Raw genomic sequence first — 69162 nt, 5'->3', positions numbered from 1 at the left:
CGTAAGGGTAATGGATCTCTGTCTCCAGCTGGAGGGTTGAGCTATTTAGACCAGGGGCAGGGAGTGCAGGGGAACATCATGTGCTGGTGAAAGTTGGGAGGTAAGGATTGGGGAAAGGCTGGTTACAGGTAGAAAGACCAGCAGGTGATGTACATAACTCATGTTCTGAGTTGAATTGGCTAGAGTGAGTGTGTCTAGGTGAGCCCTTATAGTCTCCTTATTGACCACTGAAAGACTGATTTGTTCTCGTGTGTGAAGGGGGGCAGAGAGTGGGTTGACCAGAGTACTTCCTATGGTTCTGGGCGCAGGGAGGACTGAAGCCTGAAGATGGTACAACTCCTCCTGCCTCACAGAGCGTACCGGCTATTCCAGCAATGCACAGGAAAGCCTGTGAGGAGGTATAGATTTTATACATGCAGGCAATGCCTCCACCTGCCTTACAAACACAACGATTAATGGAGGATCAGACAGACAGCTGAGCATCTGCAGATACAAAAGCACCCTGTGAGGAAGCTAAGTGGTCATGTGATTTATGATGCCAAGGCCAAGGTCCCCAAGGGCACTCCCTCAATGAGTCACAGAGAATAGGCTTCGCTAAAGCACTTTTTAACATGTTCCTGAACATGGAGCCTTACATCATGATTCTAAACCTTATACATGTGTCAACAGAAGGAGGGAGGTTGGGCAGGCGGAGGTTGGGAGGTGGTGGGGCAGGGGCAGGGGCAGGGGGAGGGGGAGGGGGGAGGTGGAAGGAGTGATTGATGAGGTGTGAGGTCTGGATCATTAGTTTGGGTCTCTGCTGCAGGGTAGAGTGTGTGATCATCTGAAGGGAGAGATTTAAAGAAGATCTCGACTCATAAAGACAAATAAAGATGTAGAGCGCTGGTCTCCGCCGTACCCTCCTGGCCTCAACCGTACCCTCCATTATTCATGAGCTGACTGACCCCCAACATTCATTTACCCAGAAGCCCTCATTATTTATTTGGGATGTGTGGAACTGCAGCTTTGACTGAGATAAACACACAGGCAAATGCACAGGCAGCCAGACAAAGCCGGTCCTTTGGGCAGCGACACAGAAACACAGGTGCACAGCAGCACAGGCACACAGCAGCACAGGCAATATTTTCACCCATTTTATTCCAGGTCATTCCAAGATTACAATGAGTAAAATCTATGCCCCAAAAGATGATTTTTAAATACAATGAGCACATTATTAGACTCTAATAATACAAACACTACAAGTATTATTAGAACTATTGTGATTAACATTCCAATAATCGATACACAAAGCCCATCTTATGGAGTGAGTTCAGTCAATGTCATATATATTTAGTTTGAAATCAGTTTGTGATTTTTTATTATCTTGGGTGAAACTGAATTAAGGCTTTGTAATATAATGGTAGTAATTATCACTAGATTTTAGCACAATATTGATTACTGCTTCATTAATGATATTGTTACCATTCTTTGTTATTTATATGCTGTTGGGGTTAACAACTTTGTGTCCTCTTTCTTTGCCCTCAGGTAGGTGTACATTAGCATGCTCAGTCCTGCAGATGGTATACATTAGCACGTTAGCATCCTTAGCCCTCCGGTATGTGCACATTCACATGTTAGCCTGCTTACCCCTCAGGTGGGTGTACATTAGCACATTAGCATGCTTACCTCTCAGGTGGGTGTACATTAGCATGCTCAGTCCTGCAGGTGGAGAACATAATCTCTGCTCATATGGGTCCATCTGCAGCCTGACTGGGTCAATCTGTTCGATCACAAGTACATTTTATTTTAACATGGTCGCTTGGCTGAGTTTAAAACATAAATTACACAAATAAACCGGAAGCTTTATGCCAGTTTAGAGTTCTGTCCCGTTCCTGTTTTTCTATCATGTATTAGTGAGGATCCAGCTCCACATGTAATCTAAAATGAGCTTTTAAAAAAGTGTTCTTTTGCATTTTTTAACTTGCTCACATAGCCAGCAAGTAGATATGGTATATTTTATAAAGATTATTGTAGATATATCAGCATGTCAGTTGTTAACACATCTGACATAAAAATACTGCCATGGCTTGCCAAACAGATAAAGGAACAGTGCAGACTATATAATATTTTAGAAAAGAATCTATTACAAATTATATAATGCAAATACATGTCTGTGCTTCTGATGTCCACACTATCACAGAAAGCACAAGACATCATGCTGCACATTCTCCCTCAAGTTCATTTTACAAAAATAAGTATTGCCTTTTCCAGAACACTTGAAATTAATTTCAAGCTCCAATTAAATATGTATGTTAAGCGATAATGGTAAAGAGGCCTTGCGGAGAATGTGTGCACAGAGCAGCGCTGCTTACAGTGGAAGCCGGCACCTTAATGGATTTTCCTCTGCCCTGGGGACTCGTAGATGGAGGTTGCATAAAACATCTGATGTGCTTTCCTAAGGCTAGAGAAATCCCTTAAGTGTTTTTACTTTACAAAGGCTTAAACAACAAACAAGGTCGGAGTTCCACTTTCCGTCAGACTCAGCCGTGGGAAAAGGGCACTCCTGCTTTCCACAGAATCCAGCTGGCTGAAACGTTTCATCCCCCAGTAATGTGATACACTTAAAGACGCCATGGCATCACGACGACATGCAGTACGAGTGGATCCTCACGGCTGGGGACTGTAAACGGGGAAGTCCTTAGTGGCTGTTCAGACCCATCCAGCGCGTCACAACAGCCCTGCTACAGCACTGAAGTACCCGTATGAGGAAGCAGGCAGAACTTAACCACTCCCTGAAGATTCATTTGAGGCTTATGGCTCAATAGGACAATGAGAAATGATTCATTACATGAGCACTGATAGTCATCCAAAGTGCAAATAATACATTTGTAAGCAGTACTGCCTGTTCCTGCTATTGACCACTTCAATTAGAAATGGAATGACTTGGACATTCCACAATGGACAGAGATTTCATCAGAGACCACGCGAGTCCTGCATTAACCTGCACACCTCCACCAGGACTGCACGTACGCCACGTCACACAGCCGCCAGTCATTACAGCGTGAAATTCAGAAGAGTAAAATAACGAGGACAGGATGTACCCATTACTCCTCTGCGAGGTAGATATAGCACCACTGGGACAGAGGGGGTGGGAGGGGTGTCCCATGCAGTGGATTTGGAAAGTAATGGAGAGATTAGTCTCAACATCTGTGGATTGATTAGTGCAGTACATTACAGCAGGGCTATGGCCAGGAGGGCAAGAACCTCACCTGTCAGCAACCCGGAGACCACACAGGCCTACATCGTCACTATGCTGGCCTCTGATAGGACACTGGGAGATCCTCGCTATGCTGGCCTCTGATAGGACACCAAGAGATCCTCACTATGCTGGCCTCTGATAGGACACCAAGAGATCCTCACTATGCTGGCCTCTCTGATAGGACACTGGGAGATCCTCACTATGCTGGCCTCTGATAGGACACTGAGAGATTCTCACTATGCTGGCCTCTGATAGGACACTGGGAGATCCTCACTATGCTGGGATCATATTTATTGTCTCAATGAAATTCTTGAGTATCTGAAGCAAGAAAATATACTTGTGACACTTTGTACCGAACCATCAGCAGTCAATGGGTTTTGTTTAAATGAGATGGGGGCCTTCAAAGTACAAAAATCTGACAAAAAATTACTGCACCCACAAATTCATTGCCAACAAAGGCATGTTTTTAAAGCATTATATTTACACAGACCTGCCTCTAATACAGACCTGCATCTGCCTCTGATACAGACCAGCATCTCTCTCATACTGGCACACCCACTCACCGGCTGCAGATAATGATCTCTTCTGTGACCGTGGGTGGGCTCAGCACTTAGCTGTGCGCTGTTATCTCCTCGTCAATTCCTCCCTTTCCTCTCGATCGGTGTTGGCAGAGTGCAAAGCCACAGTCCCGTTCATTCACACATTTTCTCCCTCTTCCTCTGGAGTCATGGTTTCCCAGAGTCTTTCAGCTCCAGGGGAACTTTGAGCAGCACATGATATGCTGCATGTTCCCCACCCAGACTTGTCCCCCACCCAGACCTGTCTCCCACCCGAACCTGAACCTCACCCAGACCTCTCCCCCACCCAAACCTGTCCCCTGGGCCCATGCCCCACCTGGGCCAGCAATCCAAAATGGTGCCAGCATCCATCCCAGCCTGGTGTCCTCATTGTGATCAGCGTTCAGTCAGGGGCATCAGAATGCACTGCTAACTCCAGACCATATTTCAGAAAACTCCATTTGCCAGAAGTCTGTAATTAATTTTTCTCTTTCCGATTTGATTATTTTCCCCAAGTCTTGATTTCAGTGCGTGAAATGTCTGCGAACAGAAAGGAGATTTCATGGCTTTGTTGCTTGTTGATACATGGAGTGCTGATGGGGCCTCAAAGCACAGAGCCCTAACAGCACAGAGACCTCACAGCACAGGGCCTTCACAGCACAGGGCCCTAACAGCACAGAGCCCTAACAGCACAGAGACCTCACAGCACAGGGCCCTAACAGCACAGAGCCCTCACAGCACAGCCTTACAGCACAGAGCCCTCGCAGCAACCTCGGCAGGAGCACAGTCTGTTTGGCAGGTCAGCAGAAACACATTTGTGCTTTTCCTGTAGCAGGCACTGCTCTTTCACTGAAGAGCTTTCCACTCATTAGTGTCCTGTTTGCTTCTGAGTCTCAGGAGATGAGATCACATCCTGCTCTGCGGTGCGTGCTGTTTGCTTCTGAGTCTCAGACGATGAGATCACATCCTGCTCTGCGGTGCGTGCTGTTTGCTTCTGAGTCTCAGGAGATGAGATCACATCCTGCTCTGCAGTGTGTCCTGTTTGCTTCTGAGTCTCAGACGATGAGATCACATCCTGCTCTGCGGTGCGTGCTGTTTGCTTCTGAGTCTCAGGAGATGACATCAAATCTTGCTCTGCGGTGTGTGCTGTTTGCTTCTGAGTCTCAGGAGATGAGATCACATCCTGCTCTGCGGTGCGTGCTGTTTGCTTCTGAGTCTCAGGAGATGAGATCACATCCTGCTCTGCGGTGCGTGCTGTTTGCTTCTGAGTCTCAGGAGATGAGATCACATCCTGCTCTGCGGTGTGCTCCATGAGCAGGGAGCCTCTCATTTTCACATTTTGAGCACTTCTGCAGTCTCACTAGGGTCTTCTTCCAGGGCCCAACAGCTGCTGTCTTTCAGAGATGAAACTCTGCCTCCATTTGAGTCACCAGCCCATTTGTGTTTTACAGTTTAAGCCCAACTGCTTCCAATCAATCAATCAATCAATTTATTTTTATAGCTCTGTAACTGTGGTAAACTGTTTGTAATAGCTAAATCTTTTTTTTTTATCCCTACATTGCTGCTTTTGAATTGGTTATACAGCTACATTGAAAATATATTTTAAAAGAAAAAATAAAGTTTTCATCTTTTATAAATGTGTTACTTATATAGCGTGAAATCTTTGACTTGTTTCTTTCAGATTGAAGTGAGCATTGAGTAAATATGTTTAATTTAATTTGGTACTTATATAATAATAATAATAATTATTATTATTATTATTATTAGCAACAATATCAATTATCAGTTAAACCGGCCGAATCAACCTTTATCAAAATGTACAACTCACAACCATATTAAAATTAAGAAATGTATTAAGTTACAATGAATATTCAATGTCTCTTATAAAGATGAAGGACATGGACAGATTACAGTCGCAAAAGAAATGACTGAAAGAACATACCAAACCACAGCCTGTTTCTCCAAATATAGCCCCAAGAAAACCAAGGCTAATAACTTCAAAAACCAAAAGACAGCTGAATATTCAAACAAAAACAAACAAAAAAAAACACAGGGATAAAAACCTCTGCACACCAAACACCTAGAAACCCCAGACCTAGATGTAAGGTTCAGATTCTCCAGATCCACACAGCAGGTCAACCCCTGTTGTCCACCATAACAGAAGATAACTGATGTGAAGTAATTTAAATGTGTAGCAAGAGGGTGGGGCCATGCCCATGCATGCTCACTGAATGATCAGGGGAGGATGGTTGTGCTGATTGGGAGGGTGTGGAAAGGTGGAGGTGTGGAAGAGGGACTGGCTTATCTAAATCTGACTAATGTACTTATTAAAGTCAATTATCCCAAAACCTCATATTCAACATTTCATTAGTGTGTATTGTGGCCAGTAAGCTGTGAAATGAGCCTATAATTAGCTGCCCTATGTACTACTTTCTGAGGACCTCAAAGCATTCAGCAGAAGAATGTGGCATTTGGGAGAAACTAGGAAATGGCTGGTATCCAGGAGAGATTGTAAGAATCCTAATGTTCATATTCAGCACAGCCTTGTATAATTCTACTCAGATACAAACTTAGAGCCCCCAGAAGCCATTTATATAACCCCTGTACCCTGCAGATAGAGAGGAGAAACAGGGAGTGGGTCTGAATTGTCCTTTCATAGACTCTGGGAAAGAGAGAGTGAGACAGAGGAGAGCGAGAGAGAACGAGAGAGAGGAGAGCGAGAGAGAGTGAGACAGAGGAGAACGAGAGAGAGGAGGGCGAGAGAGAGAGGAGAGCGAGAGAGAGTGAGACAGAGGAGAGAGAGAGAGAGGAGAGAGAGAGAAGAGATTGAGAGAGAGAGAACGAGAGTGAGACAGGAGAGCAAGAGAGAGGAGAGTGACAGAGGAGAGCGAGCGAGAGGAAAGAGAGAAGTGAATGGAGGGATGTCATATTTATTTATTCACTGATTTGCAAAGCAATAGGGTTTGGACCACCTTTGTGTGAGTGTGTGTGTGTATGTGTATTTGAGTGTGTTTGTGTGTTTGCATGTGTGTTTGTGTGTCTACGGGCATGTGTGAAAAAGAATGTAAGTGTGTGGGTTTCATTTCTAAACTGTTAGTGAAATTAAATAGGTTCCAGCTTATGTAGGAGTGGAAAGTGACAACAAAAAAGATACTATAACTAGAATTAATAGACACTGCATACAAACTATACAGGCCTATATAAATACATGCATCATCAACATATATGGAATTTTCATACATGTCCGTTATCTTATTACCTAAGCAGCAAATATGAATGTGAATTTGCACAACCTACAGAGAACAGAGAAAATCTAAATCTTATGTGGATGAGCAGCATTAGCCAGAGTGTGTGAGAAACAAGCCATTGGATCTCCGGGTTCCCATAATGCCCTGGGCTACTGACAGGTAGAGCGTCGGTATGCTTCTCTCCTCCCCGACACATTCTGTCAACAGAAAAGTCTGTCCACTATGAGGACCGACTCCCAGCGTTGGGTAACCAAGCGTTAATGCCCTTCTCCTAGTAGTAAGCCAGCATTAGTGCCCTACTCCCAGGGTAACCCAGCATTAGTGCCCTACTCCCAGGATAACCCAGCATTAGTGCCCTACTCCCAGGGTAACCCAGCATTAGTGCCCTTCTCCTAGTAGTAAGCCAGCATTAGTGCCCTACTCCCAGGGTAACCCAGCATTAGTGCCTTCCCAGGGTACCCAGCATAGTGCCCTACCCAGGTACCCAGCATTAGTGCCCTACTCCCAGGGTAACCCAGCGTTAGTGCCCTACTCCCAGGGTAACCCAGCATTAGTGCCTTACTCCCAGGGTAACCCAGCATTAGTGCCCTACTCCCAGGGTAACCCAGCGTTAGTGCTCTACACCCAGGGTAACCCAGCGTTAATGCCCTACTTCTGGCAAGAGGCCACGTCCCCTACTTCTGCAAACTGACCCAAATCACAAATCACAGTGGCTGTCAACATGTCAACCCTGACCCAACATGCTCGTCAAGCCACAGAGTCACCTTGTATGGATACTGAGAGCTGGCCCCCAGGACAGAGAGGAGCTGCCACTGACTCAAACAAAAATACAAATGTCAACTTAGTAAAATAACTAAGCGTTCACACGCTGCCGCCCTACAGCCAGTCTGTTATTATTTCCATATGTATTTATACACTGGCCACTATATTGCAATGTGCACAAATAGCATTACAACACCCATGGTTGAGTGACATTATATAAACCTGAATTAAAAATAACAAAAATGTTGTTTTCCTTGATACAGTGGAATCTTGGTAAATTCCACACACACACACACACACACACACAAAAGTTGAAATAAGATAATCCCCTTTGCACCACCTCTTTGTAAAGTTGTTCAATCACAGAAGACACGCTTGGCGAGCAGTGGCATTGTCTCCACAGCAGGGATGTGTAATCTGTCTTACCTTAAGTCCCAGCCCAGGAGAATTTACGCACTCTGTAAAAACAGCGCTCCACAATGCCGGCTTCCTCTGGTATCAACCTTGAAAAGAATGTCATTGCCTGCCGCTGGGACAGGTGCGGAGGATGAAACAGATCATGCATAAAAGCCATTTAATACCTGTGCCTTGACTGACATCTAGTGGCTAGGCGTTTAATATCGATTCATCACACTGCACGGAGCCCTTCATGTTTGCAGGTGCATGTTTGGGTGTGAATATTACGCTCTTTCAGATGTGCCACCTCTTACATCAAGCCCAAATGATTCAGGCAGTAATAGGGACGGAAATGAATGCTGTTCTTACCAATTTTCACTCCAATAATTTAACAAAGCCGCCCAAAATTCTTCTCATATTGAATATTGAAAACAGAGCATCTTGCATTTAAGTGCAATGACAGACTGAACCCTGCTCTGTCTCAGTTACTTTATTGTATTTCAGAACATTAACAGTGCTATTCAGAGAGAGGAGGTGGGGGCAGTGCAGAGAGAGGGAGAGAGAATTGGGGGGAGGACAGGGCAGAGGGAGAGAAAAATAGATAAAGAGAGAGTGAGGGGGGGATGAGATGGGGGGGTGATGGGGCAGAGAGAGAGAGGGAGAGAGAGGGGGAGGACAGAAAGGGAGGGGGATGACAGAGAGAGAGAGAGGGGGGAGGACAAGGCAGAGAGAGAGAGGGCAGAGAGAGAGAGAAGGGGGGATGAGGCAGAAAGAGGGGGGGAGGGCACAGAGATAGAGGGGTGATGGGGCAGAGGGGGGGGGGAGAGGGCAGAGAGAGAGAGAGGGTGGGAGGGGGTGATGGGGCAGAGAGAGAGACAGAGGACTGGGCTCACAGACTGATGGCAGGTGTCTCTCTAACCCAGACTCTCTAACCCAGCTCTCTAACCCAGACTCTCTAACCCAGGCTCTCTAACTCAGGCTCTCTAACCCAGGATCTCTAACCCAGCTCTCTAACCCAGCTCTCTAACCCAGACTCTCTAACCTCAGCTCTCTAACCCAGCTCTCTCAACCCAGGCTCTCTAACCCAGCTCTAACCCAGCTCTAACCCAGCTCTCTAACCCAGGCTCTCTAACCCAGGCTCTCTAACCCAGCTCTCTAACCCAGGCTCTCTAACTCAGGCTCTCTAACCCAGCTCTCTAACCCAGACTCTCTAACCCAGCTCTCTAACCCAGGCTCTCTAACCCAGCTCTCTAACCCAGGCTCTCTAACCCAGCTCTCTAACTCAGGCTCTCTAACCCAGGCTCTCTAACCCAGGCTCTCTAACCCAGCTCTCTAACCCAGCTCTCTAACCCAGCTCTCTAACCCAGCTCTCTAACCCAGCTCTCTAACCCAGGCTCTCTAACCCAGAATCTCTAACCCAGCTCTCTAACCCAGACTCTCTAACTCAGGCTCTCTAACCCAGACTCTCTAACCCAGCTCTCTAACTCAGGCTCTCTAACCCAGACTCTCTAACCCAGCTCTCTAACCCAGGCTCTCTAACCCAGGCTCTCTAACCCAGCTCTCTAACCCAGGCTCTCTAACCCAGGCTCTCTAACCCAGACTCTCTAACCCAGCTCTCTAACCCAGGATCTCTAACCCAGGCTCTCTAACCCAGCTCTCTAACCCAGCTCTCTAACCCAGCTCTCTAACCCAGGCTCTCTAACCCAGGCTCTCTAACCCAGACTCTCTAACCCAGCTCTCTAACCCAGCTCTCTAACCCAGCTCTCTAACCCAGGCTCTCTAACCCAGGCTCTCTAACCCAGCTCTCTAACCCAGACTCTCTAACCCAGCCCTCTAACCCAGACTCTCTAACCCAGACTCTCTAACCCAGCTCTCTAACTCAGGCTCTCTAACCCAGCTCTCTAACCCAGACTCTCTAACCCAGCTCTCTAACCCAGCTCTCTAACCCAGGCTAACTCTCAGTGACTCACATCTCAGGCGGTATTGGGCCCAGGCCAGAAGCAGCTGCCAGCAGCGTGTCTGATCATAGCACCTCCACTGCCAGTCTTTCTGTGCATAAAGCATGAGAGGTCACCACAGACTTCACCTGAAGCTCCACGCCCTGCCAACGAGAAACCGTAAAGCACAAGCCCTGACCGTAAAGCACAAGCCCTGGACCCACATTACTGTCCATCTCTCGGCACCATTAGCCGAGAAAGCTAACGCTAAACCTGCAGAATACTCCTGTTCATGCAGAATAAACACAACACATATTTAAATAATTGGCAAACCTGTAAACTGCTACCAGAAACCTTTTCCGTGCATCGTCTGGGATAATCAGATGCCGCTGTGTTTTGCATACAGGAAGATTAAATCTACTGGCCCCTGAAGCATCTGGTTGTTTCCACAAGCTGCTGTTTGATTCATTCCAAAGTGGTAATAAATCATAACCAGGGCTGCCAGTTTAAATCACTGCAGGTCACACGGTGGAGACAAACTGGTGGCCCAAGTCATTGCTCTCTGATGCCATGTTAAAGGTCACACCCTCACACCGGATACAGGTGTATTTTTGGGGGCATAAATACAGGTGACGTGGCTGAACGGTAGAGCAGCAGGGTTTTGACCAGAAGATGCGTCAGGATCAGGAGTCTTACCTCACCGATCTCTCCACGGTTCTGACCGCACATCCTCCCGAGATGGTATCAAAAAATGCAGGCCTCAAATCCTAATGTCAGCAGGCCTCGGCCTACCTGACGCAAGCTGTTCATTTCACACAGCACACAGCGCAGGGCACATGGCACAGAGCACACAGCACAGGGCACACAGCACACAGCACACAACACAGATCACACAGCACAGGGCACACTGCACAGATCACACTGCACAGGGCACACAGCACAAGGCACAGAGCACACAGCACAGGGCACAGAGCACACAGCACAGATCACAGGACACACAGCACAGGGCACAGATCACAGATCACACAGCACAGAGCACAGGGCACACAGCACAGGCCACAGGGCACAGAGCACAGAGCACAGGGCACACAGCACACAGCACACAGCACAGGGCACATAGCACAAAGCACAGAGCACACAACACACAACACACAACACAGAGCACTGAGCATCTAGCAGCACAAGTTTTACAGAGAGAGCAGAGATGATCCCTCATGGCCTGATGGAGATGAATTATGATTTCGGTTTTCCTGAGACACCCTTTCCAACCACAGGCCACACCCACCATTACAAACCAGAGGAGTGCATGCCTTCAATTTTCAATTAATTCAAATATAAATAACTGAATTTAAATAGCTAAATAACATAAATGAACAGCAATTGATCCTTTCTCTGATTGCATCAGAAAAAAGGGATTATGGCTACCATTTTACACAGACTTCTAGTGAATCATTAATAAAATATTATTGGCACTTATTAACATTATTAGACTGAATGTCTGTCATTAACAATAACCAGAATAAATGCAGTCAATGCTCATTATTAACCGCTTGTTAATTAAGGGGGACATGGTGGAGTGTTGGTTAATTTTATCATGTTCTTATAAGAGTTAGTCATATTATTATCCTGCACTTTGACAGCTACATGGCAGCAGGGCGAACGATAATTAAGCCAAGACAGCTGAGCCATTCGTCATCCATCTGAACTGGAGGTAATGTTTACAGATGAGTCAGATCATCAAGTTAGAGACTGAGAAGCCATGGAAATGAAATGATATATCATATGGCCATAAACCTATAACCCTGGTTGATGTCATTAATTTTCAAATAAAAACCATTTACTAGTACAGTGCCATTTTTCACAATGTAAAATGAAGTATACAACCAGAACAACAGGCGCCATAAAGAGGTGTTGATAATGAAATCCTGCAGAGAAAGGACCGAGGGGATGGGATGAGTACTCAGAATGGACCGTGTAAGGGTGGAGAGAGGGGGCAGTTCCCTGTAGAAGGGGTGGAGAGAGGGGGCAGTATCCTGTGTAAGGGGTGGAGAGAGGGGGCAGTTCCCTGTGTAAGGGGTTGGAGAGGGGGTAGTTCCCTGTGTAGGTGGAGGGGGAGTTCCTGTGAGGTGAGAGAGGGGCAGTTCCCTGTGTAAGGGGTGCAGAGAGGGGGAGTTCCCTGTGTAAGGGGTGCGAGAGGGGGCAGTTCCCTGTGTAAGGGGTGGGAGAGGGGCAGTTCCCTGTGTAAGGGGTGGAGAGAGGGGGCAGTTCCCTGTGTAAGGTGAGAGGGAGTCGTGAGGTGGAGAGGGGGCAGTTCCCTGTGTAAGGGGTGGAGAGAGGGGGCAGTTCCCTGTAGTAAGGGGTGGGGAGAGGGGGCAGTTCCCTGTGTAAGGGGTAGAGAGAGGAGGCAGTTCCCTGTGTAAGGGGTGGGGAGAGGGGGCAGTTCCCTGTGTAAGGGGTTGAGAGAGGGGGCAGTTCCCTGTGTAAGAGGTGGAGAGAGGGGGCAGTTCCCTTTGTAAGGAGTGGAGAGAGGGGGCAGTTCCCTGTGTAAGGGGTGGAGAGAGGGGGCAGTTCCCTGTGTAAGGGGTGGAGAGAGGGGGCAGTTCCCTGTGTAAGGGGTTGAGAGAGGGGGCAGTTCCCTGTGTAAGGGGTGCAGAGAGGGGGCAGTTCCCTTTGTAAGGGGTGGAGAGAGGGGGCAGTTCCCTGTGTAAGGGGTGGAGAGCAGAGAACACCTCACTCTCATTTTTCCATCTTCAAATGAATCGTGCGATGCCATTCTTCTTCGATCTGTTCTCGGACGTATTTGTATTTGTGGAGGAATAAATAGAGCGTATACAAAGACACATGCAGAATATAAAGAGTCATGTCACTCTCACCCTTGAGGGTAAATGAAGACATTCAGTATTTTGCTCTGAAATTGTGTTTATACCCGAAGTATATAAACCAAATATAAGGATTGATTGAGACTTCACCTTATTTTGGCTGAGGGACGAGTGTGCATTGGAAGTGAACAGGGAGTCTAGTAAGACTGCATTCCTGTTCCATCTGTGCCTTCAGCAAAGTGTCCATCAATCCCAGAATTCTGGGCAGAGCTGGACCCAGCACACGTGCTCTACGGGAGCTTCTTAGCGGCTGTCGCCAAGCATTTTGAAACAGGAAAGAAATTAGAAATGAAATGCTTTGCTGGCCAATGGCAAGTGTATATTTGCTCTTAGTGATGATTTAAAGTAAAACTGGGGAATAAGTGACCAATATTACATTGTCAATAAAGCACCACCCTTCATACTGACGGGAGCTTGCAAGCCTACACCATGACAACAGAAAACAGCTGCACAAATACAGCCAGGTTTGGTTTGTTTACATTTGGTCATTTACCCCAGTGTAATTTACTGTGACGTAAATGAAATTCTCTCCCGTTTCTACATTTAATGCCGTTCAGCTTTGGCCGTTGTCGCCACCTGGAAGGTGAACTTAGAGCATGCAGTCGCAACGTCCCCCTCAGTTCCTGGAAGTAACTACATGCCCAGCTGAATCGCTCCAGTCGTTTTCCTGTAGATGTCAGAATCAGTGTTGTTTTCCCACACAATTCTCCAGGTTCTGCCAGCTAGCCAATTAAACAATAATGTGAGACTGTTTAGTGGTTGTCAATCAGAAGTAAATCTGTGATCAATACAAAAGGCCACACCCCCTCAGGCCTCAAGTTCACCTGTTCAGAAATATTATACGTTCATATTTTTCCATTTATAATATTGGAGAAGTTAGGTCAACATTTGTTTCACATGATGTTGACCTACCTTTAAAAAAACAAACTGACAATGATAATGATAATGCAATCACAAAATGCTACAGATTTGTAATTGTTGCTAGGTAAGGTAACTAGTAATTCATAAACACAACAAAGTCTGGAGATCATTGCCACACCCGACTACGTCTGTCCGTCAGGTTCAAATGCTTCAGGTGCAGAGGCTCTGAGAGAGAAACCTGTGCGAAGGAGGAATATCAGAACAAAGAGGGGTCACTTTTTGAAGGAAATTGCGTAAATAATGAGAAATGTTACAGATTGAAAGAATCATACAGAAAGTAACTGAGCCCCTGATTAGCAGTCAGTGGACACCTCCCCGAGGGCGACTCTCAGCATTTAAACTGCACCGCCTGGAAAATAAGGATAGAAAAAGAAAAAAAAAAAGTGCAGTGAGGAGCATTGAGAAGTTTCTACACGTCCACATTTTAATGCTGAGAAATATCAGTAAGGTCATAGCAATTAAGCAGGCTTATGTCTGCTCATTAAAGGCATTTAGAAATATCAAGACCATGAATTATGTGAAACTAGATGTCCAACAAACTGTACTGAAATGCATGATATATGCTACTTTAAAATTCTGGCAAAAATTCACCATCCATAGAAACTAAAATATCTCAATTGATTCTTGAAGATCAGGATTTGTCCATAATACCTGATGGTGATGTTTGCCTCAAATATGGAACAAAAATCTTATGCTTGTTTGGCGATACGATACTGGAAACTTATGGCAGGTTGGTGCCACAGTCTTGACATTTTAGACCTGGCACCCCCTACATATTTGGGGGGGGGGGGGGGTGGCAGGGGGGGGGGCAGCATCTTTTTTGCATTTAATTTAATGTATGAGCAACACATTTACTTAGTGTGGAGATATAACTGCAATTCAGGAGGTGCAGGAGGTGGAGCCAGCAGGCCAGTGGTTTCCACCCTCCTGTTCTCCCCTGTCGCCAGAATGTTTACATCTACCTTAAATGAATTTGTGTTTATATATTTTGTCTTGGTTATATGTAAACTTTAAACTTATATATTTAACCTTTAACTTTTTTATTCACTTTTGTCTGTAGTTATTCACTTTGCATGGAAAGTGGTTCAGAAACTAGCTTTATGACGAGCCATTATGAACATTTACAAGTACATTATCTAGGGAAGAATTAATGTACCAGACTTATTTTAGTATTTATTAATTTAAAGATTTAAATATTCTTTGTTTGTTATATATTACTTGTGATGCTCTTCCTGTTCTGACCTCAGGGGTTAGTCTTGTGATGCGCTTCCTGTTCTGACTTCAGGGGTTAGTCTTGTGATGCACTTCCGGTTCTGACCTCAGGGGTTAGTCTTGTGATGCGCTTCCTGTTCTGACCTTAGGGGTTTGTCTTGTGATGCGCTTCCTGTTCTGACCTCAGGGGTTTGTCTTGTGATGCGCTTCCTGTTCTGACCTCAGGGGTTTGTCTTGGGGTCAGCAGCTTGTGTATTCCTGTCTGCATCCTAAAGGACCCAATTTCCCCAAGAGAAAAATTTACACCTGCAGAGAAAATTGAAATGTTGGCGTTAGTGGGGAGTCCAAGGAGAGACACATTCAGAAGGGAATCAAAATTGAATCTTAAAATGGCAGTCACTGAAAATAGGCATACATCTGAAAACAAGCAAAAGCAAATTGATAGCGAAGGCATTTCAGCAGGTAATAATCACGCAGAAGAGATAAGAGCCCAGGATACGCAGCAGCTGAAATGAAGCCTGAACAGAATATAAAGATGGAGATGAACCATTAGACCTCTCTGTGGCTCTGCTAACTTTTTTATCGGTTGCATTTGAGTCACATGCGCTGATGCAGTGCATGCTGGGAATTCTGTAGATCCCTGCTACACTCATCTGACTGCGGCAGGCCTGGTCTCCCCAGCAGGCACTGCACCTCCTCTCTCCCCAGCAGGCCATGCACCTCCTGACCCCCCAGCAGGCACTGCACCTCCTGCCCCCCCCCCCAGCAGGCACTGCACCTCCTCTCTCCCCAGCAGGCCATGCTGTCCACACGCTGAACTTAACACGCTGTCCACACACTGAACTTAACATGCTATCCACACGCTGAACTGATTGACAGGTACGCCTGAGCTTTCCAGTCTCATCTCAGAGGCCTTTTCTGTGTGGAAACAGGCAATGCTGAGTACTGAAGAACTCTGCTGCCCCCCTGTGGCCATACAAAGACAGTACCTGACACACATTCAACAGGACAGTAGATTTCACAATCAGGATCTTAAACTGCCTACTGCACATTATTCATACATAGCTCAGTTCTTCCAGTACTCACTTCCTATAATGTCCTACAACTCACTAAATCCTGCAGGTTATTTGGCAATTTCTTCTCTGCTGTTAATAGTGTAGTTTATGTATCATTTAGCTCATACTGAGAGTGGTTTACGTACGATAGAACTCATACTGAGAGTGGTTTACGTACGATAGAACTCATACTGAGAGTGGTTTACGTACGATAGAACTCATACTGAGAGTGGTTTACGTACGATAGAACTCATACTGAGAGTGGTTTACGTACGATAGAACTCATACTGAGAGTGGTTTACGTATGACTGAACTCATATTGAGAGTGGTTTACGTATGTGTGTGAGATTTACTCACTCTCAGCACCTGTGTGAGAGATTTACTCTTCCTGCACCTGTCAGTGAAATTTACTTGCTCATTGGCACAGTGGTTAGCACTATTGCCTCACAAGGAGGTTCCGGGTTCGAGTCCGAGATCCTTTCAGTACGGTGTTTGCTTGTTACCCCTGTGTGGGGTTACTCCAGTTTCCTCCCACATCGAAGGTAAGGTACACTCCTGCCATTGCCCTTGACCAAGGCACTAGCCAAAGAACTGGAGTTGGTCCCCAGGCAATACACTGTGGCTGCCCACTGCTCCTAAGGATCAAGGATGGGTTAAATGCAAAGGACAAATTACCATACGGGTTCGATAAAATACATCATATCTTAGCCAGCAGAATTTCGCCAAGGGATGAATCAGCTGAAGTTTGCCAAGGGGATGAAAAGTGACACGGAGTTGGCTTGTTTTCTGTTAGACTCGGTTTGAGGTCTCGTCGGGGCAACATAATGTTGGGCTGGAGCAATTAATTGGAGAAATTTACCAGTAGCGCCCAGTGAATTTGCATGTCTGTGACTGGGGAACTCAAGGGTGAGTGGGCGGGGCTGAGGAGGGTTAGGGTTAGGGGAGGAGGCTTCTTTGACTGTAAACACAGGCAGCAAGGCTAAAGAATCCTGCATAGGCCTTTAAAGTAGCACCTTGGCTCAGTTGCCTGCATAAATTTCCCCACCAATAAAAACGATGACAAGAATGCTTAATGAGACCTGACAGTGAAATGTGGAGAACGCAGACCAAACGCATCAAATGCAGCAAAGAAAAAAATGCCCCGCAGGAAAACAAGAAAATAAGCAGCCAGCATTACATTCCACTTCCTGTCTCCTACAAGCACCTCCTGTTGAAAAAGGGTTACTGGAGCAGACACTTCCTACCTTCAAAAGGAAAAATCTAAAGCCTGATTTTACCGGGGTGCTTGGCTGGTGATAAAACAGATTTGATGTTCAGAACTTGAAAGGATTCATTTCAGCAGAGCAGACTTTCATCCAGATGGGAACTCGGATTTCAGTTTTACGTACCTTCCATTAATAGAAAAGAATCCAGGAGTGCCCCCGGACACCAGCAGAGCTTCTTAGGACAGCAGGACCAGCCGAATCACCCCACCCTGCAGGATCAGCCGCCTCACCCCCACCCTGCAGGATCAGCCAAATTACCCCACCCTGCAGGATCAGCCACCTCACCCCCGCCCTGCAGGATCAGCCAAATCACCCCGCCCTGCAGGATCAGCCAAATCACCCCACCCTGCAGGATCAGCCGCCTCACCCCCACCCTGCAGGATCAGCCGCCTCACCCCCACCCTGCAGGATCAGCCGCCTCACCCCCACCCTACAGGATCAGCCGCCTCACCCCCACCCTGCAGGATCAGCTGCCTCACCCCCACCCACCAGGCTATACAGACGCGATATAGAAACCCTGGCAATCTCTCACCTGGACAACTGCGCCGCCCTGTTGGCTGACCAAGGGTCTGCACCTTCAGGCCTGTAACTGCTCCAGAATGCTGCTCCTGCCTGGTCTTCATCCCGCTGTAGTTCACCAACTCTCTGGCTTCTGGGGACTGCCCACATTCAACTCACATCCCTCCCCAAAACAAACCCACCAGTGATCTTCATCCCTGCTCCATCCTCTAACCTTCTCGACTTTTCTATTTCCCTAGGGGACACTGTGGTGTCATCATCACCCACCGCAAAAAACCTTCGAGTGGTGATGGACAACAGACTGTCCCTCTCCCAGAACATCACGGCGGTGAGTCGAACGTGCAGGTTCTTCCTGTACAACATCCGGAGAATCCGCCCCTTCCTCACCACCTACGCAACCCAGCTCCTGGTTCAAGCGATGGTCCTGTCCCGCCTGGACTACTGCAACTCACTACTGGCTGGTCTGCCAGCATCCGCCATCAGACCCCTGCAGCTCATCCAGAATGCTGCAGCGCGTCTGGTCTACAACCTCCCCAGACATTCCCATGTCACCCCCCTGCTCACTGACCTCCACTGGCTGCCTGTTATGGCTCGCATCAAATTTAAGACCTTGGTGCTTGCATACCAGGCAGCTAAGGCGTCAGCACCAGGGTACATTGAGAGGATCATCAGACCCTACACACCAGCCAGACCTCTCCGTTCTGCCACCTCTGGACACCTTGGCACCTCCCCCTCTTCGCGTCTGTACTTCCCGCTCCAGTCTGCTGTCTGTCCTGGCCCCTCGCTGGTGGAATGACCTCCCCGTGACGGTCAGAACAGCAGAGAATCTCACCACCTTCAAACGCAGACTGAAGACTCATCTCTTCAGGCTGCACCTCTCCCCACCCCTCCCTAGCCTATAGTTCAGCTCACTGTACCTAGTTAGGATAATATGATTATGTTAGTGTATCTGGCAGGATTGTTTTTGTCTGATTAGGTGTGATTCCAGTGCTAGTTTGTACTTGGTAGGATTCTTGCTTGCTGAACAAGCTTACTCTACAGGGTTGGAGTCCTGATCGCTGTGGTCACTTCTGGCACTACGATCCTTACTTCACTCTAGTGTTTCTTTTGCACCTCTACATCATGAACCTATGCACTTGTTGTACGTCGCTCTGGATAAGAGCGTCTGCTAAATGCCTATAATGTAATGTAATGTAATGAAGGGCCCCCCACCCAGCCTGCCCTCGCCTGCCGGCGCCCCACCGAGCCACCCCTTGCCTGCTGGCCCTCCACCCAGCCCCCCCTCACCTACTGACCGTCCCCCAGCACTTGCTCTCCTCTACATTCGTCCCCTGATGGAGGACCTTCCCCAATCAGTCTGGAGGGCACATTCACTGGCTGTCTGCACTGACGTCTAAACGCTCACCTTTTCCCACTACCCCACGCATCCATTTAAAAAATAAATAAAAAACGAACCTGTCTTTTCATCTCACAGGTCTGGAGTCCGGCCCAGAAAGTGAGATGTTCTCCAGCTCGAGTGGCGTTCGCTTCTGTAAAATGCACTTCTGTAAATCGCATTGGCTAAAAACGTATTCAAAGTGACAAAACTGTAAATGGCCGGTTATTTAACTGAAGCAATTCAGACTTGACCAAGAACCAAGAACCCTGGTCAAGGGTAGAACAAAAAAAAAATAGTAAACATGGAAATTTAATAAACATTTATAAAATGTACAAAACTAGGATATAAAAAATATACCCAGATGTATTTTGTGAACAACTACATGTCTATGTAACTTGTAGTTCATAGTTAGAACTGGAGGTTTGTGTTTTACCATCAGAGTTCAGTGCATCACAGTGGTGTGGAGTCAGGCAAGATCATGCGAAAGCTTGTTTCAAAGCATTTTTCAAAGCATGTCAAAGCTTGTTCATTTATTTCAGTTTTTGCTTGCTGTGGTTTTGTTTTTTTATAGAAAATGGAAAAGAAAATGCCTTGTACAAACATTTAAAAATGACTAACAGAAAGAGGCTGTACAAACGGATGAGGGAGAGAACCGCGGGACAGTTCAGGCACTCTGACCAGGCCTGAGGCGGAGCGCCTTCTGGGCGAGGCCAGCGGAGGCGGGGCTGCATTAGTGTTTGAGCCAATCGGCCGCCAGCGTGTTGCCGGGGGAGATCCTGCTGGGGGCGTGGCTCCTCAGGCACCCCTTCTGCCCCGGACACTGTCCACAGCCAATAGCGCTGTCCCTCCTGTCTTTCCTCATCATCATCATTAATTCTTATTTTCATTATTAGCATCATCATCTCAACTACTATCACTGTTATCACCGTTATGACCCCCCCCATGCTGCCCCAGTACAGTGCTACCCTTGGAGAGAAGGCCCCGCTGGGGGGGGCCCATTTTCTGAGGCAGGGCACATGCCCCTGGTCCAGGGGGCAAAGCCTCAGTGGGCCTGTATCAGGGCTAGTGGGTGGAGTCAGGGTGCAGAAGTGCTATTTATTGCGCAGAAGCTCCAGCTGGTCCTGGTACTCCGTGAACAGCCTCTGGAAGCGCAGGTTCTGCCCGATGACCGGGAGCACCTCCAGCAGCAGCTCCCTCTTCCGCAGGCCCTGCGCAGAGCAGACACAGTTAGAGCCAGACTGCGTCTGCGCAGAGCAGACACAGTTAGAGCCAGACTGCACAGTCCTGCACAGCACAGGCCAGGAAGTACACAAGTCACTTTATTAAACAGACACAGTAAATAATGAATTTATAAAGCATCTTGTAAATAAGTACAAAACCACAGACAGAACCGTCATCTCTGTGCTCCATGTCCTAGCAGGGCTGACGACCAGCCAATCAGATTACGCTCACTGCAGCAGGCCCAGAGGATAATGGATAGGCCTGGATCGGCGCAGAGGGGCAGGGCCCGCTGCATGCTGGGTAACAATCAAACGGAGCCGACTCACCAGAATAGAGGCGTCCCATGCGCTGCTGGTGGACCTGTGCACCGGGCCCAGCAAGTCCTTACACAGCTCCCTCAGCCTGTGCTCAGGACCTGAAACACAGCCATCAATCACTGAGCCGTCAATCACACAGAGCCGTCAGTCACACAGACCTGTCAATCACACAGCTGTCAATCATACAGAGCTGTCAATCACACAACCGTCAATTACACAGCTGTCAATCACACAGAGCCGTCAATCACACAGCTGTCAGTCACACAGGGTCCCGACACAGCTGTTCCACCAGGAGCAAGCAGTGGCGTGGGGCTCACACAGAATCATGCGTAGGTCCAGGTCAACTGGACACACTTTTGGACCATTTGGAATGCTTATTCAGTCTTGAGAAAACCCTGGAACCGAAATTACACTTTACAACCATTTCTCTATGACCTGGAGTGATGTAGACACGGTAAATCAATGTCATTGAGTCATGCTCTCAAACTTTTTTTTTCTCTTAAAAAGGATCAGAGATAAGTGTGCTTTTGGTTTGAGGGGTTTCTTATAAGACCAAATAAGCATAGGTCTATAAATGTATGGAAGTAACCTGGGTGTACCCCCATGAGATTGAGTGCCCCCCACAGCAGTGCCAGGGGTGGGCAGCAGCGAGGCAGCAGCAGGGCTCACCTTCGTTGACCAGGAAGCGGGCGTAGATGAGCAGCCAATGGCGGTACTCCTCGCTGGAGCGCAGGGCGAGCGCAGACGCCAGCTGGCTCTCCAGGTACGCCAGAGTCACGCCCTGCTGCAGGTGGAGCGGCACCGAGCTCAGTCTGGAGGCAAGACGGCCTGCACTGGAGACACACACGCACGCAAACGCACACGCACACGCACGCACACGCGCACATGCACACACACCCACACGCGCACACGCACACGCACGCACACGCGCACATGCACACGCACCCACACGCGCACATGCACACACACCCACACGCACACGCACGCACACGCGCACATGCACACGCACCCACACGCGCACACACACCCACACGCGCACACATACACGCACACACACATGCACACACATCAGTGTTTCCCACAGGATTTTGTGAGACTATGGTGGGTGGACCTCGGACCCTCTGGGGGGGTCCGGAGGCATGCTCCCCCGGAAGAAAATTTTCTACATTTTAAAGTTTACCTCTTCAGGCTGCACCTCTCCCCATCCCTCCCTACCTCCCTGTAATCTCTAAATTGACTGTAAGCTTAGGGTTGTAACTTGGTAGCTGTTTCGTAGGTGACTTAGTTAATGCACTCGTCTTTACTGCTTGTATTTTTGCATAGACTGCGTTGTTGCTGTTCTCGTTTGTGTTAGTGTTAATCAGTTTATCCTTCAGGGTTCAAGTTGAACTATGCGGTTGTTCCCTGTACTTGGACCGGTACTTCTCTCTAGGGTTTTCGACATACTTGTTCCTGGTTATGGTTATACACTTTGTTGTACGTCGCTCTGGATAAGAGCGTCTGCCAAATGCCCGTAATGTAATGTACTTCGTACAAAGTATACTGCCTACTTAAGGGTGTGTGTGTGTGTGTGTGAGTAAGGGTGTGTGTGTGTGTGTGTGTGTGAGAGAGTAAGGGGGTGTGTGTGTGTGTGCGTGAGAGTAAGGGTGTGTGTGTGTGTGTGCATGTGTGTGTGTGTGTGAGAGTAAGGGTGTGTGTGTGTGTGTGTGTGTGTTCTTACTTCAGAGTGCGGCCCTGCATGAGGGCGAGAGGTCCGGTGGTAACCATGGCGTCCTGAGAGGGCAGGCAGGTTCTGTAGTCCGCGCACTGCACCAGCAGGTCCTGCTTATCTGCTATCAGGGCCCTGAGGGGTGGAGCAACAACCCACCAATCATTCACAGCATCCCACTCTTCATCTGACCCCTGACCCCTGTGCCCAGTACCCAAGATGCTCGCTGAGGATGATTTCACAGAGAGTAGATTAGTGGTATTGGAGCTGTTGCTGGGGGTGATGTGTGGGTGGATTAGGGTGGTATTGGTGCTGTTGCTGGGGGTGATGTGTGGGTGGATTAGGGTGGTATTGGTGCTGTTGCTGGGGGTGATGTGTGGGTGGATTAGGGTGGTATTGGTGCTGTTGCTGGGGGTGATGTGTGGGTGGATTAGGGTGGTATTGGTGCTGTTGCTGGGGGTGATGTGTGGGTGGATTAGGGTGGTATTGGTGCTGTTGCTGGGGTGATGTGTGGGTGGATTAGGGTGGTATTGGTGCTGTTGCTGGGGGTGATGTGTGGGTGGATTAGGGTGGTATTGGTGCTGTTGCTGGGGGTGATGTGTGGGTGGATTAGGGTGATATTGGTGCTGTTGCTGGGGGTGATGTGTGGGTGGATTAGGGTGGTACTGGTGCTGTTGCTGGGGGTGATGTGTGGGTGGATTAGGGTGGTATTGGTGCTGTTGCTGGGGGTGATGTGTGGGTGGATTAGGGTGGTATTGGTGCTGTTGCTGGGGGTGATGTGTGGGTGGATTAGGGTGGTATTGGTGCTGTTGCTGGGGGTGATGTGTGGGTGGATTAGGGTGGTATTGGTGCTGTTTCTGGGGGTGATGTGTGGGTGGATTAGGGTGGTACTGGTGCTGTTGCTGGGGGTGATGTGTGGGTGGATTAGGGTGGTATTGGTGCTGTTGCTGGGGGTGATGTGTGGGTGGATTAGGGTGGTATTGGTGCTGTGTCTGGGGGTGATGTGTGGGTGGATTAGGGTGGTATTGGTTGCTGTGTGGGCTGGGCTCTGTAGCCATAAGGACAGGAGGCAGAGCTCACCAGGTCTCCAGGGAGGAGCTGAAGCAGTAGGACTTCCCGTTAGACAGGCTGATCACAGGCACGCCCTGTGGGGTGAGCAGGGACTGGGAAACTGTGCTGTCCGTGCCTGTGCACAAACACATCATACGGCCCGTTCAATGAGCTGCCTCTCCACGACCCTGTGACCCCACAATGACCCCATGACCCCAGAGATCTACTAACCTGATAGGATGGTCTGTAGGGACTCATTTTTCACAAGAACACTCTGCTTCTGTACGTCCCTGTAAGAAAATAAACAAACATATATTCGAACCGGACAACTGAACAGAAAAAATTGCTGAGCTAAATGTGACTGAGAACGAAGTTAAATGTAGTATCCACAGGAAGTATCCACAGATATATGAGTAGTGTTACTGTGAGTAGTGTTAGTGTGAGTAGTGTTACTGTGAGTAGTGTTACTGTGAGAAGTGTTAGTGTGAGAAGTGTTGGTGTGAGTAGTGTTAGTGTGAGCAGATGTATGAGTAGTGTTAGTGTGAGCAGTGTTAGCGTGAGTAGATGTATGAGTAGAGTTAGTGTGAGTAGTGTTAGTGTGAGCAGTGTTAGTGTGAGCAGTTGCGTGAGTAGTGTTAGCGTGAGTAGTGTTAGTGTGAGCAGTTGCGTGAGTAGTGTTAGCGTGAGTAGTGTTAGCGTGAGTAGATGTATGAGTAGAGTTAGTGTGAGTAGTGTTACTGTGAGTAGTGTTACTGTGAGAAGTGTTAGTGTGAGAAGTGTTGGTGTGAGTAGTGTTAGTGTGAGCAGATGTATGAGTAGTGTTAGTGTGAGCAGTGTTAGCGTGAGTAGATGTATGAGTAGAGTTAGTGTGAGTAGTGTTAGTGTGAGCAGTGTTAGTGTGAGCAGTTGCGTGAGTAGTGTTAGCGTGAGTAGTGTTAGTGTGAGCAGTTGCGTGAGTAGTGTTAGCGTGAGTAGTGTTCGTGTGAGCAGTGTTAGTGAGCAGCTGGGAGGTCTGTGGTTGCGGTCAGTGGGGAGGCAGGGGGAGGAGTCAGGGTGGGGGTGTGGTCTTACCAGACGGACAGCGTGGCGCAGGCGGTCAGCGCCATGACGAAGGAGGCGGAGCAGTGGAGCGCAGACATGGGCGCCGGCAGCAGGATCGCTGGGAGGAGCCGCCGCCCACAGGCAGAGAACACCGACAGCATGCGGTCCTCACAAGCCACTGCGATGACATCACTGCACACAGAACACACGCCACCGCCATGACATCACTGCACACAGAACACACGCCACCGCCATGACATCACTGCACACAGAACACACGCCACTGCGATGACATCACTGCACACAGAACACACGCCACCGCCATGACATCACTGCACACAGAACACACGCCACCGCCATGACATCACTGCACGCACGCACGCACGCACATACGCACGCACGCACACACACGGGGCGGAGTCTCAGGCGGTACTCACCTGCTCCCTGCTGCAGTCAGGATGCGGCTGGCCAGCAGCGTGTCCCAGTCCCGCCCCTCCCGCGTGCAGCGCAGCCGGCTGAACCGAACCCCGCCCACCGTCGACACCTCGTTCTCCACCTCGATGTACAGCGAGGGCTCAACGCTGATCTGCGCGCACACACACACACACACACACACACACACACACACACACACACACACACACACACACACACACACACACACACACACACACACACACACACAGGTGAGTGATCTCTACAAAGCTGTTAGCAGTATTTGTCGTACAGGTAAGACAGAGGAAAGAGAAGCTGTGGCTCGACAAAGATGGCAAACAGTTTAGTTTTGTGATCATTTGTGGAACTGAAACGGTGGGATCATTTGAAACAGATGTGTCACGACTTCCCTTATGGGCATGGCTTGTTGGCTAAGGGGTGTGCAGGTGTGCACATGAACAAACTGACACACGTTCATAAGGGCAGCACAGCCGAGCATGTGCTTCATGCACAGCTGGTTGTGTCATATGTAGACAGACAGAGAGAGCAGACAGACAGACAGCCAGACACAGCAAACTCACAGGAGACAGACAGACAGACAGAGCAGATGCAGAGCAGAGCAGAGCAGAGCAGGACAGACAGACAGGCAGGCAGGCAGGCAGGCAGACAGACAGGCAGGCAGACAGACAGGCAGACAGACAGACAGACAGACAGAGACAGACAGACAGACAGACAGACAGACAGACAGACAGACAGACAGACAGACAGACAGACAGACAGACAGACAGACAGACAGAGCAGATGCAGACAGACAGACAGACAGACAGGCAGGCAGACAGACAGACAGACAGACGCAGAGCAGACAGGCAGACAGACAGACAGACAGGCAGGCAGGCAGGCAGGCAGGCAGACAGACAGACAGACAGACAGACAGACAGACAGACAGATGCAGAGCAGACAGATGCAGAGCAGACAGACAGACAGACAGACAGACGCAGAGCAGCAGGCTAGCGGGCTGGCTCAGGCTCACCTGCAGGGAGAAGGCCTTCTGTGGCGTAGGGGTGGGCAGCTTAAAGAGGGCCACAGGGGGCGCCACACGCACAGACTCCTTCTCTGTGGACGGGGGGGCCTGGGGATACATCAGCAGCCTCAATTACCCAGAATCCGCTACTCAGTCCCAACAGAGATTGAGTTTAAGTGCTCAGATTGAGTTTAAGTGCTCAGATTGAGTTTAAGTGCTCAGATTGAGTTTAAGTGCTCAGATTGAGTTTAAGTGCTCAGATTGAGTTTAAGTGCTCAGATTGAGTTTAAATGCTCAGATTGAGTTTAAATGCTCAGATTGAGTTTAAATGCTCAGATTGAGTTTAAATGCTCAGATTGAGTTTAAATGCTCAGATTGAGTTTAAATGCTCAGATTGAGTTTAAATGCTCAGATTGAGTTTAAATGCTCAGATTGAGTTTAAGTGCTCAGATTGAGTTTAAATGCTCAGATTGAGTTTAAGTGCTCAGATTGAGTTTAAATTCTCAGATTGAGTTTAAATGCTCAGATTGAGTTTAAATGCTCAGATTGAGTTTAAGTGCTCAGCACCGGCAGTCGGGCAGGGAGCGGCACTCAGCTCACCTGCAGCAGGGCCTGCTGGGTCACCGGTACGCCCATTTTAGAGTCTTTCCTGGGCCGGCCCTTCTTCTTCTTCTCCACCACCTCTGGGCTGTCCAGCTCCGCCTTTCGCTTGTTGAAGCTCAGTGATTTGACGGCAGCAATTTTGTCCTCGCTGTCGCTGCTGGTGTCGTCCTTGGATTTGGAATCCTTTAAAGTGCTGACGTCTTTCACTCTGCTAAATAATACCTCAAATGTAATACTCTGTGCAAATATAATAATCAAAAAAGGAATAAACAGGGTTTCCTTACATTAATAGCACATTTATAGATGTTGGTTAGGATATGAGTCCTGCCCCCTTACCTGTCCAGCGAGCCTACACTAACGGCAGAGGAGATTGTCACCCCCGGTGTGGCCTTTGACCTCTCAGTAAATCGGGAATCCAGCGCTTTCATCGGCTCCATCTTGGCTGCAGAGGTTAACAGAAGGCTAGTCTTCATGGCGGTGGAGTTCACTGCTGGAGCAGAGGCACTAACACTGCTGGAGAGAGAGACCGTTTCAGAATTCCCCCACCCAATTTAACCCCCCACCCCCCGCCCCACACACACACACACAGGGTTCTCCTGATTTACCCCCGAACTGCTCATGCTACCTGGCTCCCATTTAGCTCCCAAAGAGCAGCCTTTCCCAGTTGGATGACAGGGAGGATGCAGCCAAAGGAAATGATAATGCTAATGTGCGTTAATGTTAATGAGCGCTAACGCTAATGTGCGTTAATGTTAATGAGCGCTAACGCTAATGAGCACTAACGCTAATGTGCGTTAATGTTAATGAGCGCTAACGCTAATGAGCACTAACGCTAATGTGCGTTAATGTTAATGATCGCTAACGCTAATGTGCGTTAATGTTAATGAGCGCTAACGCTAATGAGCACTAACGCTAATGTGCGTTAATGTTAATGAGCGCTAACGCTAATGTGCGTTAATGTTAATGAGCGGTAATGCTAATGAGTGCTAGCGCTAATGAATGCTAGTGCACAGTACATTTAAATTTCCTAAACTGTTGTAGTTCTGTGACCCCCACCCCCCCAGCATTCTGCTCAATGGCCCTGAGTTACTGACCCATCTTTGGGCTCCTCTGGGGGCTTTCCGGGGGGGGCAGAGGGGGGGTCCTGGGCGGGGCGCAGGCCCAGCGAGTTGGCCGTGCTGGAGTCAGAGGAGAGCTGGGGGGTCAGCTGGGACGACATGGAGGAGCCGGGAAGGATGGGAACGCTGTTGAACAGGGCAGGCGAAAAATCCCTGCAGGAAAAAAGACAACACACAACTGCATCAGTAACTAAACTGAAGCTACACACGGCACACACTAATAACAGTCATGAAATACAGTGAAACAATTACAAAACAATGCTAATAATAGTTACAAACTACACTACAGAGAGAGAAAACATTGGTGCATCAGGGTGCAGAGAGAGAGGGTGCAGAGAGTTGGGGTGCAGAGGTGCATCAGGGTGCAGAGAGTTGGGGTGCAGAGGTGCATCAGGGTGAAGAGTTGGGGTGCAGAGAGAGAGGGTGCAGAGAGTTGGAGTGCAGAGAGATGGGGTGCAGAGGTGCATCAGAGTGCAGAGAGATGGGGTGTAGAGGTGCATCAGGGTGCAGAGAGATGGGGTGCAGAGGTGCATCAGGGTGCAGAGAGATGGGGTGCAGAGAGTTGGGGTGCAGAGGTGCATCAGGGTGAAGAGTTGGGGTGCAGAGAGTTGGGGTGCAGAGAGTTGGAGTGCAGAGAGATGGGGTGCAGAGAGTTGGGGTGCAGAGAGAGAGGGTGCAGAGAGTTGGAGTGCAGAGAGATGGGATGCAGAGGTGCATCAGGGTGCAGAGAGATGGGGTGCAGAGAGAGAGGGTGCAGAGAGTTGGAGTGCAGAGAGTTGGGGTGTAGAGGTGCATCAGGGTGCAGAGTGATGGGGTGTAGAGGTGCATCAGGGTGCAGAGTGATGGGGTGCAGAGGTGCATCAGGGTGCAGAGTGATGGGGTGCAGAGAGATGGGGCAGAGGTGCATCAGGGTGAGAGTGGTGCAGAGGTGATCAGGGTGCAGAGAGTGGGGTGCAGAGAGTTGGAGTGCAGAGAGTTGGGGTGTAGAGGTGCATCAGGGTGCAGAGTGATGGGGTGCAGAGAGAGAGGGTGGAGGTTAGTCAGAGTGGGTAGGTCCAGGTGGCAATGAGGGGTGCAGAATGGGTGTTTACCCGTATCCGCTGAGCATGCAAGCTGTGTATCCGTCTCTCCGTCCGCGCCTCGTCTCAACCCGTTAATCAGCAGTCTACAACAATCCAGCAAATTTAAACAGTCAACTTAAAATCCAGCTAACAAGCCCCCAAAATGTACAAATACAACAAATTGGGGATTTAGAGGTTGGGATTAAAGGGTATAGAGGTTAGGGGATAGGTTTTAGGGGTTTAGGGCTTAGCATTTAGGGGTTAGGGGTTTAGAGATTTAGGGGTTAGGGGTTTAGGGTTTAGGGGTGGCACAGCCCTACCTTACGGATGTCCTCCAGGGACTCCCCGTTGACCACGCTGGTGAGCTTGGTTGCTTGCGCCTCCAGGCCGGGGGCACTGCGCCGGGCGGCCGGCTCCTTGTCCTGCTGGTACTTCAGCATCTCGGGGTTCTCGATGATGGTGGTGGACAGCTGGGGCTCGGTGGTGATGGCCAGGCTCTTCCCATAGATGTTCTGGTGAATGGAGTTCTGACAGGAAAACAAAGAACTTCCTTACACTGGAGAAGGAGAGAGGAGAAGATTCTGGAAACACAATGTTCAAGGTTCAGGTCCTCAGTGAGACCCTGTAAGGACCCAATAAATCCCTGAAGACTCAAATGAGTGAACATCATGCGGAAGACACACATCAAGCAGTTCTCAGGTTTTCTGTGTAATTACATGCTGGTAAACTGTAAACACTTGGCACAGAGGACTGTATCTCAGGATGCACACCTTGGTAACAGTTGTCAAGTTGACATGACCTCACATCTCACATCAAATGAAAGCCTGTACACACGGCGGACAAACAACATGAAGACAAAACATTCTTCAAGGGGTCTGCACCTTAAGACAGCCCCTCAGAATCCCACCTGAGCAGGGATGCTGCTTTATACAACCTGGGGAACATCTTTCCCACACGACAGCAGCGCTACACTCCGGTACCTTCTCGTCTTCATTTAGGGGGTCCCCCAGCTCGTCCTGAGAGAAATCGAGGAACGCCACTGTGCCATCCATGGAGCACACCAGGATGCCCAGGCCATTCAGAGTCCTGGAGGGAGGGGAAACACACACCTGTACATGAGTATCCGATCCTGTGCACAGGCACACACACAACAGTGCACTGACACACAGGGAGTAAGCCTGGCACCAGCACACAAACAGCAGCAGGCTGAGAATGAGAGGCTTACCATGTGATATCCATGATAGACTTATCAAACAGGTCATGGATCACCACTAGGGGGCGCTTCAGGGATGTGAGCTGAAATAAATAAAACCAGGAGTAGAATTAGCAGTCATTCATTATTCATTCTGACTGACATGCCAGAGGCTCATGGCTGCTGGAGACCAGAGCAAACCCACGTGGTCTCAAACAAGGAAAAGCTTTACATGGTGCCACATGTTTTTTTATAACATAAATACTTAACTGACTCGATAATACCCAATATACCCTGCTGCTACTCTCCTGCTCTAGGATTCTCTGAGCTGGTACACCCTGCTCTAGGATTCTCTGAGCTGGTACATCCTGCTCTAGGATTCTCTGAGCTGGTACATCCTACTCTAGGATTCTCTGTGCTGGTACATCCTGACTGACTGCAGGCTCATCTCTGTGCTGGCTACATCCTGCTCTAGGATTTCTGTGCTGTACATCCTGACTCATAATCCTGAGCTGTACTCCTGCTCTAGGATTCTCTGAGCTGGTACACCCTGCTCTAGGATTCTCTGAGCTGGTACATCCTGCTCTAGGATTCTCTGAGCTGGTACATCCTACTCTAGGATTCTCTGTGCTGGTACATCCTGCTCTAGGATTCTCTGTGCTGGTACATCCTGCTCTAGGATTCTCTGTGCTGGTACATCCTGCTCTAGGATTCCCTGTGGAGACTGGCAGCGTTCCTGGCGGTATTCCTCTTACCCAGACGGAGACGGAGCGGTCTTTGCTGCCCACAGCACAGCAGCAGTACGGGCAGCTGGGTTTGGGAGAGCTCCCGTTCTTCTGCTTCTTTTTAAAGATTTTGGGGTTGAATTTCTGCACAGAAAGGGCGTTAGCGTTTAGAAAGGCTAAAGACTTCTCCACAAAAAAGAGGAAAATAGCAGCTGAGCAGAGCCTTGGCCTCTGATTGGCTGATCACTCACCACCACAGTCACAGCCTTGCGGTGGCCCACAAAGTCCATGTTGGTCTTCCAGCCATCCCGCTCGATGATCTGCGCCGTGGGGCCCGAGTTGTTCATGGCGTGGGCGGAGACTAGATACTGACCGTCTGGAGACCAGCTGAGCCTCAGGACATGAGTGGTCCCTCCGCACTGACACACACACACACACAAACATAGACACACACAGACACACACGCAGCACTCAGATGTCAAACATACATGTGATAGATTATACATGCCTGCATAGATGGGCAGCCATCTATGAAGGATAAGCATCCAGTCATGTGACTTATGGGCGCTTACTGGGGCTAGCAGTTGCAACAATCGTTTGCTCGCAGGCTATAGCACTGTACCAGCACGCAGGCTATAACACTGTACCAGCATGCAGGCTATAGCACACTGTACCAGCACGCAGGCTATAACACTGTACCAGCACGCAGGCTGTAGCAGCACGCAGGCTATAGCACTGTACCAGCACGCAGGCTATAGCACTGTACAAGCACGCAGGCTATAGCACGCTGTACCAGCACGCAGGCTGTACCAGCACGCAGGCTGTACCAGCACGCAGGCTATAACACTGTACCAGCACCCAGGCTATAGCATGCTGTACCAGCACGCAGGCTATAGCATGCTGTACCAGCACGCAGGCTATAGCACTGTACCAGCACGCAGGCTATAGCACATTGTACCAGCACGCAGGCTATAGCACTGTACCAGCATGCAGGGTATAGCACACTGTACCAGCACGCAGGCTGTACCAGCATGCAGGCTATAGCACTGTACCAGCACGCAGGCTACAGCACTGTACCAGCACGCAGGCTGTACCAGCACACAGGCTATAGCACTGTACCAGCACGCAGGCTATAGCACTGTACCAGCACGCAGGGTATAGCACACTGTACCAGCACGCAGGCTGTACCAGCACGCAGGCTATAGCACTATACCAGCACGCAGGCTATAGCATGCTCGTGCCACGCCCAGCCTCACCTCATTGAAAGGCTTGGTTATGTTGGTTTCCAGCTGCCAGTCCATGGTCCTCCACACCTTCAGGCTGTGGTCGTCAGCCTGGGAGGCGATGTACTTGCCCACGGGGTCCCAGGTGAGCCCCTTCACCAGGCCGGTGTGGCCCTTCAGCGCGGTCACCATCTCTGGGGTGGGAGGGAAAAGCAGCTTCCTTTCCGGTTAATAAGCCAAGATTCTGCAGAGAAACCTGCTCCACTGCAGCCTCAGAGCCTGTTCCACTGCAGCCTCAGAGCCTGTTCCACTATAGCCTCAGAGCCTGTTCCACTGCAGCCTCAGAGCGGTGCAGACTGCCTGCAGCACGCATCCTTATTTACAGCAGATCGGCGCGGACATGCTGACGCTGCACTTTCTCTAATTAGAACGCCATGGTTACCTGGGCCAGCGCCGGCCTCCGATCGCACAGAGCAGGACGGGCTACTCACCGGGGAACTTGCGGGCGTTCCAGATGACGATGGTGTTGTCCACGCTGCAGGACGCCAGCCACACATCATGAGGGGACCACGCCACGTCCATCACATCTGAAAACACACACACGTCCATTATGTCTGAAAACACACACACACACACACACACACACACACACACACACACACACACACACACACACACACACACACACACACACAAAACACACACACACACACACCACGTCCATCACATCTGAAAACACACACACACACACGTCCATTACGTCAGAAAACACACACACACACACACACACAAACACACACACACACACACGTCCACTACGTCTCAAAACACACACGTCCATTACGTCTGAAAACACACACGTCCATTACGTCTGAAAACACACACACACACACAAACACATCCATCACATCTGAAAACACACACATACGTCCACCACGTCTGAAAACACACACACACACACACACGTCCATCACGTCTGAAAACACACACACACACACACGCATCACATGTGAAAACACACACCGCTAACACTGTGCCTAAGCAATAACCATTAAATGGGTTTTCACCCAGAGAGGTGCTACTGTTTCATAAGGCTGTGCAGCTCAGCTCACTAATTCTCACTCACTGTTCTAAACGAGCCAGCCAGACTGTGCTGAACAACCCAGCCAGACTGCGCTGAACAACCCAGCCAGACTGCGCTGAACAACCCAGCCAGATCGTGCTGAACAATCCAGCCAGACTGCGCTGAACAACCCAGCCAGACTGCAACTAGTCAACAGTCAGAAATGTGTGTTGTTCACATCCCTTAGTCCTAAGAGGAAAAGAAATTTAGGAGCACTTCTACTAACTGGAATGCATTCGTGTGCTCCTCAGTTTTTCAGCTTAGGAGCACATGTGTGTTCAGAGAGCAGAGCCCTGAAACAGGGCTAACACACAGATTAAGGAGCCCATTCCCTGTGATGTCACAAGCTCACCCCCTGTATGGTTCCTCAAGATAGTCACACACCGCCACTGCTCCACATTCGCCAGTTTGCTGCTCGACCCGAACACCGTGCTGGGTCCAATATACCTGTGGAAGTTTAAAACACAACAGATACATGTCAAAATGCTACACTCATAAATGTTACAAAAATAAAATGCATCAATGATAAAAATTTGATTTGATAATTATATGGTGGTGAATATTCCAGATGCAGCTTTTTATAGGCATTTTGAGAGGCTCAGATATTATGCTGCAAACTGAATGGCCCATTTAAAGGGTACATTGGATAAATATAACATCCAATACAAAGATCAAATTATGCAACTCTGAATAAAGTTCAGTCTGTTTAAAAATGAAGAGCCTGCGCAGAGAGGAGGAGGTGTAAGGTCACGTACGCTGCCCTCTTCCACACCATCACCAGCTTGTCGTCGCCTCCAGAGGCCAGATACACGCCATTGTTGGACCAGCGCACACAGTTCACACAGGCTGCAGAAAACAGTCATCGCAATCAATCAGATTTTTTGCACATTTTCTATGAACACACCATGCACCACACTAAATTTGTGATCGAAAAGAACAGAAATACACTGCAACGAGAGAGGACATACCTAAGTGATTGTCCATCTGGCAAAGCATCTTGGGAATGTTCTCATTTTTTTCATCCTCCTCCCGGAGGACTGGGGACATGTTCCATATCACCACCTTTCCAGAATCCTCTCCTGTCAAACACAGTATGAATATATGCATCCATCCAAACCATTTAAAAGTTTAAACTTCTGAGTATTTCTCATTCTTCAAAAATGATGGCCACCTAAAATGTTTTCATATTTATTTTCCAGCATCTTTTTGACGATGCTCAGGTTTCTAATCCTAGGAAATAAGCACACAGGAACTCTGCGTGTGCCCGTGCAATGCCCCTTACCCTGCCCGCCAGTAGCAAACTTGGTTCCTTCTGGATGGATGTCCACAGAAAATATAGGCTTTCCTGAAAGAAACACAGAAATAGGTTTACGGGCTTCACCAGTTAGATTTTTTAAAAATTAGGATTTTTAAGTGATCAACCTAGCAAACTATCCAGAGAAACAAATTATGACAAAAAACTCTCTGATCATGATAAAACCAAAACTAGCAAAAAGGTGTTTTTTAATGTAATTTCAAATCTTATTCTTAAATCCTCTTCAAAATTGTGTTTTCATGAGTATAGGAACCTATTTGTATAGATATACAACAGTGGCAGTCAGTGTTGTGTGTTCATTAAAATACTAAACACGACAAACATATGACAAGCAACACCATAGCCATAAAGTTAGAAACTGTTTTCCAGTTTAGCTTTGAAACTCGTGTTGATTTTGACAAACTGGGAACAATGATTCCCACCATTTTGAATTTGCTTCTCGGTAATGTTGCATTTTAAGCCAGTTTGCGAGAGAATCGAATGTGCCTGGTCTTCCACTTCTCTCATCACTTGGTTACAGTTTGTTGACATCAAATCCCCAGAGTTGGTTAAAATGAGCAACAAACAGCAACCATCGCGCTTTTTTAGGCGAACTGCTTTCTCTAAAAAAATGTTTGTAACACTGTAGTTTACTGACGTGAAAACAAGTTCGGATCATAGTATACGATACGAGCTCATTCGGCTTGTTAATGCAACTTCAAAATGGATCGTTTGCCCGTGGACGGTTAGCGGACCTTGTGTGACATTTGTTAGCTGACTAGCTAGCTACAAACAAACGTGGACACAAAATACGATATTATATGTTTTAAACAAAATTACTGACGAATATGGTCGTTTCTGTTAAATATACTAATGCAAATGCGCTTTTAAGTAGGCGTGCATTCTAAACAGGTGTCCAGCACTCATAATCTTAAAGTGCTCTCTACTCTAGCTAGCCTGTACGCTGGCTACCAAAACAACAAAAGCGCAACTTGGGTCTAAGATTCCAGCACTTACCATTGTGACTGACCCAACTTGGTTTCAATAGCTTCATTTCCAGCGCGTAGCCCTGAAAATAAAATAATATCTTTGGAGCCGGCTGCGATATTCCCCCCTTCCCTTCTGTGTTGCTCTGTGGCTGTCCACACACGATACCCACTCTTGAATTTGTGTTTAGTTTGTAGGAAAAGCCGTCCGTTACTTCTGTCTTTAGTGAAACTCCATTTCGCTCTCCCTCTTTCGCATCCCTCAGCTCCTGGCAGCAGCCGCAGCAGCAGCAACACAGGAAGTATCCGACCTTTCACTGTGTTCCCCTGGAAACACATGCCCTGCGAAAGGTCAGGTCCGTGATCTCCCCTTCACAGGTTTTTGTGTAACGTCTGCTGAAGTTCCCTAGAGTTGTGTTTTGTTTGATACAAAATAATGCGCTCTAAAATAGATGGTGTTATCTGATCGGACGACTCTCTCATAATAAAAAAGTAATAAAGCCAAATTACAGTACAAATAATATTTTGCTTAGGTTTATAACTCAGATTATTCACAACGGTATTTCGCTGCTCTTCGTATACATTATGCTTAGGGACACATCACAAGACAGTTATTAACAAACGATGCAAGCAAACAGAACCAATGCAATAATAAAAATGCATAAATGTCCAATCTCGTGGTAGCTTTGGACTATACGTTATTAATGTGGCATACGGATTTGGCACGTACTAAAATTCCACCACTAGTTAGGCAGCTATCGTGAAGTTTTGCTTCAGTCGTGTGGAACTCAACATGCCACGTGTTGTTTTCTGTCGGATAAGGTCGACTGTGGCACAAGGGTTTAACTTGTGGCGAGTGTATGGAATCAAGAGGACAAAAGGTCTTGTAATTCGTGGCTCTGTTAATACGCATCGTTGAAAGTTAATATCATATGCACTGCTGAATTGAGTCTTGACATATCGACGAGCTAGCTAGTTATTCCTGGAAACATGTCCACCCTTGTTTCACGCACGGTGACTAAATTACTCTCCAGACAATGTCCAACATGGTGAGTTCTGACGAATTGAACGTTTTGCCAAGTGTAAATATGTATCGCTGTTAGGTTATTTTTGGTGAAGCTCAGTAACTGACTGTAAAGATGTACGGGATGTTATTACGTCTGTGTAGATCGCATGCGAGCACGATACTCGTGCATCCGAGTGCATTGTGACTGCCAGTTACATCGACAGCCGTGATTGCAGTAACCTCTGGTTTTTTGTTTTTGTTTAGCCCATTGACAAGATTTGATGCTCATCTCAGATATAGCCATTGGTTTCCCTCAGTCATGGCCCTTAAGACGTCTCCCCCTTTAAGGTTTGTGTGGAAATGTCGCGTTCCTATAGTAAATCAACGTTCCAAAGTTAGCCATACCTGTTCATTCTATGGAGGAAATCACGGTAAATATTTAAAATGTAAAAATGTTTTTTGGCTTCTACTCTAACCCTCGCTGTAATGTGAAAATAAACAGAGCAGAGCCCACAAAGAAGAAAAAAGTAGACCCAAAGCGCGAGCAACAAAGGAAAGAGCGCCTGAGGAAGAAGATCAAGAGACTGGAGAAAGTCCCCCCTGAGCTCATACCTATCGATGACTTCATCACTCCAGTCAGATACCGCGATGAAACCAGGTGTATATCACAATCTCACCCATCACATAGACCAGGTATATATCACAGACTCACTCATCACACAGACCAGGTATATATCACAGTCTCACTCATCACACAGACCAGGTATATATCACAGTCTCACTCATCACACAGACCAGGTATATATCACAGTCTCACTCATCACACAGACCTGTCCTTAACTCTGTGACTATCAGTTACAGATTTGTCATCGGTTTGCATTTCAGGGTTCGTACTCCACCACAGCTGCCGTTTGAAGAGAGGGAGCGCAGGGCTCTGCTCCTGAAAGAGTGGTCCAGGTACAAGCAGTCTCAACACGAGGCTGAAATGGAGGCCATCACCCAGGCTTTGGAGGCCCAGAGGGAGGCCCTGGAGGAGCTGAAGCTGGAGTCAGAGGAGCTGTACTGCGCTGCACTCAAACCAGACCCATTACTCCTGCCTCTCCATCAACAAGGGCCGAGCTACACCCCCCCCAAACACAGCTATGAGCCACCCGAAGGCAAATACAATGACATCACCAAAGTCCACGTCCAATAGGGAACACTGACACTCTTCTGCATTTATGTGACCTTTTTTACAGCACAAACAGCATTGAGACCTACATTACATTCCCAGACATATTCAGCCCACTTTGAAGAAACCTTTGAGGTTGCAGAAACATGTGGTTGAAGCTGCAAATGAATGCCTGCAGAAGGCTCAATAGCGTAGGAAGGTTTCAAAGGTGCTCAACAGTGCAAGCCAAAGCTTAACAACGTATACTCATCCTTACTGTTCAAGGTGTTCATTTTGATTCAGTAAAAAAAAATGTGACTGTCTCAAATTTGAGAGTAAGGGTAAAATTAAGGATGCCCGTTTAAATTGTATTTATTGTTTTGTATGATGTAAAACGCACTGTACACAAGGAGTCTTGTGAAATAAAGAGCCATATATCCTGCAACAATAATTACAGAGACCGTAACCTCAGTCTGAAGTGACCATTAACATACAAGACATGTGAACTCTGGGGGACTTTTGAATAAAACTGAAATTGAGAAGCAGAAATTGTTGTACATCGAGTGGAAGAACATTTAAATAAGGGGGTTACATTCACCATGGTCCTTTGCCATTTTGGCTGTCTTGACAAACTGTACAAAAATGAAGTGGATGGGCACACAGGATCTTCAGGTGCGCAAGGATTCATGAGTCCTGGGGCGTGTCCTGGGGGAGAGGCAGGTGCCAGTCTGCCGGAGGTTTCTGCCGGAGTTTCCACACAGGAGCAAACGTCCTCTGCCTGGCCACCCGTGCTCTCTCGCTCTGCTGCAGCAGGGCCTGTAGCAGAGGGACCAGTTATGGGAATGTGCATCAACTGAAACATTCTCCGTCCAAAAGGCTCAATGTACGACACTGTCTTTGCGGTCACAAGCCCACTGGCATTTTCATTTTGGCTCCTTTTAAGGTACTGTTGTAGCACATGGAGGAGCCTACAGTCTGGTAACAAATCCAGACCACGCTAGTGTCTATTGTGGCACACCGTCACACAAGCCAACACACAACTCACAGCTCACTGGGCACCAGTGATCCCCAATGATTGATTGGGTGCCAGTAATTTCAAACTGAACGCGAAATGTCTTCCTCTGACTTATGTCTGTGTAAGGCCAATTTACAAACCGTGGTGTGACATCACCTGCTTCAGAGGGAAGCGCATGCTTATCTGAACCCTCCTGAGCTGAGAGCAGAGGCTGTGATGGCTGTTTCAGTGTGAGCAACCTGAGCAGTACCAGGGCAGGTGTGTCCTCACCTTAGTCTCAGCACTGGGGCTCTTCTCCCAGTCACAGCAGGCGTAGTAGTCATCCTTCCACTGCTGACAGCTGGGGGTGGAGCCGAAGGTGTAGTAGTGGTGGAAGCGATTCCACAGGCTTCTGCAGTGTCTGAACTCACTCCAGTACTCCTCACAGGACCGAGGAGGCTACGGGACGGAAATAAAGCTTTTCTTTAGGGACAAACTTTAAGAGACAAGCTTTGATCAAATCTAGAAAATAAGATGTATAAATGAGCCCCTCCCATCGGGATATTGAAGGTAAACACCTCCTTAATCACCTGTGATAATAAATATAAAAACCCAATTATCTGTACTACCAACAGAAATGATTTTCTGCACGGGGAGCAATTTAAAAAATAATTTAGTGGGTGAACTGTTGACCATTCTGAAAAGAAAGCAAATCAGCTCTCTGTCCTGTGCTTCAGTAAAGATAAAGGCAGCAAGGGACAAGGTCAGGATTATTTCATACCCGGATCTGCACCTGAAGAAAACTGGCGAAACATGTATGGTGCTTAAAAACGTATATAACCATAACAGCATGACCACAGGCCCAATCTGAATGTTGTGATAAGCACATAATAAAAACGGTTCAAAGCCGACACTACCATTTTGCTATTGTTCTGCAATCACAGCTTCGTTTCGTCGGGGCCATGCCATAAGGTAGGGAGGCCACACAGCGCATTTTTAATGATAAATCACCATACAGCCAGCAGGAAAACTCAGCAGGCTAACAAGAGAAAAACACTGAAAGAGGTGCAATGACAAAAGATACGAATTAAAACAAGAGTAAAGAGTAACAACAGACAAGAGTAATCTGTATACTCTCGGTATACTGGAACGCCTTTGTCCGACTACGTCAACAATATACAGCTAGCAGGATAACTAGCCAGCCCGTGCGACGCAGTGGGAATTATTATACACTGTTCAAACTTCAACTTCGAAAGGGATTAACGTTACTGTCAAAATGTGTCAGCATTAAGCTAACGAACCACACACACTTAGTGAGTGGATCACGTCCGTGACATGTCACAACATCAAACAGATAGCTGGCATGCTAGTAAGTGAATTATAACACAATGATTAAATGTTTAACTGGTAAGAAGCCATGTAGAAAGTGGGCTACATTCAACTTAACTCCTCTGTAGACGTTTACTCCGGAAAGTAACTGTGACTGCCTTAATCATCGTGGTTTTTAAAGGAAAAACCATATCTTACCCTCCAGTGAGCATTAACGCCTGCCATTCCGACAGGAACAACATACAGCAAAGACCATAGAACAACGTGAACTAGCCAATCAACGACTCAGAAAACATGTTAAGTCCCACCTCTTCCTTGAACCATGTGTTGTAGTTCTTCTGGCGCTAATTTGCGGAGTGAAAGCGGGGAGAACAAGGAGCTTCATAAGACTGTTCCATACAAGGGATAACAGCAAAGAGACAGTGCGATTTTATTTCCTTCGAAGGGAACTGAATCTAATCTCTTGTCATTCTATACTTTCTGACAATATAGGACAGACGTCCGTTTTCTTTTAGTAGCCAATGAGGATGTCTACCAATCACGTAGTACGTTGGTACTACGAACGGTAGAATACCGACGGTAATTGGGAAATATTTTATAGCAAAACGTCCCTGGGCTATCACCGTCATAAATGTAGAATTTACTGTTATTGTGAATGTATCCATGTAGATGACTTGTACGTATTTCTTGTGTATTACTTTAAAAGTGGAATACAATAATTATAATGGAAAAATAATAACTGAAATTCACAAAAGAAAGTCGACCCTATATATTAATTCAAACATTTTCTGGTTCATGTAAGCCATGAAAATGTATTTATGTAAGTACTTGCTAAGTTTGTTACTCAAACTTAATAAAATCATTAGATGAATCCTTATCTGAATCTGGGCCCAACAATCACACTGAATAATCTGTTTTGTATGAGTAGAACAAGGGCTATGAAAGCACAGATTTACTCCTCTAGTTTTATTCAAAACACTCATTTATTGTATTGTGTGCATATACAAACAGTACATTTTCTCCTCGTTTTCAGCAATTGGTGATCTGGAATATAAACTTGATAAATAACACCAAAAAAAAAAAAGATTATTTTTTTAAATCCCAAGGCTGCTCCACTTCCTTCAAGGATACAGCTTTTCTCAAACATTTTAATAAACTTACCGGACCAATGCTAACCTTTAAAAATGCAGTCATATTCTCAAAGAAGAACTGCACTGTTCTGAAGGATATAGAGTTGTATTAACAAAAAATGAAAATGAAAATTAATCCCTGTTAGGTGAGAAAGAAAACGTATTTTGTTTTAGGGTTCTGAGATTACATGAGGAATTTCTTTGTTATTCCATGTGGCGATTGCAGTTGCAGTCTCTGGTCAGCCTGTGCACAGTTGTGTCCGTAGCTTCTCTACGGTTTCCTTCCTTTCTTGCGTAGAGACTGTCCCTCCCCAGAGAAAGCGATGAACCGGCTCATGGTGTCCTCCTGCAAAGCTCACAGACACCAGTCAGTTACTGTCAGTAGAGTCAAAGCACAGACAAGTGCCCCTTATTTACCGACTATTGCAACCAACAAGCATGCAGGTGCTAAACAGGAATGTGCTTCAGGAAAAACATTTAAATATTTAGCAGCTTAAGCTATATTTGCCCTGTGTCATATTCCAGCTGTTGGTTCAAACTTCCAGGTTCGGCTTCTGCTAGATTATTATTTTTACGTCACCGCCATGCATACATCATCAGTCTTCTTGGGCTGAGGTCGTGAATTCCTGATGAAGGAAATCCGCCCGATTTTGTATTCATAGTTGGGAATCCCCCTGCAGAGGAAAAAGGGGCACAGGCTGGGTTCAGGACATTTCACAGCGTTCCCACTGAAACCGTAAAAAACAGCATATGGATGACTTTCCCTTTGTGTGAAATCATTGATGATTCTAAAGAGCTGGATGAGGGAAGGCAGCAGGGGCGCAGGAGAGATTTTTGAAGTGGGGGGGGACCAAACTGTGAGCAAAAGAAAGATCTCAACTTTTAAGCTTATACAACTACCCCGATCCGGGGGGACGAATAGGGGTCCCCACGAAACTTGGGGGGACGTATCCCCCTCGTCCCCCCCGCCATCTGCGCCCCTGGATGGCAGTATATCTCTGACTTTTTCAATGGCACACGAAAACCCTGAGAACAGAAAAAAACATCTGGGGCTCAAGATCTCCAGACCTTCTGATGTCACTGGGATCGAGGGGAGCGGGACTGGGCTCAATGCCTTTCTTCTTGCCATCCAGACGATTTCCCGAGCCAGTGAATGCCTGAGGAGAAAGCAAAATAAACCAATAATGCCAGTTCAGTTAACTGTGAGCTCAGCTATAATACACTTATTATAAACCAGCTCCATCTCCAGTCCAGGAGGACCACGGTGTCTGCAGGTTTAACTGCAGTTCTCATGGGCCACTGTGCCTGCTGGGTTAACTCCAGCCCTGAGGGGGCGCTGTGCCTGCAGGCGTAACTCCAGTCCTGGAGGGGCCCCCCGCCATAACATCAGTAGAATTCCCTTCCCCTCCCAAAAAAGCCAGTCACTTGTCTTAGCCCTTGTAATGTCTTGTAATTCTATTTATTTAATCATAACATTACTTCTCTCCCTCTTATCTTGCAGGTCTTGAAGAAAGCACCTTGATGGTGACGCGTAATTCATTGTAACCTTGCCCATATCCATCTCTACAGTGTTTGCTTACCATGTGAAATACATTGTTGTAAGTTGCATTGATTATTACACCTGCTATACAGAGTAATTCTTCACATGTAAGATCATCATAGGCTATGTGTAATGCTTTGTCGTGCTTGTGCACTTCAGGGACAAACATATTTTTAACTTACACGGAATCCAAGGTCCATTTCGGCATAACTGCTGGGGTCACCCTCTTCCTCCTGTGGAGGGAATGAGGAAGAAAGATGCTTCATGAAAAATCCAACTAACCGATCTTTGTATGGAATTATGTGGCAGGCTGGCACATGCAGACTGGCATGGGCAGACTGGCACGGGCAGACGGGCACGGGCAGACGGGCACAGGCAGACTGGTACAGGCAGAATGGCACGGGCAGACGGGCACAGGCAGACTGGTACAGGCAGGCTGGCACAGGCAGAGTGGCACAGGCAGACTGGTACTAGAGGAGTGGCACGGGCAGACTGGCACAGGCAGACGGGCACAGGCAGACTGGTACGGGCAGAATGGCATGGGCAGACTGGCACAGGCAGACTGGCACTGGCAGAGTGGCACAGGCAGACTGGTACTAGAGAAGTGGCACAGGCAGAATGGCACAGGCAGACTGGTACTGGCAGAATGGCACAGGCAGACTGGCACAGGCAGACTGGCACTGGCAGAGTGGCACAGGCAGACAGGTACTAGCAGAGTGGCACAGGCAGAATGGCACAGGCAGACTGGTACTAGCAGAATGGCACAGGCAGACGGCCACAGGCAGACGGGCACAGGCAGAATGGCACGGGCAGACTGGCACAGGCAGACTGGCACAGGCAGACTGGCACAGGCAGAATGGCACGGGCAGAATGGCACGGGCAGAATGGCACGGGCAGAATGGCACAGGCAGACGGCCACAGGCAGAATGGCATGGGCAGAATGGCACGGGCAGAATGGCACAGGCAGACTGGCACAGGCAGACGGGCACAGGCAGACGGGCACAGGCAGACGGGCACAGGCAGAATGGCAGTGACGTACTGAAGGCTCTTCAGGATGCTGGGAGCGGCGTTCTGGCTCTTTATAACCCAGCGGTGCATCAAAATCCACCTGCATAAAAACACACCCAACGAAGTTTAACCCACAGAACATTCTGTTAAACTCTTTATGTATTTTCATTCATTCTATTTCACTTCACAGTAAGCAGGAGGTCACACTGCTTAGTTCCATTTAAACATTTAGTTTTCTAAAGAATAATCTTCCTCTTTCTCCATAGTTAGGACTATTTGACACATATTTTATTTGTAAGTGACATAATCTGTGTACTTACATTCATATCACACTCAATGATGGATACTGCCTTATCTGGCTTGGTCTCCATAACCCGCAGTTCATAGATCTAAACAGAGAATGGGTTAGGGGTTTGGGTGTGAGACACACAGATACCAGCACAAAAGCCTTATGTTCTCTGAAAAACAATTTTCCAAACCACTCCACTCCTGAACTGCAGAACAGTATGAAAACTGGTCTGTACAATGACCGTGATTAAAGAAAGGTCCTTGCGAATTTCAGAAAACCATTTCCATGGCCAGGGATTGTACTCCATCTGCCCATCAATGATACCATCTTTGGGGTGCTACCTCCTCCCCATTTCTTCCACTCGCAATGCAACAATACCTTTTCATTGTAGTTTATTGCAATAACATCCCCAGTGGTCAGGCATGCAAAGTTTCTTAATGCATTTTCCAATCTACAGATGCACAAGTTATGGAATAACACTGAAGCAGCAAACAGAAGAACAAGCATCACCCTAGAAACTCAGACAATGACATATCAGAATTACATAAGCATGAACACACATACTTGTACGTACTGGTAATTCTAAATAAATGAAACAAATGCTGAATTACAACCAAACAGTGGGTGGTTTTAAAACATTCTTAGTATAATGGAAAGACTAACGCTCAGTAACTACCTATCCAGTAGTCCACAGTAATCTGGGGTTAATCCCTAGTGGGGCACCATTTCTGTGCTTAACCTGTTGTGCTATGCTTCAGTAAGAATCCAGCTGCCTAAATGTGTAACATGTAGTGTTGAGTGAGGTTGCTGCTTTAGACGTGTTAGGCATTAGTGTTGAGTGAGGTAGCTGCTTTAGATGTATTAGGCATTAGTGTGGAGTGAGGTAGCTGCTTTAGATGTGTTAGGCATTAGTGTTGAGTGAGGTAGCTGCTTTAGACATGGGGTAATAGTTAATGGTTTCAATGCTCATATCATTCAAGAAGCTGAGAAAAGGATACACTGCTTTGGGGTTGGTGATGTCCAGGAAATCTGGACTCTGGGGCTGGAATTTGGAGTATGTGGCCACCATGAGGTTAACACTTTCCACCTGCACCAGTCCACCCTCTTCCAGCAGCAGGTTCTGCATCATCTGTGGGGGAAAATGTGACACAGAAGAACCAGCAGTGTGCACATCCATCATAGTTACAGGTACACAACAAAAATATGTTGGTAATGTGTAGAAACAGCATCCACAAGCTGTGGCCGGCAGTAAATCGTGCCTGTTTACTGCAATAGCTGCAATGCTCTTCCTAGGTCCTGTTCTACTGCGTGAGCAGCCATGCTTCCACCACACCAGTCTGTCAGGTTCCCGGTAGAGACCGGACTGAAAGCACCTTGAAGCTGAGGTACAGGCTGTGAGTGTGTGGCTATGTGCACATGCACATGGGCGTAAGAAAGGCTTTATCGCTCCCACATTAAGCGATGAATAACATGCTGGATAACATGTTTCCATCATACAACAAATAATGAAAAGTCATCATATCACAAACAAATTCAAGGACTTGAATTAAAAAATTATGCTCAACAACAATAATGCTTGCAAACCTCAAAAAGCTACCAGAGATGTGACAAACCATGTTGATAATGTGAAACACAATTTATGCACTTGAGAAATCTGCAGTGAAACTGTGCCGCTCACCCAGTGAGGAAGGTAGCAAATTCCTTCATCAGCAACAAACTCCAACACACCGCAGTGAGTCATCCGATCTGAGTTCTTATTGGTCAGCTTGAACAACATTGGATATGTGATGTTAAGACGGCCTGCAATAGAAAGGATCAGATCGTATGTCACTTGTGATTATAAATTCAAAACCATATTAGAAAGCAAACGTTAACCTGAGATGTCAAGCTCTGCATACTTACTGAGCTGGTCAAGTGCAGAAGGGGGCATGATGACTGAAACGAAGAAAGATCATGTCTGCAGGAGTATTACTTGCACAAACACAGTGGCTGGCACTACATGCAGAAGAACTGTATTCAAAATACAAAACAAAATTCCCTAAAATACCATGCAACAATAACATAGCGCACTGATTTCATATCATACATCACAATCAATAGTCAACTCAATTGTTTCTGCGCGGTACAAATAGCTGTAAGACAAAGGCAGTACTTTTTCCTCCCTTTTCCACATCAGATCGGTCATTGGGTCCAGCCAGCATGGACACAGAGTAGCAACGGTATTGCGTGGAGAAACGGTTTTGGAAAGCCCGCGGAATTGGGTGGTCAAACATGTTGAAGGAGAACTGTCAAATTAAGAGAAAACATTATCAATAAAAACATATTGCATCCAAAAGCACGAACGTGAATTAAGTTCGCTATTAAGCAACTTCTCAACTACCTAATGACAGCTAGGCACATGTTGTGTCAAGCAGGCTTTTCGCAAACAGACATTTCTTTTCATTTTTGTAAAAATATGTTAGAACGTTAAATGTTAGTACGTTCAATTAGCTTCCGAGCTAGGTGAGTAGGTGGACTGTAGCTAGGCTGGCTAAACAACCCCAATCGATTAAGACTAACATCAGCAATGGCACAAAATATCGACAGCGAGCTATCCTGCCTAGAATCCGTCCAGGTTCGATCACCCAGTTTTCTATTTATCACTTCACCAAACTTGCAAAATGACCGCTTGATTTTTATGTAATGCAAAGTTAGCTAGCCAGCTAACGATACATTTTTGTCAACGGTGACAGTGCATCTTTTTCTTTATTAGTTCTTCGCGACAATACAAACTATACCTGTTAAACTTTGTACACCGGTATAATAATTCTATAATTAAGCACATACCATGTTGAAAAGTTAATTACGTGTAATGAACAATGTAATTAACGAGTAACTGTGGAAGTCAGATCCTCCGTCCCTCCTGAAACCAGCTCTATCACACTGTCAGGAATGCGAAGCTAAAGATACTGCCACCTTACGGAGAGCCTGCGCTCTGCAGTTTGCAGGAAGCTGTCCGAGACGCAAGGAAATGACGACAAAGACATAACAAACTAGGCATAGCCAATCATAACAGACAAGCACAAAATCCCCCTCCAAATTTTTGCTCAGAGTTTCACACGATTGGTTTAAACGTTTGTTTTTGGTCGACCATGCACTACAGAAATGTATTCAATTGGATAGATTAATACCTTCTTTGTACCACAATAGGTCACATAATTGACAAAGCGGTTTCCCATTGGTTATTTTTATTTAGTTTAAGCCAATGTGAACATAAGTAAATTTGGCGCCAGAGTTTTAACAAGAAGTGTCCAGCTAGCTACCAGCGGACGTAAAGTGGTAACATGTTATAGCGTTTTTATTCTTCGTTTGGCGTTTATTTTACACAAAGAAATTACGAGTACCGAGTCGTTATCAATTTAAACTAACTTGTATCCAAAGGCTTAAACAGTGAACGAAGATAAGCAGACATGTTTGTGACTGATATTCGGAAAGAATTTTATGACGTTGTTGTCAACCAGGTGAGTGCTGTGTTCAGTAATTAATAAACGTTGGCAAATGTACTCCGCTTGTTTTGTGAGGTTTAATATTTTCCCCCACAATTTTCCTTGTTTATAGCGGGTCGCGCTCTTGGTATCGTCAGATATCGACGCTCTGTGTGCGTGCAAAATATTGCAAGTAAGATTGGTGTCTTTCTTTTACACTGGCCATAACGTTATTTATATTTTATTCTATTTAACTCACTAGTAGTAAAACTGATATAGGAAATACATTTCCATTGCACAGGCCTTATTCCACTGTGACCAAGTTCAGTACACCCTGGTGCCGGTGACAGGCTGGCAGGACTTGGAAACTGCGTTCCTGGAGCACAAGGAGCAGGTAAAGTTAATGTAGCCTACTGTCCTACCGCGTCTCTTCCGCTGCGGTGTCTTACAGTAGCTTGCACAGTTAGCTGCTTATTTATTTCTGGTCTTATTTCCATTCGTTTACCTATGACCTGATTGAGCGCGTGTTCTGTGGCGCTGTGATATCACATTCCTGCTTCATTACAGTTCAGCTATTTCCTGTTGATCAACTGCGGAGCGAATGTTGACCTGCTGGAGACGCTGCAGCCTGACGATGACTCTGTTTTCTTCATCTGCGACACGCATCGGCCGGTGGACGTGGTGAACGTGTATAATGACACACAGGTAGAAGAGGCAGCAATGCACCGGGGAAGTTTATGGGTTGTGGGACCGTAAGCAGCACAAGTTTAATCACTTCATTGAAACTGCCGACCCTTCTACACAGATTAAGTTGCTCATCAAGCAAGATGACGACCTAGGTGTCCCTGCCTATGATGATATCTTCAGAGACGAGGAGGAAGAGGAGGAAGGGGAAGATTCTGGAAATGAGAGCGATGGTGGCTCAGAGCCTTCTGGGAAAAGGAGGCGTTTTGATGAGGTGGGCGCAAGTTTGCGACGGGGCGGCACTGCTGTGTTTAAGCCATCCCTGTTGTCTTCATATTATGTCTACATACCATGTCCATAGGGTCAGAAATGACCCACTCTTGCCAGACCCTCTGATAAAGCCTCTTCGTTGAATTTTAAGCCCTAAATCAATATTTTTCAACCAGGCTCTCATCAATTATTTGATGAATAACAGTTTTCCAACTTCCCAGTCCAGAAAGGCTGTATGTTGTCAGTCTTTACCACTTGTTTTACTACAGAAGTGACCCTAACCCTACAGAACACATCATAATAGTTTTTTTGTTTGTTTTTTGCTGTAATTGATGTTGTGCCACTTAACTTTGATTATGACTTCTGATTTCATAACTGCAGGGTAAAAAAGACTTGAGACCATCTTTGTACCCTGATTGTGTACCGCTTTTATAAAAAAACTGGTTGGGTCACTCCAGGGAAGGTCATCAAATTTCAAGCTGAATAAATTAAATTTCAAGGGTTTTCATTGCTTTTAAGCTCAGGTCAGTGAATGCGCTGTGCTGTTGAACGCGCTGTGCGGTCCGGTTGAATGCACTGTGCGGTTGAACGCGCTGTGTGGTTCTGTTGAACTCGCTGTGCTGTTGTACACCCTGTGCTGTTGAATGCGCTGTGCTGTTGTACACCCTGTGCGGTTGAACGCGCTGTGTGGTTCTGTTGAATGCGCTGTGCTGTTGTACACCCTGTGCTGTTGAACGCGCTGTGCGGTGCTGTTGAACGCGCTGTGCGGTGCTGTTGAATGAGCTGTGCTGTTGTACACCCTGTGCTGTTGAACGCGCTGTGCGGTGCTGTTGAATGAGCTGTGCTGTTGTACACCCTGTGCTGTTGAACGCGCTGTGCGGTGCTGTTGAACGCGCTGTGCGGTGCTGTTGAATGCGCTGTGTGGTTAAATGGTCGTGTTCGTCTGCCGTAGGGCGCTTTGGAGAGGAGGATTGAGCGGCAGAGGGAGCGACGCAGTTGGGAAGCCCGGAGGTAAGCGGCTCACTGCATAACAGTCTGACTGAATCACCCGCTGCATAAGAATCTGACTGAATCACTCGCTGGGTAACAGTCTGACTGAATCACTCGCTGTGTAACAGTCTGACTGAATCACTCGCTGCGTAACAGTCTGACTGAATCACTCGCTGGGTAACAGTCTGACTGAATCACTCGCTGTGTAACAGTCTGACTGAATCACTCGCTGCGTAACAGTCTGACTGAATCACTCGCTGCGTAACAGTCTGACTGAATCACTCGCCGTGTAACAGCCTGACTGAATCACTCGCTGTGTAACAGTCTGACTGAATCACTCGCTGCGGTGTGATTGAATCACTCACTGTGTAACAGTTTGACTGAATCACTTGCTGTGTAACAGCCTGACTGAATCACTCGCTGCGTAACAGTCTGACTGAATCACTCGCTGTGTAACAGCCTGACTGAATCACTCGCTGCGGTGTGATTGAATCACTCGCCGTGTAACAGTCTGACTGAATCACTCGCTGCGGTGTGATTGAATCACTCACTGTGTAACAGCCTGACTGAATCACTCGCTGTGTAACAGTCTGACTGAATCACTCGCTGCGGTGTGATTGAATCACTCGCCGTGTAACAGTCTGACTGAATCACTCGCTGTGGTGTGATTGAATCACTCACTGTGTAACAGCCTGACTGAATCACTCGCTGTGTAACAGTCTGACTGAATCACTCGCTGCGGTGTGATTGAATCACTCACTGTGTAACAGTTTGACTGAATCACTTGCTGTGTAACAGCCTGACTGAATCACTCGCTGCGTAACAGTCTGACTGAATCACTCGCTGCGGTGTGATTGAATCACTCTCTGTGTAACAGCCTGACTGAATCACTCGCTGCGGTGTGATTGAATCACTCGCCGTGTAACAGTCTGACTGAATCACTCGCTGCGGTGTGATTGAATCACTCTCTGTGTAACAGCCTGACTGAATCACTCGCTGTGTAACAGTCTGACTGAATCACTCGCTGCGGTGTGATTGAATCACTCGCCGTGTAACAGTCTGACTGAATCACTCGCTGTGGTGTGATTGAATCACTCACTGTGTAACAGCCTGACTGAATCACTTGCTGTGTAACAGTCTGACTGAATCACTCGCTGTGTAACAGTCTGACTGAATCACTCGCTGCGTAGCAGTCTGACTGAATCACTCGCTGCGTAGCAGTCTGACTGAATCACTCGCTGCGTAACAGTCTGACTGAATCGCGTGAGTGTTCACTCGCTGTGTAACGATCTGATGATGCAATTTTGTTTCGTTTAGGAGGGAGATCTTATTTGAATATGAACAATACGAGTATCACGGAACTTCTGTGAGTATTGCTTGATCTTTAATCGTTCTGTTGTGCTTACTTAAATGGAGATGGATGACCATGTGAAATGCATTTTTGTAAGTTGCTTTGGCTGAAAATATCTTTTAAATGGCTTAATTATGAATGGATATGATGGGGAAAGATCTTTCTCTGAAAACTTCCTGTATTTTCTAGTCTGCCATGGTGTTATTTGAGCTTGCATGGGTCATGACTAAGGATACCAAAGATATGCTGTGGTAAGTGAGAATCTGTGATTCTCATTCTCATTTTTATTCATATTGTAAGTCATCATTATTCAGGAACACAGTGTGACCAGAATCTGGAACCAGTGTTTTTAGCCTTTGGATAGAATGAGCTGTGGTGAGATGTAATGATAGACATGCAAAGTTAACTATACAGACCAGCACCCCTTCTGTAAGGCTAAGCTTGTGAAGCCCCTGGAAGTAAGCCAGTACTGCGCTTGTTGAGGGCAATGCATTGGAGCTCCATTAAAGTGAATGTACTGGATTTAATGAACTGTGCTTCTGTATTCCTTAATTGTACTTTTCCTCTTACAGGTGGGCCATTATTGGGCTGGTGGATCAGTGGGTGCATGATAAAATCACTCAGTAAGAATCTCCCATTTATACACTCCTCAGGCTAACTGTCAGTAGTGGGTTAATTACTTTGAATCCTGGCAATGTTCCAAAAAGTGCATTTTACATGTTCAGCAATTAGACGGGAAGTCATTTTTACCAGCGTGTTACAGGCTGTTACCAACTATCTAAGCACCGAAAAGAAACTAGATTGAAATGTGTGTGTGTTCTCCATCTTGACTGCACGGTCTGGCTGCCTTCCATGCACTATAACAATTTTTTTCTGGTTCTTTTTCTAACTTCTGAATAACACCTGATTGGTTGCGATGGTTCTCTGTCCTGCAGTATGAAGTATGTAACTGATGTAGCCAAACTGCAGCGTCACGTCTCGCGACACAACCACCACAATGAAGATGAGGAGAACTCCCTGTCCATCGACTGCATGAGGATCTCCTTTGAGTACGAGTATCCTTCCAGGCCTGGTCCAGGCTGTGTATGAGTATCCTATGGTCCTGGTCCAGGCTGTGTATGAGTATCCTATGGTCCTGGTCCAGGCTGTGCATGAGTATCCTACAGGCCTGGTCCAGGCTGTGTATGAGTATCCTACAGGCCTGGTCCAGGCTGTGTATGAGTGTCCTACAGGCCTGACCTTAACTCCCTGTGCAGTCTGCGTTTAGCCCTCTATCAGCACTGGTCTCTGTACGAGAGCATTTGCAACTCCTGCTACACCTCCTCCTGCTTCAAACTCTGGTCTATGCATGGCCAGAAGAAGCTGCAGGAGTTCCTTGCTGACATGGGGTGCGTCATTCCTCTTAGCAACCTAACACTCCACATATGTACATCATTGTGATTAATGCTTTCCAGCTGGTTACAGTGAATGCACTATAAGTAGCATGCTCTTTGGTTCTTAGTGTCTAAAGCAATTTGATCTTAGAAGCCATATTTGAGCAGCTGAATGAGGATAACCGTGCATTTCCTTTTCCAGCCTTCCCCTTAAGCAGGTCAGGCAGAAGTTCAGCTCCATGGACATGTCCATCAAAGAGAACTTGCGGGAGGTCATAGAAGAATCTTCCAGTAAATACGGGTAAGAGCAGGGCTTACCCAGACTGCCTCACGCAGCACTCTGTCAGTGTCATCGCAGGTAAATCTCACCTGTGCCAACAGAATGAGAGATATCCGCATCCAGACATTCGGAGTCCATTTCGGCTTCAAGAACAAGTTCCTGGCCAGTGATGTGGTGCATGGTGCTGCCGCCCTGCTGGAGAACGTAGAGAAGGATGAGAGCGGCAGCGACAACTTTATCAAGGCTCTGGACTGCCTCTCCAGGTACAGCGCTGGGGATGTGGCTCTGAGTGTAATGTAATGTAATGAGTGTGTGGGTCAGTCGATCAACAAGGTTTTTGGTATGGGTGGGGTTTGGTTTGAGCGGTGGTTGTTATGGGTGGGGTTTGTTGGTTTGAATGGTGGTTGGTCAGGATGGTTTGTTGGTTTGAGCTGTGGTTGGTAAGGATGGTTTGTTGGTCTGAGCGGTGGTTGGTAAGGATGGTTTGTTGGTTTGAGTGGTAGTTGGTATCGGTGTGGTTTGTTGGTTTGAGTGGTGGTTGGTAAGGGTGAGGTCTGTTGGTTTGAGCGGTGGTTGGTAAGGATGGTTTGTTGGTTTGAGCGGTGGTTGGTAAGGATGGTTTGTTGGTTTGAGCGGTGGTTGGTAAGGATGGTTTGTTGGTTTGAGTGGTAGTTGGTATGGGTGTGGTTTGTTGGTTTGAGTGGTGGTTGGTATGGGTGAGGTCTGTTGGTTTGAGCGGTGGTTGGTAAGGATGGTTTGTTGGTTTGAGCTGTGGTTGGTATGGGTGTGCTTTGTTGGTTTGAGGGTTGTGGGCGTGTCTTGTGGCTGTTTTAGATTTTGTGACTCTGCTTCCTGTAGGAGTAATATAGACCGCCTGCACCGGGGCATCGATTTAGCCAAGAAGAAGCTGATGGCTATCCAGCAGACTGTGGCCAGCTGCATCTGTACCAACCTCATCCTTTCCCAGGGACCTTTCCTGTACTGCTACCTGATGGAGGTGAGCCTGTCTGTGGTGATTTTGATCCTGAATGGTAGAATATTGAGGACCTCCAGCATATGGCTGTGCTGTTAATGCCTGATAAGTAATCTAATTATGTGGTTCCCTTGCCCTGTGGAAGCCTTTCCTGTGCTGTTGCACTGAAGTGAATATCAGGGGAATATCCAGGCCTGAGTGTAGGATAAGGTGAGGGGTTTGGGCTTGTAGGGTAAGGTGAGGGGTTTGGGCCCGTAGTGTGAGGTGAGGGGTTTGGGCCCGTAGTGTGAGGTGAGGGGTTTGGGCCCGTAGTGTGAGGTGAGGGGGTTTGGGTCTGTAGAGTGAGGTGAGGGGGTTTGGGTCTGTAGAGTGAGGTGAGGGGTTTGGGCCCGTAGTGTGAGGTGAGGGGGTTTGGGTCCGTAGTGTGAGGTGAGGGGGTTTGGGTCCGTAGTGTGAGGTGAGGGGGTTTGGGTCCGTAGAGTGAGGTGAGGGGGTTTGGGTCCGTAGTGTGAGGTGAGGGGTTTGGGTCTGTAGTGTGAGGTGAGGGGTTTGGGTCTGTAGAGTGAGGTGAGGGGGTTTGGGCCCGTAGTGTGAGGTGAGGGGGTTTGGGCCCGTAGTGTGAGGTGAGGGGGTTTGGGCCCGTAGTGTGAGGTGAGGGGGTTTGGGCCCGTAGTGTGAGGTGAGGGGGGTTTGGGCCCGTAGTGTGAGGTGAGGGGGGTTTGGGCCCGTAGTGTGAGGTGAGGGGGTTTGGGCCCGTAGTGTGAGGTGAGGGGGGTTTGGGCCCGTAGTGTGAGGTGAGGGGGTTTGGGCCCGTAGTGTGAGGTGAGGGGGGTTTGGGCCCGTAGTGTGAGGTGAGGGGGGTTTGGGCCCGTAGTGTGAGGTGAGGGGGTTTGGGCCCGTAGTGTGAGGTGAGGGGGTTTGGGCCCGTAGTGTGAGGTGAGGGGGTTTGGGCCGTAGAGTAGGTGAGGGGTTTGGGTCCGTAGAGTAAGGTGAGGGGTTTGGGTCCGTAGTGTGAGGTGAGGGGTTTGGGTCCGTAGTGTGAGGTGAGGGGGTTTGGGCCCGTAGTGTGAGGTGAGGGGGTTTGGGTCTGCTCTGGGGGTGAACGTGCCCGTTTGCAACTGCAGGGGACCCCAGATGTGAGGCTGTTCTCCAAGCCCATGGCTCTGCTGCTGCTCAGCAAGTACCTGCTGAAGGCCTTTGTTCGCTCGGTGAGTTCCACCATTGTGTGTGTCAGCCGTCATTTTACCCCCAACGCCTGCTTGTTCATTTCACTCTAAACACAGATGTAAATACCTTCTGGATAATGCTGTCTCCAAATGTCTGCCAGCTAAACATGGGCCTGCCTTTCTTCATAGACTAGGAACAAGCGTTGCAGGCTACTCCCACTGGTCATGGCCGCTCCTCTGGACGTGGAGAAGGGGACAGTCATAGTGCTCGGGATTCCACCAGAGTCTGAGACGTCTGACAAAAAGAAGTAAGGTGTCACTGTGTATGTCAGCCATGACTGTAGACCCCTCCGTTTCTCTCTGTTCACAGCTTGGTTACTGTTGCTGTGGGGAAAACGGGAGAGGTGCTGCAGTGGGAAAGCTCACTAGAGAATGTACAGAACAGGAGCACAGGCTCAGTGTGAGCTCTAACAGGAGCACAGGCTCAGTGTGAGCTCTGACAGGAGCACAGGCTCAGTGTGAGCTCTGACAGGAGCACAGGCTCAGTGCGAGCTCTGACAGGAGCACAGGCAGGGCATTGTGTAACGCAGTTGGCTCTGTAGTTTTTTTGGCAGGGCGTTTGAGAAGGCTGCAGAGAGCACCAGCTCCAGGACGTTACACGACAACTTCGATATGTCCAGTGAGTAAGCGGATTACCTTCATCTTCAGTTGCAGTTTTATTACTATAATGCTGGAGGAGTCATGGAGGTTCTTAAATGGAAAAATATATAACCTTTTAACTGAAGTACTTGTGTTCACTTCCATATTTCACAAATGGCATATTTTAGACGTTAAAATAAATGTAACCTGTTTTTACAAGGTCATTATAACTGTTCTGATTACTGTCTGTTGTACTGTGGTGCATTTTATATGTAAGATGGCCACTGTGGGACATAGGGGGGTCTGTGACCTTGCCCCTGTAGAGCTCTAGTTTCACCCTAAAATTGGCTACAAATTCAGACCCATGGCCAGTGTAGGGGGGTGTGACTTTAGTCATGTTGGGAACCACTGTGGTGTGAAACCCCATTTTCTGTAACAAGCAAATGATTTATTCCAAAAGGCTCCAGTAGATGGCAGCCTACTCTCAGAACTTCCAGCTTGCCTGAGAGGAGGTGTCTGAACTCCTGATCTGATTACTCACAAATGCGGTTTCATAAAATGAACAGAAATAATGGTTACCAGAAAGCATGTGTTGTGTGTGAATGGGTTTGGGTTCAGGGTTGGGTTAGGGTTTGGGTTTAGGGTTGGGTTGGGTTCAGGGTTGGGTTAGGGTTTAGGGTTGGGTTTGGGTTTAGAGTTGGGTTCAGGGTTGGGTTAGGGTATAGGGTTGGGTTAGGGTTGGGTTTGGGTTTAAGGTTGGGTTAGGTTTGGGTTCAGGGTTAGGTGATAGGTTGGGTTAGGGTGGGTGGTTTAGCGTAGGCTTGGTTAGGTTAGGTGGTTTGGGTTTAGTCGTAGTTGTTGGGTGGTTAGGTATAGGTGTAGGTGGTAAGTTTAGTTGGAGGTGCTAGGTTGTTGTCTAGGGTTAGGGGTAGGTTAGGGTTAGCATCAGCCTGAGCTAAAGCTTGTTTCCCTGCTTCTTGTCCCGCCCCAGTTATTGAGCTGAAGATGGAGGACAGGAGCAAGTTTCTGGATGCACTGGTCACCCTGCTGTCCTGAAGGTGAGGCACCGTCGCAGGCTATGCCCGCCCGCAGCCAGGCCAGAGTTTATTTCAGCTCAGCCCTGCAGTGTCTGCTGGAGTGAATCACAGCAGCAAATGCAGCTCTTACTGCAGCTTTAGTGTTACTGAACACTGCTGCAGTCACTGCACACGCTCCACTGAGCTGCAGCTTTAGTGCACTGAACACCATGTGAAGCGGATGTTTTCTGCAGGGTTATGTGTTCATTGCTCTGGTGTTGGTGGTCTAATGTAATATTTGTTTCTCCTTTCTTTCAGGTCTTTGTTCTGGAAAGTTTGTCTGTTTATTTTTGTGTTTGTGTGGGGTTGTTTTTTTCCACATTTTTAATCTGTTTGTGTTCTGTAAATAGTGATTTTTTAAAATTGTCATGTTACAAATGTTTGAATAAATGATTTTATTAACCCAGAAATATTTTCTCACTCTACATACATTAAGATTACAGATGTCATCGGCCTGTATCTGGTCTGTTGAGCTTGGCAGGGTGTTCTGTAGGTTTGTGTGCAGCTGGTGTGCCTAGTTGGCGTAGCTGGGTGTCGCTGTAGGTTTGTGCGTAGCTGGGTGTTGCTCTACGTTTGTGCGTAGCTGGGTGTTGTTCTACGTTTGTGCGTAGCTGGGTGTTCTAGGTTTATGCATAGCTGGGTGTTGCTGTTTGTTTGTGTGTAGCTGGGTGTTTGCTGTAGGTTTGTGCGTAGCTGGGTGTTGCTGTTCGTTTGTGTGTAGCTGGGTGTTTGCTGTAGGTTTGTGCGTAGCTGGGTGTTGCTGTTCGTTTGTGTAGCTGGGTGTTGTTGTAGGTTTGTGCGTAGCTGGGTGTAGCTGTAGGTTTGTGCGCAGCTGGGTGTCTAGTTGCGTAGCTGGGTGTCTGTAGGTTTGTGCGCAGCTGGGTGTTGTTCTAGGTTTGTGCGTAGCTGGGTGTCGCTGTAGGTTTGTGCGTAGCTGGGTGTTGTTGTAGGTTTGTGCGTAGCTGGGTGTTGTTCTAGGTTTGTGTGCAGCTGGGTGTTGTTCTAGGTTTGTGCATAGCTGGGTGTTGCTGGTGAGGGTGAAGGCTGTTGTATCATTCCTAGGCATTCTTACCCAAGTGCTGTAGGTGCTACCTGTTTGGTGGTTTGTTACTTGATTGCTGTTATAAAGTTCTTATGCCGACTCCTCATGGATTGACCCAGCTGAGACCACCAGAGAGCTGGTGACTTTCCAGAACCTCTCATTTCTCTTTCACTTCATCCAAAATCATTTCAGTTCACTCAGAGAACCAGAGAGTAATGCCTAATAATATGAGCAAACTGTGGAACTGCAGGCGGATGGACACGTCCACAGCACTGCAGCAGGCTGAGACGGTGAACTGCTTTTGTGTGTAATGTGCTGTATGGCATTGGGTTAAAAGGGAAATTAGCCTGTTATTAATATTCTAGCGTCTGCAGAATGGGTTTCTGCTAAATCTCCTAAATATTCCATTATTCCTGCTGATTTGCCCTGGTCCTTGAAGAGGGCCATGTCTACCGTGCTATGTAAAGTGTGCACGTATATGACTATATTAACGGCACGTTAGAATGAGGTGTCATGAAAAGGGTTAAACTACTCCAAAGACCCTTTGTTTACCTCCCCCCCCCCCCCTCCCCCTCCAAATTTGTCTGATTACAGGGTGGGTCTAGTTTACTTTCTAGGGTTGTAATTACGTTTGGAGCAGAAGGTCCAAGTGAGCCAAATAATTGTTTACTTGCACTTGGCTTGGAAACGATGTGCTTACGGAACTGTGCTGCTCTCTGCCACAGGGGAGCCACCCCCACCCTGTGTGTGCACAGGATTGTCTCTAGTGCTCTTGTCCTTACAGGGTGTGGGGTTCAGGGTGCCCTTGTGTCAGTTCTCTTTAGTGTCCACTCTCCTTACCCTGTCTAATTGAAGCTCCGCTGCCTGACCCCAAGAAACCTCCCAGGCTCCCTGATGCGTACCCCCCTTCCCAGATATTCCCAGCGCTTCTGAACCCCAAACACACTCGTCTGGTATTTTCAGTAACAGCACTGAGCATTTTCCTACAATGTTTGAGTGGAGAATGCATTTGTAGGGATGGTGTTCTCCATACAGAACGTCCCCAGACCTCTGATATGCTTGGGTTTGCCCTGGTGGGCTGTCCTCTTCCCTTCAGGCCTCAGGTTTTCCACAGGGTTTAGGTCCAGAGACTGATTGTAAAACCCCGATTTTGTTTTCACAGAACCATTTCCACTTTGATTTTTTTGAGGTGTGCTTGGCGTTGTCATTGTCCAATCGCAAGCCTCCTGTCAGGCCACCTGGCTGTTGTCCACATGCCTGGTGGAGTTCAGTAGGTCCCCTGCACCAGAGCATCAGAGGTCCAGCCTCGTGATGTGATGTGGGGACGAGGTGCTTTTCCTTGTATGCATCCCTTTTCCTCATGCAACCCTTCCAGAGAACGAGCTGGTGTGGAGACAAAGCTGTTGGGAAGGAGAAGCAGTTTTATGGTCGACATTAAAACTGACTGAAAGATGCAGCTAAACTGCAGTTCTTGAGCAGTGATCCTTTTTGATTATTTCCATTACGGTGTCTAAGTGTTCATGCATTTCTGCGATCCCATCAGCTGATTTCTGTACACCAAAGACCATCTGTCTTTTGATTTGACAGTTCATTCAGTTCATTTGTCTTTCCTGGTGGTGATGGGTTAGGTGATTTTATAAGCGTGTTGTTTCCTTTTCTATACCAAGTGATCCCGGAAGTGATGAAAGGGCATATGCTCCTTAACACTGGATGAATTATAATCTTATAATGGATTTAACTGATTTTATTTAAACAAATATTCAGGATAGATGCCTTCATGTCCTTTTATATGGCCTTTTCCCCATATTTACATCAGGCTGTCAGTAATTCTGCCCCTGACGGACAGTCACATCTGGCCTCGGTTTGGTTCTGTTTTATTTCTGCTTCTCCAAGTGTGGCTGTGAAAGGAGGTGTGCTGTTCAGTCAAAATGTGGCTGGTTTACATTCAGCAGGAAATTCCAGTAAAATTCTGAAGCACGGCAGAGGTTTTGGGGGGAAGCTGTTTAATGGCCATGGGGGTCTAGGTGTGTTTGCTGGGAGTTTCCCATTAAAGGCTGGGGGGGGGGGGGTCTTGGCTGAATTAGCGAAGAATAAAAATGCAAACCTGTGCAACAGTGTGAGGCGGCCATTCTGTTTTGTTGAATCCAGGTTCGCTGTAGCGTCAGGCTTTAGCCCGTTCCGCCGGGTTTCTGACTGTGCCGTGAGTCACTGTGCAGGAGGGAAAGTCTGAGATTCCTCATGGGATTAGTGACACTCATGTCTGGGACAATGGAGCGCCCCCCTGCTGGGCACCACACGGGGCTGCTTTTCTGCTGTTTCCACAGCACACAGCCCGTCTGCGTCCCTAAACCTGGCCCCCAACAGCAGCTGGAGAAACTCCACTATCACCACTCCACTCACTGAGGTCCACTATCACCACTCCACTCACTGAGGTCCACTATCACCACTCCACTCACTGAGGTCCACTATCACCACTCCACTCACTGCGGTCCACAGGTCCACTATCACCACTCCACTCACTGAGGTCCACTATCACCACTCCACTCACTGTGGTCCACAGGTCCACTATCACCACTCCACTCACTGAGGTCCACTATCACCACTCCACTCACTGCGGTCCACAGGTCCACTATCACCACTCCACTCACTGAGGTCCACTATCACCACTCCACTCACTGAGGTCCACGGGTCCACTATCACCACTCCACTCACTGCGGTCCACAGGTCCACTATCACCACTCCACTCACTGAGGTCCACTATCACCACTCCACTCACTGTGGTCCACAAGTCCACTATCACCACTCCACTCACTGTGGTCCACAAGTCCACTATCACCACTCCACTCACTGAGGTCCACTATCACCACTCCACTCACTGCGGTCCACTATCACCACTTATGTTCACAGGTCCTGCAAATCATTTGAATACACACCTGGTTTGTTATTGGCTCTCCAACTGGAGCGGGCTGTGTGATTGGCTGTCTAGCAGGACACAACTAGAAAACAAAATTACATAAATATACATCATGCAATCTGTGCTATCCTGTGCTATTTAATAATTACTTATGAAAAGTGACTTACTGACCATATAAGCTACTGTTACTGCTAGATGTCATAGAGACTGTGTAGTGCATGACATTACATTACTGGCATTTAGCAGACACCCCTATCTCGAGCGACACAGCTTTTTCATTTAGCGGAATATATACGAAACCAATTTAGGTTAAGTACCTTCTTCAAGGGTACAATGGCAGTATCCCATATGGGAACTGAACCTGTAACCTTTAGGTTATGCTCACTACACACCTCCACCTTCAGTTCAAAGCCATTTTATTTGTATAGTGCTTTTTACAGAGGCACTGCCCCACTGCTTTGCAGTACAACATTAGGCAGAAAATGGGCCATAGTTCAGATCTGATCTATGATGAATATTATGCAAATGAGAAGCATTAAAATGGGCATCCTGACCGAACCCAACCGGGCCCAAAGGCAGGCTGTGCTCAGGCTGGCCTGTTTTCAGATTTGTGATGTTCCGATTGGGCACTGGCCCACTGCCAGCCCAGAAGTTTACAAATGGTAGCCTAGCAACACATCTGCCAGCTGTCAGTGACAATTGACAACAATGATGCAATGCTACCAGTTTTTATTGTGTTCCTTTATTCTCAATTCAAAAATTAAAAAAGCCTTGACAGCACAGAAGCAATGAACATATTCATGTAATGATTAACAGAAGGAAAAATGGCGCAACAGCTAGCTGGCTAGCCTGTTCTGATCATTATGAACATGAATATGAATTATTCCTCAATTATTCCTGCACTTCCTTAAAAATAATCTAAAACCCAAAATAAGTATTAACCCTGATTAAGCAGTTGACTGGCTTTTTCAGGTGGCTTTGCTCTTGAAATTCTGGTGAAATGTCACACCATTAACATTGTGAGCTAAAAATATAGCACTGTGAATAGTAACATATTAAGAGTTTCCTGCAAAGTGCAATTAGTGTCAAAACAATGCCCACATTTTCGCTCCGGATCCTGTCTGCGTGCTTCAGAACTGGTTTGTTATTCATTTTCCCCTGATTGCAGTTTCCCAAGCATTTCAGAACGTGCTTTCCTCCCTCCCCCACTGAGAACATGGGGCTGCTGTAGTTCTTTAATGAATTAATATTCATTATTAATTCATTAAAGAAAGAGACAATTACGTAGAGTGATGTGATTTTAAGTTTAAAAAAAAAATTAAAATATAAAATGGACACAGTATCTGCTACTGGATTCAGGACCTTGTTAAAAATGAAAACTGCAGATGCCAATGCTCTGTGCAGACCTGTCAGGAGTGGGGCTTGTGTGTGTGTGTGTGTGTGTGTGTGACAGAGTGGGGCTTGTGTGTGTGTGTGTGTGTGTGTGTGACAGAGTGGGGCTTGTGTGTGTGTGTGTGACAGAGTGGGGCTTGTGTGTGTGTGTGACAGAGTGGGGCTTGTGTGTGTGTGTGTGTGTGTGACAGAGTGGGGCTTGTGTGTGTGTGTGTGTGTGTGTGTGTGACAGAGTGGGGCTTGTGTGTGTGTGTGTGTGTGACAGAGTGGGGCTTGTGTGTGTGTGTGTGACGAGTGGGCTGTGTGTGTGGTGTGTGTGTGTGTGTGTGGTGTGACAGAGTGGGGCTTGTGTGTGTGTGTGTGACAGAGTGGGGCTTGTGTGTGTGTGTGTGACAGAGTGGGGCTTGTGTGTGTGTGTGGACAGAGTGGGGCTTGTGTGTGTGTGTGTGACAGAGTGGGCTTGTGTGTGTGTGTGTGACAGAGTGGGGCTTGTGTGTGTGTGTGTGACAGAGTGGGGCTTGTGTGTGTGTGTGTGTGACAGAGTGGGGCTTGTGTGTGTGTGTGTGACAGAGTGGGGCTTGTGTGTGTGTGTGTGTGACAGAGTGGGGCTTGTGTGTGTGTGTGTGTGTGTGTGTGACAGAGTGGGGCTTGTGTGTGTGTGTGTGACAGAGTGGGGCTTGTGTGTGTGTGTGTGACAGAGTGGGGCTTGTGTGTGTGTGTGTGACAGAGTGGGGCTTGTGTGTGTGTGTGACAGAGTGGGGCTTGTGTGTGTGTGTGTGTGACAGAGTGGGGCTTGTGTGTGTGTGTGTGTGACAGAGTCGGGCTTGTGTGTGTGTGTGGGGACAGAGTGGGGCTTGTGTGTGTGTGTGTGACAGAGTGGGGCTTGTGTGTGTGTGTGTGTGACAGAGTGGGGCTTGTGTGTGTGTGTGTGACAGAGTGGGGCTTGTGTGTGTGTGACAGAGTGGGGCTTGTGTGTGTGTGTGTGACAGAGTGGGGCTTGTGTGTGTGTGTGTGACAGAGTGGGCTTGTGTGTGTGTGTGTGACAGAGTGGGGCTTGTGTGTGTGTGTGTGACAGAGTGGGGCTTGTGTGTGTGTGTGACAGAGTGGGGCTTGTGTGTGTGTGTGACAGAGTGGGGCTTGTGTGTGTGTGTGACAGAGTGGGGCTTGTGTGTGTGTGTGACAGAGTGGGGCTTGTGTGTGTGTGTGGACAGAGTGGGGCTTGTGTGTGGTGTGTGACAGAGTGGGCTTGTGTGTGTGTTGACAGAGTGGGCTTGTGTGTGTGTGTGTGCTTGGTGTGAAGAGTGGGGCTTGTGTGTGTGTGACAGAGTGGGGCTTGTGTGTGTGTGTGTGACAGAGTGGGGCTTGTGTTGTGTGTGTGTGACAGAGTGGGGCTTGTGTGTGTGACAGAGTGGGCTTGTGTGTGTGTGTGTGACAGAGTGGGCTTGTGTGTGTGTGTGTGACAGAGTGGGGCTTGTGTGTGTGGTGTGACAGAGTGGGGCTTGTGTGTGTGTGTGTGACAGAGTGGGGCTTGTGTGTGTGTGTGTGACGAAGTGGGGCTTGTGTGTGTGTGTGTGACAGAGTGGGGCTTGTGTGTGTGTGTGATAGAGTGGGAGATCTCACTTCAGATTCATTACTGCTCACACTGCTGGACCTCAGCCCCCCCACCCCCCAAGCTCCCCCCCATCAGAGTGAGATCATCAGGAAGGGTGAGTTGACCCTGAAAGAGAGAGCGTACTAGTGCGATACATGCATGTGCATGACAAAAAAAAAACCACGCCCCACCAAGCCCCTTCCTTCCTCCCCTCTGTCTCATTCTCCCTCGGTACAGAATGTCTGATTACACTCTTAGGCTGTGACAAATCTCTGAGTCACAGCTGGACGACTGCCTCCCTTAACACCACTGCACCTGCTGTTTGGACAACATCCTAATTTTGACACCCCCCTCAGTACCACAACCAGAGTTCAGAAAATTACCACTCTACCCCCACACGTGTAATACCAGGACACAAACCGATCTGGACCAGGCTCCTTTCTTCTTCATATGAGTGGTAGTGGATATGTTGAAGTCCAGTCAGAACGGAAATGATGTTTTGATTGGTGTTTCTGTTTTGGGCCTCTCAGACCTGGCCTGGACCTGCACCCCCCACCAAGCAGCACTGTGTTCCTAGACACGCCCGGGGTGTGAATCGGCCAATGGAACTGGCCCCCAGCAGGAGGGGATGCCTGAGAGATGACATCATGGTTTGTCAGCAGCAGTAAGTGACTCTTGGCCCTACTGACCAGTCTGAGGTCAAAGTTCAATGCCCACATCATGAGAAACAGTCAAATCCAGCCCCTCTCCCAAGCTGCCAGGGTCTTCCAGGGTCAAGTTTACTTTTTAAAAGGCTGGCCAGCCTCGTAACAGTGGCACTGTTTTACAAACAGGTTCAGGAAACAGAAAATACATCATTTATACTCTATTGTTTCTGTATAATTTGTTTTTGAACTTGCTTCCTTAATATCAAACTACATGTGATTTTGTCATGAGTATAATAATAATTTTATTTATATAGTGCTTTTCAGAACATGGCACTCAAAACTTTTCAAACCAATAGAAAAAAACAAGGAAAAGATAAACCAAAGTAACTCATGAAGGTAAATCTGGACCAACAAAACATGGACAGCTTGAAAAGGATAAGGGAATATTGAAAAACACAATAAAATAAAAATAACATAAAATGAAAACTTAATTCACCTGATGGCCAATCAAAAAAAAAGCGTTTTTAAAAGTGACTTAAAACTGTCAACTGTCTCTGCCTGTCTAATGTTAACAGAGTGAATTCCCGAGCTTGGGAAGCTTCAGAAAGAAAGATCAGCTTTAGTTTTCAGTCTGGATCACAGGACAGTAAGGGTGTTCACCTCAAATTCTTCTTGAAAGGAATCTGCAGCTTGTGTTTAAAAAGGATACACTGTCATTACATCATTTAAATAATAACAAATTCATTATTTATTACTTATGGCTTTCACTTAAGATGGTTTAGAGCTCCTTCATGCCTTTCAGTGCCAAATACAACTAATGGATGCGACCGCTTCATGAAGCAGGCGGCAAAATCACACAAACACTCTGCACAATATGCCCTGCTATGGTAGAGAGAGCTGTGTCCGGTTGTATGAGTCTGGGTGCTGGGTGATGCCTGTGTAAAAGCATCATGCTCGGGGAGCTGTGTCCGGGTGTATGAGTCTGGGTGCTGGGTGATGCCTGTGTAAAAGCATCATGCTGAGTTTGTGCTGTACAGGCACAGCTCTGTACTGCTGTGGGCCTGACTGTGGACCATGGGGGCGAGGGGGGGGGGGGGGTTCAAGGGGGGAGGGGACAATATCTGCCCAGCAATAAAGTTTATGTTTGTGCAGAACACTATGGTTATGAATTAAGGTTCAGTGGCTGGAGTGTGCAAGTGTATGTGAGGATCCTGAAAAGACGAGCAGGAATGTCTCTGGAATTTCCTTTATTAAAAAAACCCATATGACCACATTAGTCCCTGTAACTAAGCAACTGCAGACTCTTTACAGTTGCCATGGCGAGGAGCCTTTCAGTGACGTTGTCACACTGTTTGCCTCTTTTCTCTCCTCCACCAAAAAGCTGGCGGGAAGGCTCTTTTAAAGATGCCTGACCCCCCCCCCCCCCCCCGCTTCTGCCCACCCAAATGACTAAATGCGAATAGACTGGAACTAACAACCACACAATAAACACTCAAACTGCTGGTCTCTGCCACAGCAGATAGGATGCAACCATGTTTGGCCTGAAAATTCAATGGATGCAACCTTTGAAAGCCAATTATAGAGTCTAATTAAGGGGAGATTGTTATTACATCCAGAATATTACAACAATACTGCAGTGAGAACATGTGTTTTGTTTTGCAATCTGCATAGACCATGGCTTTTGACTTCCACTGATCACGTGGATATGTTTTTTCTTTCCCTGTTTATTGTTGAGTTCTGTTCTCAAAGTGTTTGTCCTTTTGTCGTGCACATTTTGAGCCTAGGCTACATATAGGCTAACAGAGTGGTGTGTTATTAATATGTGATATGCAGACAGTGGACAGGTATTTGAACTCGTGATTGGAAAAGATAGGAGTCATGGGGAAACACCATAACTGTTGGATTATAATTTCAAAATACACCATAATTGCAGTTTATGCAGCACTGCCACGTAATAATGACTTATTGTTCGTTCATAATTGTTCTCAAAGGCCGGCGTGTTTTCTGGTTTAATGAGGGCATATGACTGGCTAAGCGTCTTATGTGGTAGTCTTAAATATAATGCGCTTTGAATTTTGTTCAGAAGATTTAGAGCAGGGCACATTTATTATTAGCAGGTGTTTTACCCACAATAAAACCGCGCCATTTCGAAGAATATTTTTCTCAACTTAAACTTAACAATACTATTGTTAATTACACTCATTATGCGATGCTACATTATTTCCCTTATGCAGACGCTGGCGTCGGATCAATTGCTTCTTCGCGTGCTTGAACTTGTTCTACTTTTTACCAATTTACACTACGTGAAACGGCGACGTAGCCAAGAGCGAGCAAACGCACGGTACTGACCATGTACATTTCCGAGAGGGGTCGAGTAAACGCTATAATAACAGCAAATAGTACGATGGGGGAATTTGTAATGGAATCTGGTGTAGATGATATGGGGAGGTGCTTCCAGCAAATTCTAAAAGGCGTCTCGCCTCTTTCACTCTCGCCTCTTCAAGTTGCATGGGGGATGGGAGGGTGTTCGGTCGGGTATTGTGCGTTATGCTGAAGAATCCTTTGAGTGAATGGGTATTGTCATGCGCGTTTTTATGGCTTACCGAAATACTTTCTCCTGCTGACAAGGGGGTCAGAGGGCCCGCTGTGGGAATTCGGGGCACTACTTTAGCGTCTGTGCGAATCTCTGGTTAAATAATAGTGACTAACAAAGTCAGCCATATTGAAAATCTCAGGGAATGGATAGGCAACTGAAAAACTTTTTTGAAAAACATCAATTTGCCCTATGGGAAATGTTAAATATTTCAAAACTTACATCAATTTCTGTATATTAAATGTACGCCGACTCCAGTTTTACCATACCCAGCGTAAAAACTTTAATACCATTCCAAGCTGAAGTACCGACCTGATAAAGGAAGCTACCCTGATAGTTGTTTGACTGTTGTATCCGCTATAATGCTTATTTTTAGGAGAACACTATTCTACATTATCAGCCTAATCCGACCCAAACCTGACCACTGCTTTCTTTTCTGTTTTCATTATTACAACAAGCTGTTTTATTTATAATAGGCTACTAGTTTATGGTATATATTTTTTAAATATAACAGCACAGCCCAAATACACAAACGGGTAATTACAATGTATGTTTATTTCTAAAAAATAATAACACCACAACCAAATGAGTCCGAAGTACAGCATAACTTTCGTCAGATACAAAAATAAATGTTTCCGGAAGAGAAACAGAATGCAGTTTGCTGGAAAGGCCTGAACTACAGACAACACAGTTGAGTTTTTTTTTTTTTTTACACATTCGGCATTGTATTCCCAATTTAAACAACGCAAGTAACCTAGGTTATATGCTTGTGTATTTTTTTCCTACAATAATACTTAACAACATTGTTTGCCATCTTCTGGTAAAAGAAAAGAAAAATATACTTATGTATTCCCCGTTATTTTAAACATACCTGAGGTTTATACTGAATTGCAAATTAATGTCGCTGTCTTGATCGCGACCCTATTGGATATTCATTAAAACCTTTGGAGGGAAATCCTGAACACACAAATTCAGGCAAAAATAGATCCCTGTGGGCTCCAGCCATTACGGACATTATATTTTATCTCAGAAAATCCATGTGAAATATAAGATATCTATTTGCTGCGAGAAGCTGTACAGCGTAGGCTATTCACGTCGTGGCTGTATTCACAAATGCATATAAAATGAAGCGGATATATGTTCTTTCAGCGTTGACCCCTTCCCCTTCTGAAAAGAAACATCTCGAATAGTCTGTACAAAGGTGAACAATTCAAAACGCTAAAGCTAAAATCCAACAAAAGTTTCTATGTAACATTTATGACACGAGCTCTGCACTAGAAATGCAGGTACCTAAAATACAAACATCTGTGTTTCTGTCATATCACTACTGTATGGATATGCTCGACATATAGTTGGATAATCTCCAAAACGTGTCTACTATAAGCGGGTTACAACGGTCTCCGTAATTTTGTATATTATAATGCGAGTTGGCTGAACTGTAAAACTTTACATAATTTTCAGTTCAAACAGTTCAAATTTCAGGTGCAAAACGTTGAAGATCATTTTATGTCAAAAGATGAAACGGATAGCCACTAATTAAACAGGTGCCGGAGTGAAAGCTAAACATAATTCCTTTTATCATAGTCTCCATTCGGCGTGGCTCTTTTCGTTGGCGCATATTTGACTGAATAAGAGGAGTTTTCAGACGCGGGGCAGGAGCAGCACAGCATCGCACCGCCAAGCAGTAGCAGTCCGGTGGCCGCCCATCCAATGTAGAGCGCGGCCCCAATCTCTCGCTTCTTCGACGTTGGGACATTAGGATTGTAGAAGTCCGAGATGATGTTGTTAGCCATCCAGCACAAAGGGACCAGGGCGAACACTCCGCTTATGATGTAGATCACCCCACCGGCGTTCACCACTCTAGCTTTCACTGTTTCTGCTTTGATGCAGTTTGTGCACTGCGCACCGGCAATCGTGACCATCAAGCCCAATACGCCCAGTACGGAGGAGATGATGCTGAGTGCTCGCGCAGTCTGTAGGTCAGTGGTGAGCGCGAGCACCGAGTCGTACACCTTACATTGCATTTGGCCCGTGCTCTGTACCACGCAGGACATCCACAGTCCTTCCCAGCTGGTTTGAGCGGTGACGATGTTGCTTTCGATGAATGCTGACACTTTCCACATGGGCAGACCGCATGTCACCATCACAAGTAACGAGCCGATAACGCACAGCGCTAAACCCATGATCTCCAAACCCGCGGAAACCATTTTCACTTTATATTGTTTTGTTTTTTTGTTTTGTTTTGTTTGTTTGTTTTTAAAGATTTGAATGGTTCTTGCTTCTCTCCACGGGTATTGTATTAACCAGATACTTCTTCAGTGAAATCACAACTATTTAAAATCTTCTTTCCTCAGTTGTGAAGAACGTGTTCCGTTTAATTTAAGGGCACATCGCTCTCCCGTATTTGTTTCCTATAATGCAGCTCTGTCTTATTCGCTCAAACCAGGGTGTATTTCAAACTGGAGCACAATGATAAAGAACTCCGGATATTTAGTTGGTGGGGTGGGCGACACTGCAAGTGTTGAACATAGAGGAAAAACTTATGACCAATCAGGTTGTATCGTATCCCCTCTTGGCCAATGAAAGGGCAGAGGTACTAGAAGAAAGGGGACAAAGGGAGGTTGCGCTGGAAGAGAGCGGTTACTTGACAGTGAATAACGGCGCCGGCCGTGCAGCCGCAGGACGGGCACGAGACGCGAGGATGAACTTTACAGCGCGCGGTCCTGGAATTTACTCAGCTTGTAAAAACATTCTCTGAAAGAGGGGTTACATCCTTGCCCACTTAA

The 69162-nt window shown here is 47.2% G+C and overlaps 6 protein-coding genes across 6 annotated transcripts; 2 read left to right on the top strand and 4 right to left on the bottom strand.

Annotated features, from left to right (window-relative positions):
- Positions 1-19882: 19882 nt before the first annotated feature.
- On the bottom strand, positions 19883-35828 carry LOC135233691 (protein HIRA). Its single transcript, XM_064297492.1, has 25 exons — positions 35517-35828; positions 34488-34550; positions 34174-34284; positions 33961-34051; positions 33558-33652; positions 32574-32669; positions 32116-32276; positions 31111-31278; positions 30890-31003; positions 30168-30238; positions 29923-30028; positions 29246-29469; positions 29032-29046; positions 27858-28034; positions 27100-27273; positions 26761-26971; positions 26170-26268; positions 25142-25290; positions 24735-24896; positions 23895-23953; positions 23694-23799; positions 22626-22748; positions 21575-21738; positions 20915-21003; positions 19883-20575 (listed from the first exon to the last, which is right to left on the bottom strand). The coding sequence occupies exons 1-25, from the start codon at positions 35551-35553 to the stop codon at positions 20459-20461; spliced, it is 2982 nt and encodes a 993-aa protein (XP_064153562.1). The 5' UTR covers positions 35554-35828; the 3' UTR covers positions 19883-20458.
- Positions 35829-36293: 465 nt separating this feature from the next.
- On the top strand, positions 36294-38092 carry mrpl40 (mitochondrial ribosomal protein L40). The gene is made up of 4 exons (XM_064353254.1): positions 36294-36534; positions 36756-36839; positions 36994-37149; positions 37377-38092. The coding sequence occupies exons 1-4, from the start codon at positions 36476-36478 to the stop codon at positions 37684-37686; spliced, it is 609 nt and encodes a 202-aa protein (XP_064209324.1). The 5' UTR covers positions 36294-36475; the 3' UTR covers positions 37687-38092.
- On the bottom strand, positions 37998-40272 carry c10h22orf39 (chromosome 10 C22orf39 homolog). Its single transcript, XM_064353255.1, has 3 exons — positions 40163-40272; positions 38927-39094; positions 37998-38457 (listed from the first exon to the last, which is right to left on the bottom strand). The coding sequence occupies exons 1-3, from the start codon at positions 40187-40189 to the stop codon at positions 38326-38328; spliced, it is 327 nt and encodes a 108-aa protein (XP_064209325.1). The 5' UTR covers positions 40190-40272; the 3' UTR covers positions 37998-38325.
- A 656-nt stretch (positions 40273-40928) lies between these two features.
- ufd1l (ubiquitin recognition factor in ER associated degradation 1) lies at positions 40929-46917 on the bottom strand. Its single transcript, XM_064353252.1, has 12 exons — positions 46758-46917; positions 46084-46216; positions 45834-45866; positions 45610-45731; positions 44930-45060; positions 44310-44382; positions 43963-44031; positions 43674-43742; positions 42817-42867; positions 42163-42251; positions 41687-41768; positions 40929-41440 (listed from the first exon to the last, which is right to left on the bottom strand). The coding sequence occupies exons 1-12, from the start codon at positions 46758-46760 to the stop codon at positions 41366-41368; spliced, it is 930 nt and encodes a 309-aa protein (XP_064209322.1). The 5' UTR covers positions 46761-46917; the 3' UTR covers positions 40929-41365.
- Positions 46918-47183: 266 nt separating this feature from the next.
- cdc45 (CDC45 cell division cycle 45 homolog (S. cerevisiae)) lies at positions 47184-56607 on the top strand. Its single transcript, XM_064353251.1, has 19 exons — positions 47184-47431; positions 47529-47588; positions 47697-47789; positions 47963-48100; positions 48201-48353; positions 49302-49360; positions 50657-50705; positions 50880-50941; positions 51263-51313; positions 51626-51745; positions 51947-52078; positions 52266-52364; positions 52445-52606; positions 53202-53340; positions 54441-54524; positions 54672-54790; positions 55085-55161; positions 56113-56179; positions 56456-56607. Exons 1-18 carry the CDS (start codon positions 47381-47383, stop codon positions 56175-56177), a joined length of 1713 nt encoding a protein of 570 aa, XP_064209321.1. The 5' UTR covers positions 47184-47380; the 3' UTR covers positions 56178-56179; positions 56456-56607.
- Positions 56608-66913: 10306 nt separating this feature from the next.
- Positions 66914-68865, bottom strand: cldn5a (claudin 5a). Its single transcript, XM_064353250.1, has one exon. It carries the CDS (start codon positions 68581-68583, stop codon positions 67936-67938), a length of 648 nt encoding a protein of 215 aa, XP_064209320.1. The 5' UTR covers positions 68584-68865; the 3' UTR covers positions 66914-67935.
- Positions 68866-69162: the final 297 nt, after the last annotated feature.

This window comes from Anguilla rostrata, chromosome 10 (genome assembly GCF_018555375.3).
Source record: "Anguilla rostrata isolate EN2019 chromosome 10, ASM1855537v3, whole genome shotgun sequence".
Taxonomy (NCBI): domain Eukaryota; kingdom Metazoa; phylum Chordata; class Actinopteri; order Anguilliformes; family Anguillidae; genus Anguilla; species Anguilla rostrata.
This window is presented reverse-complemented; position numbering and strand designations above follow the sequence as displayed.

Excerpts from the sequence above, each read along its gene's own strand:
- LOC135233691 (XM_064297492.1), bottom strand. The coding sequence starts at position 35,553 with ATGAAGCTATTGAAACCAAGTTGGGTCAGTCACAATG. Across the intron at positions 22,749-23,693 it reads AGCTCCTCCCTGGAGACCTG|GGCCCTGATAGCAGATAAGC; the intron begins GTGAGCTCTGCC and ends TCCACCCCTCAG. Across the intron at positions 21,739-22,625 it reads ATGCAGGGCCGCACTCTGAA|TGCAGGCCGTCTTGCCTCCA; the intron begins GTAAGAACACAC and ends GTGTGTCTCCAG.
- mrpl40 (XM_064353254.1), top strand. The coding sequence starts at position 36,476 with ATGTCCACCCTTGTTTCACGCACGGTGACTAAATTACTCTCCAGACAA. Across the intron at positions 36,535-36,755 it reads TCCAGACAATGTCCAACATG|CCCATTGACAAGATTTGATG; the intron begins GTGAGTTCTGAC and ends GTTTTTGTTTAG. Across the intron at positions 37,150-37,376 it reads AGATACCGCGATGAAACCAG|GGTTCGTACTCCACCACAGC; the intron begins GTGTATATCACA and ends TTTGCATTTCAG.
- c10h22orf39 (XM_064353255.1), bottom strand. The coding sequence starts at position 40,189 with ATGGCAGGCGTTAATGCTCACTGGAGG. Across the intron at positions 39,095-40,162 it reads GCGTTAATGCTCACTGGAGG|CCTCCTCGGTCCTGTGAGGA; the intron begins GTAAGATATGGT and ends TCCGTCCCGTAG. Across the intron at positions 38,458-38,926 it reads GCCCCAGTGCTGAGACTAAG|GCCCTGCTGCAGCAGAGCGA; the intron begins GTGAGGACACAC and ends CCTCTGCTACAG.
- ufd1l (XM_064353252.1), bottom strand. Across the intron at positions 44,383-44,929 it reads ATCACCAACCCCAAAGCAGT|ATTGGAAAATGCATTAAGAA; the intron begins GTATCCTTTTCT and ends GTGCATCTGTAG. Across the intron at positions 41,441-41,686 it reads AGCCCAAGAAGACTGATGAT|GAGGACACCATGAGCCGGTT; the intron begins GTATGCATGGCG and ends TGAGCTTTGCAG.
- cdc45 (XM_064353251.1), top strand. The coding sequence starts at position 47,381 with ATGTTTGTGACTGATATTCGGAAAGAATTTTATGACGTTGTTGTCAAC. Across the intron at positions 47,589-47,696 it reads GTGCGTGCAAAATATTGCAA|GCCTTATTCCACTGTGACCA; the intron begins GTAAGATTGGTG and ends TCCATTGCACAG. Across the intron at positions 50,942-51,262 it reads GATACCAAAGATATGCTGTG|GTGGGCCATTATTGGGCTGG; the intron begins GTAAGTGAGAAT and ends TTCCTCTTACAG.
- cldn5a (XM_064353250.1), bottom strand. The coding sequence starts at position 68,583 with ATGGTTTCCGCGGGTTTGGAGATCATGGGTTTAGCGCTGTGCGTTATC.